At 41.9% G+C, this 72,089-nt stretch overlaps 2 protein-coding genes across 3 annotated transcripts; one reads left to right on the top strand and one right to left on the bottom strand.

Moving 5' to 3' along the window:
- The first annotated feature begins 2,753 nt into the window (after positions 1 to 2,753).
- On the top strand, positions 2,754 to 4,238 carry LOC113887413 (transcription elongation factor A protein-like 8). Its single transcript, XM_027534550.1, has 2 exons — positions 2,754 to 2,876; positions 3,494 to 4,238. Exon 2 carries the CDS (start codon positions 3,533 to 3,535, stop codon positions 3,884 to 3,886), a length of 354 nt encoding a protein of 117 aa, XP_027390351.1. The 5' UTR covers positions 2,754 to 2,876; positions 3,494 to 3,532; the 3' UTR covers positions 3,887 to 4,238.
- Positions 4,239 to 40,328: 36,090 nt separating this feature from the next.
- Positions 40,329 to 63,163, bottom strand: BEX4 (brain expressed X-linked 4). Of its 2 annotated transcripts, none has more exons than XM_027534602.1 (3): positions 63,077 to 63,163; positions 41,291 to 41,368; positions 40,329 to 40,924 (listed from the first exon to the last, which is right to left on the bottom strand). In XM_027534602.1, exons 1-3 carry the CDS (start codon positions 63,114 to 63,116, stop codon positions 40,557 to 40,559), a joined length of 486 nt encoding a protein of 161 aa, XP_027390403.1. In that variant the 5' UTR covers positions 63,117 to 63,163; the 3' UTR covers positions 40,329 to 40,556. The 2 variants fall into 2 exon arrangements, with proteins under 2 accessions (XP_027390403.1, XP_027390404.1); XM_027534603.1 differs by lacking the exon at positions 63,077 to 63,163 and adding an exon at positions 41,822 to 42,215.
- Positions 63,164 to 72,089: the final 8,926 nt, after the last annotated feature.

Below are 72,089 nucleotides of genomic sequence, written 5' to 3'. Positions count from 1 at the left end.
TTCCCAGCCAAGAATGCTGGAGTGCCGTTTTCTTCTCCAGTGTTACCTCTATAGAACCCCCTTAATTTAAAAAGAGGAGGAAGGGCTCACTGGAGTCATCAGAAATTCCTGAGAGGAGCTGGGCCTGGGATAGTGGGCAGGACCTAAGGGGGCTAGATGGAAAGGAGGGGATGGGGAGTCCATCCTGACTGGAGTGAAGAGTGGGGGTGCCAGGTGAGCAGACAGGGCTCAGAGGCAACTGATGGGACACTCCAGGGATCTGAGGCCATCCAGGTGTAGGACTGATTGGGGAAGGACCATAGTTGCTTCCATGGGACACTACACAGCTCCTTTATACGCTGATATGGTGTACAAAGTGGGTAAGGAGTAAAGTGCCCCATGTCTGTCACTGGTCTACAGGGCAGAGAAGGACCAGGTCCACTGACAGTAGGGAAGCTGAGCTGATGCTAAGTTCCCAGAGCCTCCTTTAAAGTAGGAAGCAGGCATGAAGCAGAAGGATTCATGACTAAGGGGTCCCCCACACCTCCTGGAGACCATAACACTCTCTTTAGTTTCTCTCTGACCCCAGGTCCTATGGACTCCATCTGCCAGTGAGGTCCTGTCTGCCTCCTGGGGTCACATTCCTAACCAGAACACTCTGTCCACTCGTTAGCTCCTCCCACGTTCTGGTCTGTTCCATGTCTGCATCGTCCCTGAGATCACTCAGGCTTTTCTCCTCCTTCGTTGCCTTAACCCCTTTCATCAGATCGGTGAGGTGTATCCCAACACTGTGCTTTCCTTCACACCTACTATGATTTATTCCTTATAATGTTTCTTTGAAGAGTTCAATGATTTATACTCAGAAGTTATATAGCTAAGATATAACCAAGTATAATACAAAGATTGATCTGAAGTCTTCACAGTGAAGCCCATACACAATCTCTTATTTCAAGGAAATAGGAAAAATGAACAAAAACAACACAAGGCTCCTTTGAATTCAAAATCTCAATAAAAAATAGCCTCAAAGGTTAGTGACATTGTAGGTGTTAACATATCATGGCAAACAGATCTTGTGCCAATATTAAAATTAACAGCCAGGCTTTTGTATAGATGCCGTTTATTATAAACAGTAAAATATATGTAATGTCTCAACTATAAAACATTCAGCAATATGTGAACCATGAACTTCCTGATGTTCAAGCTGGTTTTAGAAAAGGCAGAGGAACCAGAGATCAAATTGCCAACATCCGCTGGATCATGGAAAAAGCAAGAGAGTTCCAGAAAAACATCTATTTCTGCTTTATTGACTATGCCAAAGCCTTTGACTGTGTGGATCACAATAAACAGTGGAAAATTCTGAAAGAGATGGGAAAACCAGACCACCTGACCTGCCTCTTGAGAAATTTTTATGCAGGTCAGGAAGCAACAGAACTGGACATGGAACAACAGACTGGTTTCAGATAGGAAAAGGAGTACATCAAGGCTGTATATTGTCACCCTGTTTATCTAACTTATATGCAGATTACATCATGACAAACGCTGGACTGGAAGAAACACAAGCTGGAATCAAGATTGCCGGGAGAAATATCAATAACCTCAGATATGCAGATGACACCACCCTTATGGCAGAAAGTGAAGAGGAACTCAAAAGCCTCTTGATGAAAGTGAAAGTGGAGAGTGAAAAAGTTGGCTTAAAGCTCAACATTCAGAAAACGAAGATCATGGCATCTGGTCCCATCACGTCATGGGAAATAGGTGGGGAAACAGTGGAAACAGTGTCAGACTTTATTTTTCTGGGCTCCAAAATCACTGCAGATGGTGCCTGCAGCCATGAAATTAAAAGACGCTTACTCCTTGAAAGGAAAGTTATGACCAACCTAGATAGCATATTCAAAAGCAGAGACATTACTTTGCCAACAAAAGTCTGTCTAGTTAAGGCTATGGTTTTTCCTGTGGTCATGTATGGATGTGAGAGTTGGACTGTGAAGAAGGCTGAGCGCCCAAGAATTGATGCTTTTGAACTGTGGTGTTGGAGAAGACTCTTGAGAGTCCCTTGGACTGCAAGGAGATCCAACCAGTCCATTCTGAAGGAGATGAGCCCTGGGATTTCTTTGGAAGGAATGATGCTAAAGCTGAAACTCCAGTACTTTGGCCACCTCTTGCCAAGAGTTGACTCACTGGAAAAGACTCTGATGCTGGGAGGGATTGGGGGCAGGAGGAGAAGGGGACGACAGAGGGTGAGATGGCTGGATGGCATCACTGACTTGATGTACGTGAGTCTGAGTGAACTCCGGGAGTTGGTGTTGGACAGGGAGGCCTGGCGTGCTGCGATTCATGGGGTCGCAAAGAGTCGGACACGACTGAGAGACTGATCTGATCTGATCTGAAAGTGTCTCTAACATGAGCTGCTTTAATATTTCGAGGCGAAAAAGTTTCTGAACGTCACAGTGGAAACAATCCAATACTGATAAACTCTAGTGGTCAAAGACATTCTCTTTTAGTTTATTTAAAACAATTCATAATTACAGAGGGAATGTCCCAGTTGTGTATAGTAGGAAACAAGCCACTTTTCCAGACTAAAAGGCACTCAGGTAGCTAACTGAGGATCCCAAGAGAGACACAGAAACAATTTAGAAACAACTTGAGTCGCTCACTCCCTGCCTGAAGGGAACCGGTGGGCACCGGGGAGGGCGGGCGGGCTTGCCTTATAAGGATCGCGAGGATGAGGACGTGGGGAAACTTTAGACGAACAAGGCCTAGAATCGTTCAAGGGACCCGTGATTCAGGTACTGACCTCCTCACCAAGCAGTCTTGTCGGTCTGCAGGACTCTTGGTCTTTGGGGAGCGACCCAAATCGACTGAGGGAAGAGGGAGGAAAATTCCCTGGATCCCTGCAGGTCAGTGTAAAGGTGCAGTTGCCTCCTGTTCCTGGGGGTGGGGGTGGGGTGTGAGTGCGGATGACACCGAAGCCCATCCCGGGGTCACTGCAGCCTCTCCCCATCCGGATGAAGCGCCAGAGGCCTGTGCAGAGCCTGCAGCGGAAATGGGGCGGGGGAGGGGGGAGACTGGAGAGACGTGGAAGGGGGAGGGGAGGCCAGAGACTGGACCAGCCGGTCTCAGGTGAGAGGTAGAAGGTTGGAATGGCTTGGGAAAGCCTAAAAGGGCGGGAGTGTTGGAGATCGGAGGCGAGGGAGGGGTTAATTGCTTCCGCGCTGCTCGCTGCTCCCTGCTCCTGTTTCGGTGCTAGGAGAGGCCTGTAGCAGGGCCTGCTGGGAAATGGTGGGCTGGAGCGGGAGGAGAGAAGATGGAGCTGGAGCGGGAGGGGGAGGGTGAGGAGGGGGAGAGAGGGGCGGAGCCAGGGGAGTTCAGAGCCTGAGGATCTAGCCTTTTCTAGTTGGAAAACTTTGACAGTTAAGAGACCTAAATGAGAAGAAGCCAGTCTCTATGGAAACCCATGCTCTAGCTGCTGGTTCATTTGCCTGGCATCTAGTTGTTTTGTTCCTTTGTTTTCCAGGGTTAATTTATTCAAAAAGGAAATCGAAAAATACTCAACATGCAAAAATCTTGTGGAGAAAATGAAAGAAAACCACAGAACATGCCAAAGGCTGAGGAAGACCGCCCTTTGGAAGGTGTACCACAGGAGGCAGAAGGAAATCCTCAACCTTCTGAAGAAGGTGTAAGCCAGGAAGCAGAAGGAAACCTTAGAGGAGGGCTGACTCAGCCTGGTCAGGGATATAAAGAGGACTCTCCTGTTAGGCATTTGGACCCTGAAGAAATGATAAGAGGAGCAGATGAGTTGGAAAGGCTTAGGGAAGAGATAAGAAGAGTAAGAAACAAGTTTGTGATGATGCATTGGAAGCAAAGACATTCACGCAGCCGTCCTTATCCCGTGTGCTTTAGGCCTTGAATTCTTTTTTTGTCCGATATTAAAATCTTGCCCCAGCTTTCTGTTAGCATTTTCTGATGTATCTGTGACTTTTGCTTTATTTTTAATCATCTGGTGGAGTTTTGTTTTAGGTATAGTTTCCTTGTTTTCAGCATCTGCATTTTGTATTTTGACACATTCTCTAGGTCTGTTTTTGGATTGGGAAATTTCACACATATGCATGAAAATATGTTCATTTCATATTGTAAAGTAAAACATAACAGGTTACAAAGCAGCATATTTGGTACCAGCTCACATATGTAGGAGAAAGTCTCAAATTGTGTGTGTGCGCGCGTGTGTATACATACACGCATATATCAGAAATCTAACTGTGCTTGTTTCTGCGTGCTGTTTTTTTTTGCTTATATGTATTTTTTAATGAACACATCACACACACAAAGAGAATTAAAGTTTTTTTATTAATTAAGAGTCAATCAAATAATTTGCAACCAGCTTATAAGGGCAATGGGGGCACTTAAAATCTTGATGAAAGAACTATTGAAAAAATGTAAACCTCAAAATACCTCGGGATCTCTTAGCCAGAGGAATAAAACTGGCAATTATTACAGATACACTTGCTTAAGACTTGATCTTTTCATGGGAAAACACTTGTCTCACAGGGCTGCTGTGGGGAAGAAATGAGGTGACTGAGCTGTACTTGGTGGGCTCTTCTTCCCACCTATACATATAGAACCCCAACCCATTGCAGAACATCAGTTTTGAGGGAGGGTCCTAGTGTGACTCAACCTGTGCTCAGAAACAAGTCCAATAGGCAGGGAAGTGGGGGCTTCCATGCCAGGCCTCTGCCGTTGAGCCCCACCCCTGGTTTCCCTGGGTCCTGTCATGCCTGCTGGGCACTGGAGTCCTCCAGTGCCAAAACCCCACTGAGTTTCCTGGTGTCCCCAGTGGGTTGAACCCCCACTCTTCCAAATCTCTGCTTTATAATGATGCTTAACACAGTGGGAGGACTTCCCAGGTGGCTGAGTGGTAAAGAATCCGCCTCCGATGCAGGAGACGCAGGTTCGATTCCTGGGTCCCTGAGTCGGGAAGATCCCCTGGAGAAGGAAATGGCAACCCACTCCAGTATTCTTGCCTGAAAAATCCTATGGACAGAGGAGCCTGCCGGGTTATATATAGTCCAGGGGGTCGCAAAGAGTCAGACATGACTTAGCGACTAAAAAACAACCACAAGTGGGGGCTGTTCCAGGATTGCATGGGCAACAATGTGATGCAGAATTCTTAGCAACAGTCCCATCCAATTTCAACCACAGGATACCTCGTCCATAGGAGTCAGACAGGATGAGTCCATTTTGGGAATTGGACTAGCGTTCAAATTTGAGTAAAAGATGCCACTCTATAGTCAGAGTTGCTGCTTTAAGGCTAAAAACTGAAGTTTTTTCTTCTTTTGTGGGATGGTCTCTCCCTGAAGGCTCCTGGCAGGCCTGTCCTACTGGTTCAGAAGACTCGGAATATGTGTAAATTGCAAAAAGTAATACAGGAAACAGATCTAAGAGAACAGTTCCCTTCATCCCATCACCAATCGATAACGTGGGGAAAAAGAAAACTTGAAAGGTAAAAACTTTATAAATACACTTAAAGTAGAATGGCTACTATATAAATATTAGAAGTTATGTTTTCCCTACAGAACAAAGACTATCTTTTCCTTCTGATATCCACACATACTTGTGACACATCATGTTTCAATATTTAATTGAATTTTTATTTAATTGATTTTCTGATTGATTTTTGCTAAGGAGCCAGTTGTTGTTTAGTCACTAAATTGTGTCCAGCTGTTCTGCGACCCCATGGATTGTAGGCTACCAGGCTCCTCTGTCCGTGCAGTTTTTTCAGGCAAGAATATTGGAGTGGATTGCCATTTCCTTCTCCAGGGGATCTTCCCAACCCAGGGATTGAACCTGCATCTCCTGCATTACTGCTGAACCACTAGGTTTGTGCAAATTCTGTCATTGACTCAATAATCTTCCACAAGTTCTTTTATCATTCTAGTATTATGACAAGCAATTCCAGGAAGAAACAGTTCATGGAATGGATTGCACTTCAAATGTTTTATCAAAGCCTTGCATAATTACCTGCATCAGAATCACCTGGGGAGCATCTTCAAAATACTGATTTCTGGGCCCCACCTAAGACTCACTATCTGGAGGTGGGCTGTGGAAGTTTCAGTTAACAACTTGTTGGTCAGGCTGGATTCTGGCCGGAGTGAGATGAAGGTCCAGGAACTCACTTGCCAGCATTATAAGACTGGTTGAATCCAGCCCCCTGGCACTGAGGGATGGCACTGGGGCAGGATGTAGAAGGGCTCCAGCAAGGAGGCATACCCCTCTTCAGGATGGTCTGACATTGGCTTCTCTGCTCCAGCCTGCAGCAGGTGCCAGACTCTTCTAGACTGATGGCCAGGCTGTCCTGGATATGTGTACCTGAAGGATCACTGTCCCCATTGCAGGTCAGAGCACTAGACTTCCTTTCTTCCCTTTTTCCTTCACAAGGAGGCTTGATGGGAGCTTTTTTTTTTTTTTTTAACTGTTTGAAAAACTTTATTTATTTTTTTACGGAATAGCATTTTATTTTAAATATAGCTGTGTGTACATGTCAATCCCAAACTCCTAATCTATCCCTTCCCTCAACTCTTTTCTCTGGTAAAAAGTTTGTTCTCTAAGTCTGTGAATCTGTTTTTTGTGTGTAAATAAGCTCATTTGTATCATTTTCTTTTTAAGATTCCACATATAAGCCATATCATATATTTGCCTTTCTCTGTCTGACTTACTTCATTTAGTATGATAATCTCCAAGTCCATTCATGTTGCTGCAAATGGCATGGCATTATTTCATTCTTTTTAATGGAATAATATTCCATTGTATATATGTACATACCTGAGCATAATAAAGGCTGTATACAACAAACCTATATCATATTCAATGGTGAAAAGCTGAAAGCATTTTCCCTAAGATCAGGAACAAGGCAAGAATGTCTACTCTCTCCACTTTTATTCAACATAGTTTTGGAAGTCCTAGCCATGGCAATCAGACAAGGAAAAGAAATAAAAGTAATCCAAATTGGAAAAGAAGAAGTAAAACTGTCACTGTTTGCAGATGACGTATGCACATAGAAAGTCCTAAAGATGCTACCAGGAGGTGACTAGAGCTCATCAGTGAGTCTGGTAAAGTTGCAGGATATATAATTAATAACAGAAATCTCTTACATTAACAACAAAACATCAGAAGGAGAAATTAAGCAATCAATCCCATTTACCATCACAGCAAAAAGAATAAGATAGATAGGAATATACCTACTTAAGGATGGGAAATTTTAAAGGGAAAAAAGACTTCAAAGTTCAGTAACTGAAAACATTGGCTTTGATCATCTTTGGCCAAGGGGGATAGGTCTTAAACAAGATCTGCCTCATGCCTCTCCCACCCACCTTGCTCAGACTTCCAGAAGGGCCTCTGTTGTGTCCGCCTGTTTGGGGCTTCCCTGGTGGCTCAGTGGTAAAGAATCTGCCTGAAATGCAGGAGACCTGGGTTCAATCCTTGGGTCGGGAAGATCCCTTGGAGAAGGGAATGGCAACCCACTCCAGTATTCCATGGACAGAGGAGCCTGACGAGCTACAGTCCATGGGTTGCAAAGAGTCAGACAGGACTGAGCACATGCAGCTCTGATCTGTAGTGCCTTTAGTTCTGTGTGTGGCTGATGAAGTGCTTCTGATGTCTGCATGGGTCCAGATCCAGAGACAGAGGAGAGCCCAGGTGGAGGAAGCTTGCAAAGGCACGTGGCCCTACTGCTCAGGAGAAAAGGATTGTTGCTTCCTGTTTAAACAACCCTGTGCACTATAGTCCTAGCCCACAACTTGGGGACCAGGGTAGTCAAGTTATGAACTGGCATGAAGATGCTTTTGCAGGCATTGATGGTGGAGGAAGCAATACCATTGTGATCGTTGTTCTTTAGGTCTGTCATCTGAGAAATCAATACTGCTTTTTCTGGTTCGGCAATAAGGTGAAGATGAACTTGGCTTTAGGAATGCAAAATGGTTAAGTTCATGACCTTGCTGTACTGTGCTCTGCTAACTTGCTTCAGTCGTGTTTGACTCTTTGCAACCGTATGGACTGAAGCCCACCAGGCTCCTCTGTCCATGGGATTATCTAGGCAAGAATACTGGAGTGGGTTGCCATGCCCTCCTCCAGGGGATCTTCCTGACCCAGGGATCCAACTCTTGTCTCTTCTGGCAGGTGGATTCTTTATCACTAGCACCACCTCAGGTTCCAATCTGGACTCTTCTTACAGTATGTGACCTTACATAAATCCTTTCTTGGAGACCCGTGGGTTTCCCAGACATAAAAATCTTGGATCAAAGATAAAGTTTCCTCTCCATTACCATCATTGCTTTTATCATAATTATCATCATCATCACCATCATGATCAAGGGATAGTACTGAGTGAATACCCAATGGATTCCTGTTGGGCACATATCTCATACTGTGAAGGCTTGTAACAATCGGTGGCCAAGCCTTGGAAATCTATCCTCTGAATGGGTGGACACAGTATAGTCAAAAACTACTGGCTAGTTTTGAATCCTCTAATAATTAGAAGTGTGAGGACAGATTGGTTCATTCATCTGTAGAATGAGTATAACCCACAAGATTGTTATGGGAAGTAAATACAGAAAACGATGAAATTCCTGGCATATAATAGGCTTTCAGACAATGTTAGACCTTTGATCATCATTATCATGTGTTGTCATTATCATTGTCATCATCATTATCATCAGTTCAGTTCAGTCGCTCAGTAGTGTGACTCTTTGCAACCCCATGAATTGCAGCACACCAGGCCTCCCTGTCCATCACCAACTCCCGGAGTTTACCCAAACTCATGTACATTGAGTCGGTGATGCCATCCAGCCATCTCATCCTCTGTCGTCCCCTTCTCCTCCTGCCCTCAATCTTTCCCAGCATCAGGGTCTTTTCAAATGAGTCAGCTCTTCGCATGAGGTGGCCAAAGTATTGGAGTTTTAGCTCTAGCATCAGTCCTTCCAGAGAACACCCAGGATTGATCTCCTTTAGGATGGACTGCTTGGATCTCCTTGCAGTGCAAGGGACTCTCAAGAGTCTTCTCCAACACCACAGTTCAAAAGCATCAACTCTTTAGCACTCAGCTTTCTTTATAGTCCAACTCTCACATCCCTGCATGACTACTGGAAAAACCATAGCCTTGACTAGATGGACCTTTCTTGACAAAGTAATGTCTCTGCTTTTTAATATGCTGTCTAGGTTGGTCATAACTTTCCTTCCAAGGAGTAAGCGTCTTTTAATTTCATGGCTGCAATCACCATCTGCAGTGATTTTGGAGCCCCCCAAAATAAAGTCAGCCACTGTTTCCACTGTTTCCCCACCTATTTGCCATGAAGCGATGGGACTGGATGCCATGATCTTAGTTTTTTGAATGTTGAGCTTTAAGCCAACTTTTTCACTCTCCACTTTCACTTTCATCAAGAGGCTCTTTAGTTCTTCTTCATGATCTGCCATAAGGGTGGTGTCATCTGCATATCTGAGGTTATTGATATTTCTGCCACCAAACTTGATTCCAGCTTGTGCTTCTTCCAGTCCAGCGTTTCTCATGATGTGTTCTGCATATAAGTTAAATAAACAGGGTGACAATATGCAGCCTTGACGTACTTCTTTTCCTATTTGGAACCAGTCTGTTGTTCCATGTCCAGTTCTAACTGTTGCTTCCTGACCTGCATATAGGTTTCTCAAGAGGCAGGTCAGGTGGTCTGGTATTCCCATCTCTTGAAGAATTTTCCACAGTTTATTGTGATCCACACAGTCAAAGGCTTTGGCATAATCAATAAAGCTTTTTCAATGATCCAGCAGATGTTGGCATTGATCTCTGGTTCCTCTGCCTTTTCTAAAACCAGCTTGAACATCTGGAAGTTCACAGTTCACATATTGCTGAAGCCTGGTTTGGAGAATTTTGAGCATTACTTTACTAGCGTGTGAGATGAGTGCAATTGTGGAGTAATAAGCATTCTTTGGAATTGCCTTTTTTTGGTTTGGAATGAAAACTGACCTTTTCCAGTCCTGTGGCCACTGCTGAGTTTTCCAAATTTGCTGGCATATTTAGTGCAGCACTTTAACAGCATCATCTTTTAGGATTTAAAATAGCTCAACTGGAATTCCGTCACCTCCACTAGCTTTGTTCGTAATGATGCTTCCTAAGGCCCACTAGACTTCACACTCCAGGATGTCTGGCTCTAGGTGAGTGATCACAGGTGATGTTGCTGCTGCTGCTGCTAAGTCGCTTCAGTCGTGTCCGACTCTGTGCGATCCCATAGACGGCAGCCCACCAGGCTCCCCCGTCCCTGGGATTCTCCAGGCAAGAACACTGGAGTGGGTTGCCATTTCCTTCTCCAATGCGTGAAAGTGAAGTCGCCCCGTCGTGTCCGACTGCTCTCGACCCCATGGACTGCAGCCTAGTAGGCTCATTTGTCCATGGGATTTTCCAGGCAAGAGTACTGGAGTGGGGTGCCATTGCCTTCTCTGCAGGTTATGTTGAGTAATACCCAAATTGGAACCCAAAACACCTGTGCTTCCTTGACTCCACAACATGTTTCTAAAGCAGAACTCTGTGTTGTTCCTCTCATCCAAACTTCTCCCTTGCCTCAAGAAACAAATAGCACGTAAAGTAAATGCAATAAGTGCCATTCATTTGGAGTTATAAAAGAAATAAATCATTTATAGACTCTGGTGCCATTTCTCTATTGTACAATGAGAAAAAATTCCCTCCACATTTCCGTATTTAGTTATGTGCCAGAACATGTGAAATCATGAGGAAAGTCTTACTGTCATGAATTACAAAATATAATCTAGAAATGCATCATTGGCATGAAAAGCTATTCCTTACATATTGTTTTATGAAAAAGCCAGTTGCAAAACACACACAGGTTAAAGATAAATATCAAGACATTTGAAGTGAATATTTCTAGACAACGTTAATACTGGAAATTGCAACTTCATCTTTATCCTCTGTATTTCCAATTTTAACTTTTTCAATGAGCATGTGCAGTTTTTGTAATTAGAAAAAAAGTTATGAAGGTGAAAATGGTAAAATTATGTTTCTCCTTTCTTTTTAGTTGAGATAGGGGCTCTTGGATCTTGAAGTTCCTCATTTGCTTTCTGTTCCCTCTTACTTCTGAGAAGCACCTGGTATAAGTGTCAGAACTCTGTGGATCCTGGCTGAGAAGCTTCCCCTCTCTATGCTACCTCCTTGCCACTCTATCTTCTTAGGTAAATTTATGCTGTATTTCTATCTTTGGTCACAGGTGGCATTTCATAATTATTGATGCTTTCTAAATATTCTCCCATTAAAATGATCTTAATTTTTCAAAAATGGCAACAAACAAAACTTTCAAAGAACACTATTAAATGAATTCCTTATTCTGCTTTTTAAATGTACAGGTATAAAAAATATAGGAAGGATATACCCTCAGATGAATTTGCTAGAGACTCACAAATTTACATTTCATTTATTTATTCATTTAACAAATATTTACTAGTTGCCTACTATGTGTCAGCCAAAATCAATTAATCCTTCTCAGCATCTCAGACTTTTCTTCTGAGACTCTGTTTTCTATTGTCTGCTGATATTGACCATTTGGACTGAGGCAAATCATTGTCCAACCATATGGGCATAACTCTGCATAAACACATACTCATCACTTTTGACCAGTTTATCCTTTAATCCTGGAGGCTCACCATGTAATGTGGAGACAGTATGAAAACACAGGAAAAGTGAAGAATTAAAGTCAGAAAAACTTTTGCAGTAATAGCCCTTTTCTTATTTCAAAACATTTGTAACTGATGAAAAGAATTCTTGGTTAGGCAAGAAGTAGAATAATAATATCGTTTCAAATGCAAGACATACCTATACCAACCAAAGTTGAGAGTCATAATAGCCATTGTGCATTTGACAACCGTTGATGTAGGTGATTTCCAAGGCCTGCTCCTTTTTTCCTCAATGCTTATCAGGCTCTTGCTAAGAGCCCTAGCCCTTGGCGAGTACCTGAGACACAGCAGTGAACAAAAAGTTCCTGCCTGGCTGCCTGTCAGTCACAGCTGCACGACTGAGGCCGAGGGACCAGATGCCTGGCTGCCCGCCACTGGAGCTGGGTAGCAGATAAAAAAAAAAAAAAAAAAAAAAAAGTTCCTGCCTTATTGATGCTTATATTCCAATTTACACACTTAAAAAAAGTGAGACAAAATTTTTGTACCGTGAAATTCACAGATCTTAAGTGTATACAACTGAGTGTAAAATAGGACATTTCCATTACTCCAAAAAGTTTCCTGTTCTCTTCTCAGCCCCCCCTCCCACCACAGGTAGTCATTCAGCTTATTTCTATCAATTTATATTATTTTTGTCTGTTGTAGAATTTCATGTAAATGGACTACAGCATGCACTCTTTGGTGTTTAACATCTTTCATTCATTTGACTTGATATAATGTTTTTTAGATTCATCCTTATAGTTGTGTGTATTGGCAATTGATTCTTTTAAAATTATTGCTGGATAGTATTCTGATTCTTTGTGACCATACGGACTGTAGCCCTCCAGGCTCCTCTGTCCATGGGATTCTCCAGGCAAGAACACTGGAGTGGGTTGCCATGCCCTCCTCCAGGGGCTCTTCCCAACCCAGGGATCAAACCTGTGTCTCTTACGTGTCCTATATTGGTAGAGGAGTTCTTTACCACTGTCTCCACCTGGGAAACTGTCAATGCCTTGAAAGAAGGCTAGAGGACTGTTCTTGATTAAAAGAGATTAGAAGACATCACAACTAAATGTGCTGTTTGAATAAGGACTATAGTTTAGATAACAGTATTAAAGCAATGCTAAATTTCCTGAATGTGATCATTGTATTGTGGTTGTTTAGGAGACTGTCCTTGTTGTTAGGAGACAAAAGCTGAAGTATTATAAAGTCTGTTAGCTTAGTCTAGCTTAGTCTATTAGTTTAGAATATTAATAGTTCAGTGTTGAAAAAAAGAAAGGAAAAATATATATTTCTGTCTCAAGAAAGAGAAAGAAAATATGTATATATATTTCTCTTTCTTGAGAAAGAGATAGTAGTTAGCAAAATACTAATTGGTGAGTCTAATCTAGATGAAGGATTAAGAGTATAGGGGCATTCACTCTATTATTCTTGAAATAATTTACAGGTTTGAATTTTTTAAAATAAGAAGTTGATGGTGGGGCTTTTCTGGTGGTTCAGTGGTTAAGACTCCATGCTTCCACTGCAGGGGGCATGGATTTCCCTGATCAAGGAGCTAAGATCCTGCATGTCACGTGGCACAGTCACACAAAAAAAGTTCTTGGTAGTGGTGGGGGCGGGGGGGGGGAGAAGAGATACCTTGTCAGTCCTCCAGAAGAAAAGGTTGCAGAATGAGAATCTAGAATCAAGATTGACGAATTTAGTTATCTTTAAGGATGAGGTATGTTGATTAAAGAAAAGCAACTTAAAAGTTGTGAGTTTTATTCAGAGACCTTACTGAGGACGATAGGCCAAAGAGATAGCCTCTCAGATAGTTCTGAGGAACCGTTCTGAAGAGGTAAGAGAGGAGCCAGGATATATAGGAGATTTTGCTGAAAAATAAAACATGTAGTCAAACATCAAAACATTACTGCTAATTGCAACAAGACAAGACAAAACAAATTCAGACATTTCAAGTTAATGATTTTAGTGCTTTCCTATGTATGGGAAGATGTAAGAATCTGGGCCTGTAGAAATTGTTCCTCAGATAGAAATCTTAATTATCTAGGGCCTGTATCTTGTTATCCTTTTCCATCCTGAATTCCCCTCAAGGTGCAATATTGAGGGGTGGCTGCACAGGGCTTGTTGGCAGCAACATTCTTTGTTTATTGAAGTGACAGGAGACATTCTTTGTCCACAGGTGTGACAGGTTATACAAACAACTTTAGGGGAACACAAAGACAGGGATAGCAGGCTGAACTCTGCTTCTGCAATAGTATAAGAAATCATTCCATAAGTCAACTTGTTGGGACAGACCACCACATGTCACCAAAACGTTTTGTGAGAGTTAAAATAGCAATATCTATACACCGTGGATATGATCACACTCGTGCAGGAGGACGAGAGCTAGGGACTTGAGAACATTTACATATCCAGTTAAAGTGGACTAGGAGCATCTGTAGGGTTAAGACAAAAAGAAGCATGTAGTTGAATAAGAAAAACTTATAGTATTATATCAGATCGTGATGTGGAAAGACCATGTGAGCTGCTTTGCCAGCAATGAAAGTATCAAAAAGAGAGAGTCACAGGGATCAAGGTTAGCCCTGTTCCATTAAACCCCCATCCAGTACAGGAGGAAAGCAGTGGTCAGGAACCCCAGAGCAAGTATTCAGAGAGTGAGTGGAAGGAAATGTAGGGATGCTCAGAATGGAGTAATAGGGTATGAGGATGTAGCAAGGATGAGAGTAGAGCAAAAGAATCCAAAGCAAGAGTAACATAGTCCAGATTTACACAAGGCCCAAAGATTCAGACTACAAATATGCCAGAGCTATAGTAATAGTAGTTTCTCAGGACGTAAAGTTGCCTAGCAAGAGCCACATTTTGCTTTTACTCCAATCTTCTAAATGTTACACAAATGGGGTGTATCTCCAATGACAGCTAAAAGTTGCCATGAGAATACATGAAAATGTTCTCTACATGTTACGTTCTTCTTGCCTTTAAGAATTCTGCAAAAGCAGATTGAGAATTTCCCAAAGATATGCTGGCTTCATAGGGCTGTTTTAAGGATTATTTAATGTGACATCTTCCTATATATATGGAATTCTGGAACCATCCTATTATGGGATGGGGCAACTTCAGGTGGGGAGTGTGAAATAAAATTCGTATTTTATGGCAAGACCATAAAAATTTAAACATACTTTTTTTTTTGCCTTTTGGCCTCCTCTCTCCCTACTGCTGTCCCTTCTGTATCTACATTATGGATTGCCCAAACATCCCCATTGGCAGAAATACCTGCTCGTCCATAAAGAGCAACATTTTCCTAGAACCCACAAGATAGCTCCTTAAAGGATAATATTCCTTCTTGATCTAATAAGGGGCCAACACATGACCCACTACTCACTTTGTACACTTAGATCTGATTTGTGTAAACTGTCAATAATATGTCATGTAATGTACAGCCCTCTGTCTCGAAAACATGTATAACTGCACTTTGACCTCTTAACAGTGAACAGTTCTCAAAGCTTTCTGAGAGGCTGTTCCTGAGTTATAATCCTCAATTTGGCTCAGATAAAAATTTCCATTTCTGTTTTAGATGGACTGGCTAATTTTTCGTCAACAGGAGGACAGACAGGAGGCAGTTACATTAGTTTAAAGGAGGATCAGCAGCAGGTGTTCGTGACTGACTGCACGGGGAAGACACCAAGAGAAAGTCTAGCATGGAGAACTGGTTGAATCCTGAAGCCATTAATTTAGCTATGGGTCCCAGAGAGAGATTTGGCTGTGGAGAGAGAAGAACTCAGAAAATAGTTTAGGGTAGGACATTTAGGTGGAAAATCCAAAAGTAAAGTAGATAAAATAATGTGGAGCTCAAAAGAGAGATATAAGCTAGAGACACAGCTTTAGGAGTCAATGCTTATGTGAAAGTAAAAATCATAAGATTATTTGAACACTGTTGTAGGCTGAACAATGTTCCTCAATGGTATCTAGGTCTTAAATCCCTGAAACATTTGGATTTCATGAAACATGAATTTCACCTTAAATGGTAAAAAGGACTTGGCTGATGTGATTAAGTAACAAGCTAAATGGGAAAAGAATTTTAAAAAGAATAGATACATATTTACGTATAGCTGAATCACTTGCTGTACACCTGCAACTATCATAACACTGTTAATCAACTATGTGTGTGCATGCCACGTCGCTTCAGTCGTGTCCGACTCTTTGCAGCCCTATGGACTGTAGCCTGCCAGGCTCCTCTGTCCATGGGATTATCTAGGCAAGAATACTTGAGTGGGTTGCCATGCTCTCCTCCAGGGATCTTCCCGACTCAGGGATCAAACCCGCATCTCTTATGTCTCCTGCGTTGGTAGGCGAGTTCTTTACCACTAATGTCACCTGGGAAGCCATAATCAACTATGCTGCTGCTGCTGCTAAGTCGCTTCAGTCGTGTCCGACTCTGTGCGACCCCATAGACGGCAGCCCACCAGGCTCCACCGTCCCTGGGATTCTCCAGGCAAGAACACTGGAGTGGGTTGCCATTTCCTTCTCCAATGCATGAAAGGGAAAAGTGATAGTGAAGTCACTCAGTCTTGTCCGACTTAGAGACCCCATGGACTGCAGCCCACCAGGCTCCTCCGTCCATGGGATTTTCCAGGCAAGAGTACTGGAGTGGGGTGCCATTGCCTTCTCCATAATCAACTATACTCCAATATAAAATAAAAAGTTTTTAAAAAGATCTTGAGATGGGGGGATAATCCTGTATTATTCAGGTGGCCCCTAAGATGTAATTACAAGATGTCCTTGTAAAGGGAGGCACAGGGAGAGTTGACTTTAGGATACGGAAACAGAAAGTGTAGAGGTGCAACCACAAGCCAAAGATATCTGGCAGCCCACGAAAGCTGGAGCCTTCAGAAGGAACCAGTCCTGCCAACACCTTTAGTTTAGACCTGTAAAACCGAGAATTTGGAGTTCTGATCTCCAGGACTTTAAGAGAATACACTGCTGGCATTTTAAGTCACTAAGTTTGTGGTAATTTGTTACAGTAACAATAGGCAACTAATAACATTTAGAGAATAACAAGAAAGGTCCATGAAATAGCTGTTGTTGTTTAGTCACTCACTCGTGTTCGACTCTTGTGCAACCCCATGGACTGTAGCCCACCAGGCTTCTCTGTCCATGGGATTTTCGAGGCGAGGATATTGGAATTGGTTGCCATTTTCTTCTCCAGGGGCATCTTCCTGACCCAGGGATCAAACCCACATCTCCTGCATTGGCAGACAGATTCTTTATCACTGAGCCACCTGGGGAGCCCAAAAGAACTGTAAGGGACACCAGTATTTCAGGGGCCTGCAATATAACTGATTGGCTATGACCATAAGTGGTGGTGTCAAACAGATCTGGATTCAAATTCAACTCTTCACTTAAGAGCTGTGTGACTCTGGGTGAGTTTAAAAAACTATATACCTAAGTTACCCTGTCTGTAAAACTGGGACAATAAGACAATGTATCTCAAAGGACATTGTTGAGGATTAAAGGTGAATAACCAGTCAATGTACCTGGTACATTAAATACTTCATAGATAGTAGTTTTCAAGAGCCACATGTATAAGCATGACTTATAGCTATTATTGTGTACTTTATGTTTTTAATGTGAAGATGAGCCAAACCTCGAGAGTTGTATTAGATTGTCCAGCTCAGTTTAGCAATGTAAGAGACTATATGAGGCTTGCATGCCAAGGCCTGTACTTTTTAAAAATTTTATGTATTTATTTTTATTGGAAGATAGTTACAATATTGTGATAGTTTTTGCCATGCATCAACGTGAATTGGCCATTGGTGTACATGTGTCTCCCCCAATCCTGAACTTCCTCCCACCTCCTTCCCCACCCGATTCCTCTACAAGGCCTGCACTTTTAATAAAGAATGCATCCACCTGGGCTGCTGTATGTGTATATGTGTGTTGCATACATGTACATCCAGGTGGCGCTAGTGGTAAAGAACCCACCTGCCGATGCAGGAGTCCTAAAGAAACGTGGGTTTAATTCCTGGGTCTGGAAGATCCCCTGGAGGAAGGCATGGCAACCCACCCCAGTATTCATGCCTGGAGAATCCCATGGAGAGAGGAGTCTGGCGAGCTATAGTCTATGAGTTCTCAAAGAGTTGGACATGACTGAAGCAACTTAGCACAGCACACATACATTGGGAACAAACAGGTAAAAATACAGCTTGTTGAGGATGTGAGATGGCACAAAAATCTTTTTCTACTTTAATAGTTACTTAACGACTGTGACAATGACACCACATTCTCTATTAAGGTTGCTCTCTCCTTCTTGATCATTTACATAGAAGTGAATTCTGAAAGAGATGGGAATACCAGACCACCTGACCTGCCTCTTGAGAAATCTGTATGCAGGTCAGGAAGCAACAGTTAGAACTGGACATGGAACAACAGACTGGTTCCAAATTGGGAAAGGAGTACGTCAAGGCTGTATATTATCACCCTGTTTATTTAACTTATATGCAGAGTACATCATGAGAAACGCTGGACTGGAAGAAACACAAGCTGGAATCAAGATTGCCGGGAGAAATATCAATAACCTCAGATATGCAGATGACACCACCCTTATGGCAGAAAGTGAAGAGGAACTCAAAAACCTCTTGATGAAAGTGAAAGTGGAGAGTGAAAAAGTTGGCTTAAAGCTCAACATTCAGAAAACGAAGATCATGGCATCTGGTCCCACCACTTCATGGGAAATAGATGGGGAAACAGTGGAAACAGCGTCAGACTTTAATTTTTGGGCTCCAAAATCACTGCAGATGGTGCCTGCAGCCATGAAATTAAAAGATGCTTACTCCTTGGAAAGAAACTTATGACCAACCTAGAGAGCATATTCAAAAGCAGAGACATTACTTTGCCAACAAAGCTCCGTCTAGTCAAGGCTCTGGTTTTTCCTGTGGTCATGTATGGATGTGAGAGTTGGACTGTGAAGAAGGCTGAGCGCCCAAGAATTGATGCTTTTGAACTGTGGTGTTGGAGAAGACTCTTGAGAGTCCCTGGGACTGCAAGAAGATCCAACCAGTCCATTCTGAAGGAGATCAGCCCTGGGATTTCTTTGGAAGGAATGATGCTAAAGCTGAAACTCCAGTACTTTGGCCACCTCATGCCAAGAGTTGACTCATTGGAAAAGACTGATGCTGGGATGGATTGGGGGCAGGAGGAGAAGGGGACGACAGAGGATGAGATGGCTGGATGGCATCACTGACTCGATGGACGTGAGTCTCAGTGAACTCCAGGAGTTGGTGATGGACAGGGAGGCCTGGCATGCTGCGATTCATGGGGTCTCGAAGAGTCAGACACGACTGAGTGACTGAACTGAACTGAACTGAATTATGGTTACAAAGTTAATAAATTACCTCTTTGAAGGAACACAAACTTGAAATGTTTTTCAAATCCCTTGGTTCTTTCTGAAGTTTCTAAAGTAAGTTGGTGCAATGTTAATAATCTCAAAAAAATTTTTCTCCTCTCAAATAAAATTAGCTTTATGGTATTTATGATTTGAAAAGGAAACTATGCAGAAAAAATCCTGAGAATTAGTAAAAATCACACTTTAGATCCCTGCTACCTTGCATAACAAAAGCAGGGTACTTGGTAGGCATTGATGGCTGGGGAAATGGTAAGAGGGGGAAGGGAGGTGGTAGGAGAGGCAGAGGACAGAGAAGCAGAAAAGGCCAAGGCCTGGTGGAAGTAGGGATGGGGAATGGATGGAGATCTTCATTAGTAACCAGAGAAGGGCAAACTCCAACCTAAGGCTGTGATGCCACTTGTAGTTCCTCAGGTTGGTGAGGACGGGAATGAATGACAGGGCAGTGTGCGGACAGGGGCTCCCTGCACAGATTGGTGGAGGGAGGGGGAGCGTGTATGTGGCAAGAGTGAGGTAGGGGTTCCTGCTGCACATCCTGCCAGCTGAGAGGTGGGTGGGGGCCCTTGGAGCTGTTTGTGTGTTGGGGGAGGGTGGTTGGCAAGCTCAGTAATGATGCGAGGGCTTCCTGTGACCAGGAGCCAAGGTGGGCATATGCCCCTCTAGTTCAGGTCTTTTTTTCTGCAGTATTCACTCCCCTTTTCCATTGAGGGAAGCTGGCATCTAGCCAAGAGAGGGAAGGGGATGAACACACTTCCTCAGAACAAAGCAGGTCTGTGTGAGCAATTGGACCAGGAACTCTGCATGTGTCATGGCATGCAGGGGTGTGGAGGCAAAGGAGGACAAAGACTGAAGTTGGTTTGGGCCTGTTTCACCGAGACCTCTTTAACTCCTCGGAAGAAAAATGATGGGCTTCGGGATGGAGAAGAGAAGGCTGGAGAAGAATGGTCAGGGAGGGAACACAGAGACTTGAGAATAGTTTGGAAATAATCTGTTGCTTTTATACCCTGTCTACAGGGAAGTGGTGTATAAACATGGAGATGACCCTTGAAATGGAGAGGGAGGAGGTAAAACAAATGGTCATGTAAGGGCACACAGTGCATTAACAAAGACAAACAAATATTTAAAATGAATTCTCTATTCCAATATGGAGGCATTTAATGGCTGGGGATAGGGGAGAGGCAGGGCAGGAAGGGGCGTTTTGAGAATTGAGGGGATGGGGTAGGCCAATCTTGAATGAGACCCTTGTTTAGAGTACTGGTCTAGCCACCAAGCAGTTCCATACCACACTCTCTCTCATCTGTCTGCAGGTCCAAACGTCCATTAGGCGTGTCTCAGTCCAAGAAGGGAAAAAGGAGGAGGAAACTGCTTGTGACTGGGGCAAGTAGGTATGACACAGTGCTCTGGGCCGGAATCCCTGGTGGTGCTGGGGTAAAGGAGTAGATATGGTCCAGGACATAACCAGGACTTCACATTGCTTCTACCTGCCCTTCATTCAGTAAAAGAAGAGACTCATAGAAAAGACTAAAGGGGAAATTGTTGAACGAGACTGAGGGAATCTAGAGGTGCTCTTTGGGTATGGAAGAATGGCAAGGACCTGAATAACAGGATGAGAGGGAATTTTACACTCTTTTCCCTGATTCAATAAAGCAGATGGGTGATGGAATGGACAACCCAATAGAAAGATGTCTGGAAAAGACAAAAAAGATTAAGAAATAAATTTAGAGTAATGCATTGGAAGCAATGATAGTCCAGGAAGCAGCCACATTCCATTTAATTCTTTTTGCCTTGAATTTTTTTTCCCTATATAATTAGAGCCTGACTTTTATTTTTGATAGGGCTTCCCTTGTGGCTCAGCTGGTCAAGAATCCGCCTGCAATGCAGGAGACCTAGGTTCGATCCCTGGGTTGGGAAGATCCCCTGGAGAAGGGAAAGGCTACCCACTCCAGTATTCTGGCCTGGAGAATTCTGTGGACTGTATAGTCCATGGGCTTGCAAAGAGTCGGACATGACTGAGCGACTTTCACTTTATTTTTGGTTGCATTCTCTAGTTATAACTGTGCTTATCTTACTTTTAAAATTCTGATGTTACTGGTTTTATTTTTATTGAAGTGTAGTTGAATTACAGTGTGTTAATTGTAATGAACTGTACTAATTAACTACTTAACTGTAATAAACTGTACTGCTATATGGCAAACTGACTCAGTTATACATATGTATCCATTCTTTCTCATATTATTTTCCATTATGATTTAACACAGGATGTTGAGTACAGTTCCCTGTGCTATACAGTAGGACCTTGTTTATCCGTTCTATATATACCAGCCTGCATCTGCTAATCCCAAACTCCTAATCCGACCGTCTCCCACCATCTTCCCCTTGGCAACCATCAGTCTATCCTCTATGTCCCTGATTCTGTTTCTGTTCCATAGATAGGGTCATTTGTGTCATATTTTAGATTGCACATATAAGTGATATCATATGGTATTTGTTTTTCTTTTTCTGACTTACTTCACTTAGTCTGATAATCTCTAGTTGCATCCATGTTGCTGCAAATGTCATTATTTCATTCTTCCTAATGGCTGGATAATATTTCATTGTGCATATGTACCACATCTTTGTCCATTCACCTGTCAACGGACATTGAAGTTGTTACCATGTCTTGGCTACTGTGAATAGTGCTGCTATGAACATAGGGATGCATGTATTTTTTTTAATTACAGTTTTTTCCTGGATACATGCCCAATAGTGGGATTGCTGGATCATATGTTAAGTTGGTTTTTAGTTTTCTGAGGAACATCCATATAGTTTTCCACAGTGACTCCAGCAACTTACACTCCCACCATCAGAGTATGAGGGTTCCCTTTTCTCCACACTCTCCAGCAGTTGTTATTTGTAGATTTTTTAATGATGGCCCTTTCTTGGAGAAAAGGGAACCCTCTTACACTGATCGTGGGAATGTAATTTGGTGCATCCACTGTGGAAAACAATATGGAGATTCCTCAGAAAACTAAAAAGAGAATTAATGTATGATCCAGCAATCCCATTCTCCAGCACCACAGTTCAAAAGCATCCTTTCATTGGTGCTCAGCCCTCTTTATGTTCCAACTCTCTACATCCATACACGACTATTGGGAAAACCATAGCTTTGACTAGATGGACTTTTGTTGGCAAAGTGATGTCTCTGCTTTTTAATATGCTGTCTAGGTTGGTCATAGTTTTCCTTCCAAGGAGCCAGCGTCTTTTAATTTCATGGCTGTAGTCACCATCGGCAGAGATTTTGGAGCCCAAGGAAACAAAATCTGTCACTCTTTCCACTTGTTCCCTCCATCTCCCTTCCCAGAAGTTCATCCTGTTTGGTGGAACAGTTACAAATGTGCTTGGAAAATTGCCACTTAGAAAAGCATGGAGAAAGGTAATATATATAAAGACTTTTTATTGGTTCTCAGGTCTGTCCTGACTGAGCACTTCTTACAACGCTAATGCCTAGAGCAGTGCTGTTCATACCTTAGAGCACAACACTAGCACTTGGCAGACTTGTAGACACAGATGGTTGAGCCCTACCTTCAGAGCTTTTATTCAGTCTGGAGTGAAGGGGGGAAATTTGCAATTTTAACAGGTTACTAGGTGATGCTGCTGTCCTGGCCATTATACTTTAAGAACTACTGACCTACAATAGTAGTTAGTAGCCATTCAATACATTTGTTAAATAAATGAATGAAATAAATTAATCTTAACAACAAGTATTTGAAATACATTAGAATTACTTTTTTACAAACAGGGCATCTGGGGGACAAAGAAGTGAAGTGAATTGTGCAAGGTAAGAATTGTACCCAATTTTCTTATATCTAAAGTCATGGTTCTTCAAACAAGGTTGCCGGAGGGGAAGGGATAGTTGGGGAGCTTGGGATGGACATGTACATGCTGCTATATTTAAAATGGATAACCAACAAGGACCTGCTATATAGCACATTGAACTCTGCTCAATGTTATGTGGGAGCCTGGATTTGGGGGAGAATGAATACATGTAAGTATATGGCTGAGTCTGTTGTCTGTTTACCTGAAACTATCACAACACTGTTAATCAGCTATGCTGCTGCTGCTGCTGCCAAGTCGCTTCAGTCGTGTCCAACTCTGTGCGACCCCATAGACGGCAGCCCACTAGGCTTCCCCGTCCCAGGGATTCTCCAGGCAAGAACACTGGAATGGGTTGCCATTTCCTTCTCCAATGCATGAAAGTGAAAAGTGAAAGTGAAATCACCCAGTCATATCTGACTCTTCGCGACCCTGTGGACTGCAGCCTACCTGGCTCCTCCATCCATGGGATTTCCCAGGGAAGAGTACTGGAGTGGGTTGCCATTGCCTTCTCCGTTAATCAGCTATACCTCAATAGAAAATAAACAGTTTTTTTTTTTTTTTTTTTTTAAAGAAGGTAAAAAAAAAAGTTACGATTCTTAACAACTATGTTTTGCTATGGCCTCTGGGTAAATTTAATGGTTTTAACTTTAAGATATTAGAGAATTTATTACCACACTCCAGTGTTTGGATGTTTTTCCTATTAGCATTGTTCAATTGTTTTTTTTTTTTTCTTTTCTTTTTCTGCTATAAGCATTACTGTAATCAGAAAATTCCATAAAAATATTATAAATGCCTTAAAATAAAATAACATCATAAAGTATGTTAAAAATACATATAAACAGTGCAATGCAATATTTACAACATGTGTTACTGATTTGGAGTTTTTCATAATATTTGGGTGGCTCTTACAACTCAATAGCATAATAGACTTGGACTTGAATGGAAAATTCAGAGTAAGGGAAACATAAAGGGCCAATAAACAAATGGAAACTCAACTAACAACAGAAAAAATACAAATGAAAACAAAAAAAATCCTTCCTTTGTTTAATCAAATCATAAAAATTAAAAAGGCTGATAAGATTCTGGTTTGTCTGGGAGTCAGTAAATATAACTATCATATGCTGTGGGTAGGAATAATATATAAGCACAACCTTTACAAAGTAGGGCTTGTATACAGACGTCAATTACAACAATAATGATAATATTGAAATTTGAAAACAACACAAATATCCATGAGTAGAGAGGACTGGTTCGATACATTATGATACACATACTGACAAGGAATACAGGCATACTGTGGAGACATTTTTTGGCGTGGTTCCAGACCACCACAATCAAGGGAATACTGCATAAAATTCATCACACTGGTTTCCCAGTGCATATAAAAGTTATGCTTACACTATACTGTAGTCTCTCAAGTATGTAATAGTATTATGTCTAAACAAAGTCAGAGAAGGCAATGGCACCCCTCTCCAGTACTCATGCCTGGAAAATCCCATGGACGAATGAGCCTACTAGGCTGCAGTCCATGAGGTCGCTAAGTCGGACACGACTGAGCGACTTCACTTTCACTTTTCACTTTCATGCATTGGAGAAGGAAATGGCAACCCACTCCAGTGTTCTTGCCTGGAGAATCCCAGGGATGGGGGAGCCTGGTGGGCTGCCGTCTATGGGGTCGCACAGAGTCGGACATGACTGAAGTGACTTAGCAACTTAGCAACTAAACAAAGTATGTACCTTAATTTACAAATACTTTATTGCTTAAAAAACATGAACTATCATTTCAGCCTTCAGTGGGTCACAGTAGTAACAGCTATGTTACTACTATGTTACTAACAGTAACAGCAGTAACTTAGTAGTAACAGTAGTAAAGATTACCGATCACAAATCACTATAATAAATATAATAATAACGAAAAAGTTTGAAATATTAAAAGAATTACTAAAATGTGACACAAAGACATGAAGTGAACAAATGTTAGAAAAACAGTCCCAACAGACTTGCGTGATGCATGACTGCCTCAAACCTTCAGTTTGTAAAAATACAGTGTCTTCAAATCACAGTAAATTGAGGTATGCCCCATATAGATGTGAATATGTGAATGTATGTGTATATATGAATGAGCACCTATGTCTGAGTGTGTATCTATACATATACAAGTATTGTCTAATTTTTTCCACCCTAATTCTAATTCACTCTAGTTTTTCCTCCCAGAGAGCTTGGGAGCCCAGCACCCCAATAGCAATAAGCACAACTAGAGTCCATATCTTGTCTTCTAAATACTGTTATCCAATGAAAAGGACAAGGACTCTTTGGAGAAATGACTGATTACATGGACAGGGCAGATAAAGAATACAATGGGCCCAGAACATTTTGCTGTGCCAGAAAGCAAGTGCTCAAAAGATGACGGGAGGGGAGCATACCAAAAGGCCACAAAGGTCAGTCTGAAAAGGCTCTTTAGAAACCTGATAAGATAGAAAACAGAATGGCTACACTTCCGTGATATTCCTGCCAAATACGCATAACCTGAATCCACTTAAGAAATATTAAGCAAAGCCAAATGGAGGGGCAATGTAAAAAATAACTGAGCTCCAATGTTGTGAGAGCCAAAGAAAGTTGAGGGCATATTTTATACTGAAGGCAAATAGACATGACAACTACATGCAACTGGGGATTCTGAACTGGATCCTTTTGCCATTGTTAGAATAACTGCTAAAAACCTACTGGGATCTGAGTTTAGATGATAGTAATATATCAATGTTAATTTCTTATTTTGATAATTGTAGTTTGGTTGTGCTGGAGAATGTCTGTGGGAAATGTGCACTGAAGATGCTTGGGGTTATGTTTATTTTCTATTGCTGTGTAATATGTTACCATGAGCTTTGCAGCTTAAGACAATGCTTGTTTATTAGCTCACAGTTCTGTAGTTCAGTAGTCTGGGAGGGCTTGACTAGTTCTCTGTTTAGGTCTCATGAAGCTGACATCAAGATGTCGGCTGTTCTGTGCTCTTATTTATCTGGGTGATCAGGGGAAGAAGCCCCTTGGAAGCTTCTTTGGGTTGGTGGCAGAACTCAATTATTAATATTTTGTACTGATAGGACTTATTTCCCCATCTCCTTGCTGGCTTTTGACAGAGGGTTGCTCTCAACTCCTGGAGGTTTCTCTCTGTCCTTGCATTTGGCTCCTGACATCTTCAGAGCAGCAGTAGTGATGCATCCAAGCCTTATCATGTTTCCAAATTCTTTGACTTCCCCTTCTGCCAAAGGCCATATAAAACTTTCTCCTTTTAAAGAGCTTGTGTGATTAAATTAGTCCCACCTGAATAATCTCCATTTTTCCATATATGTAACATAATGGTAGGAGATGAAAGTCATAAGGGCCCTCTTCAAATTTTGTGTACCATGGGGTTAATGGGGTCTCAGGCTGGCATTACTCTCAAACAATTCAGGGAAAAAATTCTCTGTACAGCTTTTGCAATATTTCTATAAATTTGTGATTTGTCTTCAAATTAAAAGTAAACATAAAGATTTATACAGTGAAGTTCTGGTCCCAAATAACATAGAATAAACACTTTCTACTCTGCAGCCCTGAACAGAGCTGTGAAAAACCAGAGAGAGTGTGTGCTGCAGCTATTTGAATTCTCTGTAAAGGAAATATTAAATGGCAGATGTACCGGTGAAGAATACCGGAATCTGAAGTACTCTCAAATGGATAGATGTAAACAAGACCCAAAATTTCATAACATTATATTCAATGTCCAAAATACAAACCAAACTCACTCAGCATATAAAAACCATGAAAATCTCAAAAAGTATGGGGAAAGGCAATCAACAGACACCAGTGATAGTTGCTATCTGTAAATATTTGCTAGTCTTTTAAGCAACTATTATAAAAGTGCTCAAAAGAGCCATCACCCTTGAAAAACTAATTAAAATGGAAATTACCAGCAAAGAAATAAATATAAAAAAGAACTTAATGGAAGTTTTAGAACTGCAAAATGCAATAACTAAATTTTAAAACTGACACAATAGATTTAATGAAAATAGGGAGATAACAGAGGAAAGAGATAGCTAATTGGAACATTAATCAATAGATATTGTCCAAATTGAACAGCACTCAAAATAAAATAGATAAACTCAATAGCCCTACAACTATTAAAAAAATCAAGTTCATGGTTTAAAAACACCCCAAAACAAAACTCTACACCTAGATGGTTGCACTGGCAAATTCTACCAAACATTTAAAGAAGAAACAGCACCAATAGTACACACTCACTTCCAGAAGATAGAATATGCCATAGGCGGGATGATGATTCTCCAGATAGCCACACCCTAACCACTGGAACCTATGAATATGTTATGCTACATGGCAAAAGGGACTTTGCTGATTTGATTAAGAGTTTGGACCTTGAGATGAAGAGATTGCCCTCATTATCCATGTGAGGCAAATCTAATCTTTAAACACAGAGAACATTTCCTATCTAGGTCAGAGAGATGAGATAGAAGGAGAAAGAGAAATTGAAAATGTGGCAAACACTTTACCAGCCATTACTGATTTTGAAGATGGAGAAAGAGATTCATGAGCCAAAATATACGGTTGGCTTCTGGAAGCTGGGAATGACCTCTAGCTGACAGTCAATAAGAAAATGGGGATTTCAGTCCTACAATCACAAGGAACTGAATTTTGCCAACAGTCTTTGAGGAAAGAAACAGATATTCCCCTAGAACCTCCAGAAAGGAATACAGCTCTGCTGACATCTTGATTTTTGGCAGATGAGGCCTATGAACAAGATAATTGTAAGGTAATATATTTGTATTATATAAAGCTCTAAATTTGTGGCAATTTCTTATCACAGCAATTGAAAACTAATACAAAAAGGAAAAAATACATTCCAACTCATTTTGCAAAGGCAACATTACTCTGATACCGAACCAGAGAAATATACTACAAATAAAAGTAAGACCAATATCTCATATCACCAAATTAAATTTCTCAATCTAGAGAAAGAATAACCTACTGCAACCAAGTAGGGTTTATCCCAAAAATGAAAGGTGAATTCAACAGTTGAAAATCAAGCAACATAATCCACTGCATTAAGAACCCAAAGAAGAAAAACCACATGAGCATAGCCATAGAAGCAAGAAATTTTTTGACAAAATACAATATATATTAATGATTAAAATTGTGAATAGAAGTCAACATCCATAACCTGATAAAAGGCTTCTACAAAATCCTCCAGCTAACATATTTAATGGTGAGGGACCAAATATTTTCTCTCAAGACTGGGAAAAAAGCAAGGATATCCACTCTCAGCACTCTTATTCAACATCATAATGGAAGGCTTATTCTGTAAAACAGGAAAAAGGCAAAAAAAAAAAAAAAAAGAAATAAAAGACATAGAAATTGTAAAATAAATTTTTTTCCCGTATTTGTGGATGACATTATTGTCTATGAATAAAATCCCAAGGAACCTATATTGGAAAAGAAGAAATAAAACCAACATAACTAGACATGAATAACTAAAATATGGACTTCAGCACATACATCACAACTTATAGAAAAGTGACTCAAAATGTAATGTACTTAAATGGTAATTTACATTTAGATATATAAAAATGACTTAAATATAAATGAAAGCATAATGTAAATCATAAAATGTAGATGCAAGACTTAAGAAAATAAAGATGAACTCCCCAGATCAGTAGGTGTCCAATATGCTACTGGAGAAGAGTGGAGAAATAGATCCAGAAGGAATGAAGAGGCTGAGCCAAAGCGGAAGCATTGGCCCAGGTGTGGATGTGTTTGGTGGAGAAAGTAAAGTCTGATGCTGTAAAGAACAATATTGCATAGGAACCTGGACTGTGAGGTCCATAAATCAAGGTAAATTGGAAGTGGTCATACAAGAGATGGCAAGAGGGAACCATCAACAGTTTAGGAATCAGTGAACTAAAATGGATGGGAATGGGCAAATTTAATTCAGACCATTATGTCTACTACTGTGCGCAAGAATCCCTTAGAAGAAATGGAGTAGCCCTCATAGTCAACAAAAGGGTCGAAAATGCAGTATTGATTGGGTGCAATCTCAAAAACGACAGAATGATCTCAATTTGTTTCCAAGGCAAACCATTCAGTATCACAGTAATCCAAGTCTATGCCCCAATTGCTAATGCCGAAGAAGCTGAAGCTGAATGGTTCTATGAAGACCTACAATACCTTCTAGAACTAACACCAAAAAAAAGATGTCCTTTTCAGCATAGGGGACTGGAATGCAAAAGAAGGAAGTCAAGATACCTGGAGTAACAGGCAAGTTTGGTCTTGGACTACAAAATGAAGCAGGGCAAAGGCTAACAGAGTTTTGCCAAGAGAAAGCACTGGTCATAGCAAACACCCTCTTCCAACAACATAAGGGATGACTCTACACATGGACATCACCAGATGGTCAATACCGAAATCAGATTGACTATATTCTTTGCAGCTGCAGATGGAAAAGCTCTAGATAGTCAGCAAAAACAAGACCAGAATCTGACTGGCTCAGATCACGAACTCCTTATTGTAAAATTCAGGCTTAAATTGAAGAAAGTAGGGAAAACCACTAGACCATTCAGGTATGACCTAAATCAAACCCCTTATTATTTTACAGTGGAAGTGAGAAATAGATTCAAGGGATTAGATCTGACAGACAGAGTCCATCATAGCCTGAAGAACTACGGATGGAGATTAATAACATTGTACAGAAGGCAATGATCAAAATCATCCCCAAGAAAAAGAAATGCAAAAAGGCAAAATGGTTGTCTGAGGAGGCCTTACAAATAGCTGAGAAAAGAAGAGAAGTGAAAGGCAAAGGAGAAGAGGATAGATATAACCATTTGAATGCAGAGTTCTAAAGAATAGCAAGGAGAGATAAGAAAGCCTTCCTCAATGATCAATGCAAAGAAATAGAGGAAAACAATAGAATGGGAAAGTCCAGAGATTTCTTCAAGAAAATTAGAGATACCAAGGGAACATTTCATGCAAAGATGGACGCAATAAAGAACAGAAATGGCATGGACCTAACAGAAGCAGAAGATATCAAGAAGAGGTGGCAAGAATACACAGAAGAACTATACAAAAAAAAAATTCTTAATGGCCCAGATAACCACAATGGTGTGATCACTCACCTACAGCCAGACATCCTGGAGTGTGAAGTCAAGTGGGCATTCGGAAGCATCACTACGAGCAAAGCTAGTGGAGGTGATGGGATTCCACCTGAGCTGTTCAAATCCTAAAAGATGATGCTGTGAAAGTGCTGCACTAAATATGCCAGCAAATTTGCAAAACTCAGCAGTTGTCACAGGACTGGAAAAGGTCAGTTTTCATTCCAATCGGAAAGAAGGGCAATGTAAAAGAATGTTCAAACTACCCCACAAATGCACTCATTTCACTTGCTAACAAGGTAACACTCAAAATCCATCAAGCTAGGCTGCAACAGTATGTGAACGGAGAACTTCCAGATGTTCAAGCTGGATTTAGAAAAGGCAGAGAGGAACCAGAGATCAAATTGCCAACATCAATTGGATCAGAGAAAAACCAAGGGAATTCCAAAAAAACATCTATTTCTGCTTCATTGACTATGCTAAAGCCTTCATTGTGTGGATCACAACAAACTGTGGAAAATTCTTAAAGTGATGGGAATACCAGACCACCTTACCTACCTCCTGTGAAATCCGTTTGTAGGTGAAGAAGCAACAGTTAGAACCAGACATGGAACAACGTCCTGGTTCCAAATTGGGAAAGGAGTATGACAAGCCTGTATATTGTCACCCTGCTTATTAACTTATATGCAGAGTACATCATGCAAAATGCCAGGCTGGATGGAACACAAGCTAGAATCAAGACTGCCAGGAGAAATAACAACCTCAGATATGCAGATGATACCACTGTTATGGCAGAAAGCATAGAGAAACTAAAGAGCCTCTTGATGAAGATGAAGGAAGAGAGTGAAAAGCTGGCTTAAAGCTCAGCATTCAAAAAACTAAGATCGTGGCATCCAGTCCCATGATTTCTTGGCAGATAGATGTGGAAACAGTGCAAACAGTGACAGACTTTATTTTCTTGGGCTCCAAAATCACTGCAGATAGTGACTGCAGCCATGAAATTAAAAGATGCTTGCTCCTTGTAAGAAAGTGAAAGTGAAAGTCACTCAGTCATGTCTGACTTTTTGAGACCCCCATGGGGTATACAGTCCATGGAATTCTCCAGGTCAGAATACTTGAGTGGGTAACCTTTCCCTTCTCCAGGGGATCTTCCCAACCCAGGGATCGAACCCAGGTCTCCCACATTAGCTATGACAAATCTAGACAGCACATTAAAAATTGGAGACGTTACTTTGCCAACAAAGTTCCATATAGTCAAAGCTATGTTTTTTCCAGTAGTCATGTACGGATATGAGAGTTGGACCATAAAGAAGGTTGAGCACTGAAGAACTGATTCTTTCCAACTGTGGTGTTGGAGAAGATTCTTGAGAATCTGTTGGACTGCCAGGAGATCAAACCAGTCAATCCTTAAGAAAAGTGAAGTCGCTCAGTCGTGTCCGACTCTTTGCGACCCCATGGACTGGAGCCTATCAGGCTCCTCTGTCCATGGGATTTTCCAGGCAATAGTACTGGTGTGGATTGCCATTTCCTTCTCCAGGGCATCTTCCCGACCCAGGGATCAAACCCGGGTCTCCCGCATTGTAGACAGGCGCTTTACAGTCTGAGCCACCAAGGAAATCAACTCTAAATATTCATTGGAAGGACTGATGCTGAAGCTCAAGCTCCAATAATTTGGCCACCTGAGGCAAAGAGTCGACTCACTGGAAAAGAACCTGTGCTGGGAAAGACTGAAGGCAGGAGGAGAAGGGAAGGGCAGAGGATGAGATGGTTGGATGGCATCACCGACTCAATGGACATGAGTGTGAGCAAACTCCAGGAGATGGTGAAGGACAGGGAAACCTGGAGTGCTGCAGTCTATGGGGTCGCAAAGAGTCGGACAGGACTGAATGACCAAACAACAACAAAGACAGAAGAAAATCTTCATAACTTCCAGGAGAAAATATAGGAGAATATCTGTGATATACAGGTTTTGGCAATGAGTTTTCAGGTATGACACCACAAGAAAATATGTATCAGTATGACATTAATTAAAAAATGATAAATTGAACTTTATCAAAATGAAAACTTTTGGTCTATGAAAGACACTGTTAAGAGAGTAAAAAGGCAAGCCATACTGTGTGAAAGTATTTGCAGATCACATGTCTTATAGAATACTTATATTCTGAATATTTTAAGAACTCTCAAAACTCAGCAAAAGAAAAAAATTCAATTAAAAATTGTCAATATAACCGGACTTCTCTGGTGTTTCAGTTGTTGAAAATTCACCTGCCAGTGCAGGGGAGATCGGTTTGATCCCTGGTCCGGGAAGATTTTACATGCCAAGGGGTAACTAAGCCCACTCACCACAATTATTGAGCACACATTCTGTGACTACTGAAGTCTGAGTGCCCTAGAGCCCAGGCTCTGCAGCGAGAAGCCACAGCACTGAGAAGCCCATGCACCACAACCCTTGCTCGCTACAACTAGGGAAAGCCTGTGTGCAGCAACCAGGACCCAGCACAGCCAAAAATAGACAAGTAAATAAACATACAATTTTCTAAAATTGTCAAAATGCCTGAAGAGACTTAACTGAAGGAGATATCCAAATGGAAAAAAAACATAAATGAAAAAATGCTCAATATTGAGAGTCATTAAGGAAATCCATATTAAAACCACAATGAGATACTAGTGCATACTTATTAGGATGGATAAAATTTTATAACCCTCCACAATTGCATATGGTGGTGAGAATGTGAAAGAAGAACTCTCATGCATTGCTTCTGGGGATGCAAAATGATACCGCTATGTTGTAAAACAAATTGGCAGTTTAATGTAAAGTTGAATATATATTTACCATATGACTCAGTGAATTTCAAACTCATATTCACACAAAAACCTGCAAATGAATAATCATAGTAGCATTATTCATAGTCTCCAAAATCTGGGAATAATCCAGATGTTCTTCAACAGTTGAATATATAAATAAATATTGGCACATCTATAAAATGGAATACTACTCAGCAGTAAAAAGAAATACACTTTTGTTTCATGCAACAACATGTAATCATGCAAAATTTAAGTGCATTATACTAGCTGAATAAAGTCAGATACTAAAGGCTACCTATTGTGTAATTACATTTATATGATGTACTAAAAAAGTTAAAATTATGGAATTAAAATCAAATTAGTGAGGGAATTCCCTGATGGTCCAGTGGTTAGGACTCAGCACTTTCACTTTCACTGACCTGGGTTCAATCCCTGGTTGGGGAACTAAGGTGCCACAAGCCGTGTGGCAAAAAAAAAAAAAAAAAATCAGATCAGTGGGTCACAGGGATTGGGGGTAATGGATGTGTTTGATAGCAAACAGGCTGCAAAAAGGAATTCTTAGGGTGGTAGAACTCTTCTATATGTTATTATGGCGATTAACACGCATATGCAAACCCATAAAACCATACACCACAGAGTGACTTTTACCTATGTTAGTACTTCTAAACTGGGAGTGATTTTGCCCATAAGGGGATATTTAGGAGTACCTGCAGACATTTTTTGTTCTCACACTGGGGAACTTGGTGCTACTGGCACCCTAGTAGGAGACTAGGAATATTGATAAACATCCAACAACTCACAAGACAACCATCCAAACAAAAGATGATCCAGCCCCAAAATGTCAACAGTACCAAAGTTGAGAAAGCCTTCTACATGGAAATTTTAAAAGTCAACTAGAATGTCAGGAGAATACAGGAAAGAGTACAGATACATCTAACTGAATTACACATGTCTTAGTCTATTTGGGCTGCTATAATAAAACACCACAGGCTGGGTAGCTTATAAACAACAGAAATTTATTTCTCACATTTCTGGAGGTTGGAAGTCAAAGATGAAGGTGCCAGCATGGTCGAATTCTAATGAAATTGTTTTCTGGGTTGTAGGTTGCCAATCTCACTGTGTCCTCACATGGTGGAAAGGATTAGGGAGCTTTCTGGGGTCTCTTTTATAAAGACGCTAATTCCATCCATGAAAAGTCTGCCTTCATGACTGAGTATCTCCTAATACAATCACATTTCACATTAACATTTCAACAGATTAACTTTTGGGAGACACAAACATTCAGACCATAGCAAAATGTATGAAATCACTTCCTTGAAGTGGATAGGGAATAATGGAGATGACCTAAGTAACTTCAAGAAACGACGTTTGACGGGGTGGTAGTAGTGTTTAGTCACTAAGTCATGTCTGACTCTTTTGCAGCCCCATGGACTGTACCCTGCCAGGCTCCTCTGTCCATGGGATTTCCCAGGCTAGAATACTGGAGAGAGTTGCCATTTTCTTCTCCACCGGATTGTCCCAACCCAGCGATTGAACCCACGTGTCCTGCATTATTAGCAGGCGAATTCTTTACCATTGAGCCACCAGGGAAACCCTTTGGGTACTGCAAAGCAAAAGCCAAAATTAACTGTACTCTAGTTGGTATATCTGTTTCAGAGTGTAGTATAGCAGTTCATTACATGTATAGCCATACATTGCATGTGTAAACCGGAGAAGGCAATGGCACCCCACTTCAGTACTTTTGCCTAGAAAATCCCATGGACAGAGGAGCCTGGTGGGCTGCAGTCCATGGCGTCACTAGAGTCGGACACGACTGAGCGACTTCACTTTCACTTTTCACTTTCATGCGTTGGAGAAGGCAATGGCAACCCACTCCAGTGTTCTTGCCTGGAGAATCCCAGGGACCGGGGAGCCTGATAGGCTGCCGTCTATGGGGTCGCACAGAGTCGGACACGACTGAAGCGACTTAGCAGCAGCAGAAGGTTAAACAAAGAAGTTTATATTATATGTTGTAGATAGTGGAAGCCAAGTTTCCAACGTCAGAGAAAAAAGTTGCAAAAAGGAAAAGATTTAGTGTCAGAGACATCAATATGAACTCCTGTGTGTGTGTGTGTGTGTGCGTGTGTGTGCATAGTTAGTTCTGTCCACTGAGAGGGCCTAGACACAATGCCGCCCCATTAGCAATGAACACACACAGGGCACAGATCTTGGTTTCTAAATACCATTTTCTAATAAAAGGAACCATGACTCCTTAAAGAAATAGTTGATCCTAGGATCAGGGCAGGGGAAGTACAAGATGAACCTGGAATGTCTTGTAGTACTAGAAAGTAAAGAAGTGTTTTGTAAAGAATATGCAAATGTATTTGTTTTCCTTTGCTGTGTAACAAATAACCACAAAAGTAGTGGCTTGAAACAGAAATCCAGGCGGGCTCAACTGGATTCCTTGCTTAAGGTCTCAGAATGCTGAAGTCAGGGTGGCAGTAAGCTTGGACTCCTATCTGAAGGTTCTGAGGAAGAACCTGCTGCTGGACTCATTCAGGTTGTTGGCTGAATTCAATCCATGCAGTTAGAGGACTGTGGTCCCTGTTTCCTTCCTGGCTGTTGACTGAGGGTTGTTTTTGTTTTTTTTTTCCAGCTTCTAGAGACTCCTTATATTTCTTGGCTCTTGGTCACCTCCATTTTACAAACCCAGCAATGACAAATTGAATCAATCTCTTGCTTTGAACGTCCTCGACATCCTCTCCTTTCTTTTCTGCCTTCCTCTTCTGCCACCAGCTAGAGAAGGGTCTATGCTTTAACAACTCATGTGATTTTACTCAGCAGATCAGGATAGTCCAGGATCATCTCCCACTCTTAAAGTCAACTGATTGAGTGTTAAATTATATCTGAAAAAAATCTCCTTACAGCAATACCAAGATTAGTATTTTATTGAAGGACAGGAATCTTGAGGGGAATATCTTTAAAATTCTGCCTAACACATTGGACATGTCAAAGGGACATGAGCCAATACCAAAGAGCTTCTAAAGGACAAAACTGGATCAATTTGAGAAAATCAGATGCTATTTGATTATATCACAAAGAATAAAACATCGAGGTAGCTCAGTGGTAAGGAATCTGACTGCAATGCCGGAGACGTGTATTCAATCCCTGGGTCAGGAAGATTCCCTGGAGAAGGAAATGGCAACTCACTCCATTATTCTTGCTTGGGAAATCCCATGGACAGAGGAGCCTGGCAGGCTACAGTCCATGGGCTCACAAAAGAGCCGGACATGTCTTAGCAACTAAACAACAATAGCAATACTGATATAAGTTAATGATTAAATAAATAAGGTAGGACTTACTTACAGAGTAATTCCAAGTAATAAATGTAGGTGATATGAAGGACATAGAAAATCACCATTAGAACACCAAAGTAGTAATTTGATGCAGGTAAGACCCACTGATGAATGTTAAACCTAATGGGCAAAACTTTAAGGAAAATCAAGATATTTGCATAGCTTCAAAGTATCTCACCTCCAAATTTTAATTAATAATTGTGTTTATTTTTATACTCACAAATTCTTTGGTACTTCTTCCTCCAAGAGGTGAAGCTTAATCCACCTCCCCATTCTATTGACTATGAGCTGGACTAGATGACTGATTTCTAAGAAATAGAGTATGGAAATGGAGAAATAGAAATTTACAGAGGAAAAACTTAGCTAAGGGATCAAAGTAAACACCACCACCAATAAGTCATGTTGATATCATATAATTTATATGAATGATAAAAAGAGCTATCAACGCTGTGGTCTTATTCCCCAAATCTCATAGTAATCCCAGTTATCATGAGAAAACATCAGACAAGTCCAAATTGAAGGCCATCCTACAAAACAGCTGATAAGGACTCTTCAAAAAGTGTTAAGGTTATTAAAAACATAAAATAATAAGGAACTGTCAGAGAATGTAGGAGAATGAGGAGACATGATGACTAAATACAATCAGTATCCTGGATTGAACCTTGGGGAGGAAAAAGGACTTTGGGGAAAACTTGTTAACATTTGTATAATGTGTCTAGCTTAGTTAATAGTACTGAACTAATGTTAATTTCTTAATTTTAATAGGTGACATATGTTAACTTAGGGAAATCTAGATGAAAGGTATACAGGAACGCTCCTTACTACCTTTGCAACTCTTCTGTAGATGTAAAAGTATTCCAAAGTAGAAAGTTAAGAAAGGATTATTAGTTTACTTGGGCTTTCCTTGTAGTTCAGCTGGTAAAGAATCTGCCTACAATGTGGGAAACCTGGGCTCAATCCCTGGGTTGGGAAGATACCCTGGAGAAGGGAAAAGCTACTCACTCCAGTATTCTGGTCTGGAGAATTCCATGGACTGTATACCCCATGGGGTTGCAAAGAGTCGGACATGACTGAGCGACTTTCACTTAATTCTTGTGAGATTTCACAAAGAAAGGAAGACAAAAAACCTTGTAGTCAATTTGCAAAATTTAATCAGCAGTCTCCCCTAAGTTTTTGATTTGCTATATACTACAAATCATACCTCATACCTCGAGGCAGACCTCATTTTATTGTGCTTTGCTTTCTTGTGATTTTTACAAATAGAAAGTTTGTGGCAATCCTGCCTTGAGCAAAATGTCTATTGGTGACATTTTTGAAAGAGCATTTGCTCACTTTGTGTTTCTGTGTTACATCTTGGTAATTTTGCAATATTTCAAATTTTTATTGTTACTATATTTGTTTCAGTGATTCATGATTGATGATCTTTGATGTTTCTATTGTAATTGTTTTGGTACTTTTTATCAATAAGGTATTTTTATATTCAGATATGTATTTTTTAGATATAATGCACACTTCATAGACTGCAGTATAATATAAACATAATATTGTGACTTGCTTTATTGTGATATTCACTTTATTGCTATTCTGGAACTGAACTTGCAATATCTCTGAGGTATGCTTGTAATGCTATTATAAACACTTTTGTACAGGTTTTGCGAACACGTTTTCAATTCTCTTGAGTATATACCTACAAGTGGAATTGCTAGGTCGAATGGTAGCTCTACGTAGAACTTTTAGGAGGACGGTCACAATGCTTTCCACAGCAAGTGCATGATTACACTTTTCCACCGGCAATGTTTGAAGGTTATAGTTCTCCACATCCTTGCCAACACTTGGTACTGCTTTTTTTGTTTAAGGTGTCAGCAGGGCTGCATTCGTTACTGAGACTCCAGAGAAGAATACATTTCTCTGCTTTTTGAGCCCCTCAAGCCTGCCCACATTCCTTGGCTCAGAGCCCCTGTGTTCTATCTTTAAAGCTAACACCACCAAACTGAGTCGTGCTCATGTTACCACTTCTCTGTTTCTACTGTCTGCTTTTTTTTTTTTTTTTTGGATACTAGCCTTGCTAGGGGATGTGAAGTGCTGGAGGGGCACATCCCCAGTGGCTCTGCTCTTCTCTAACCTTTCTGCAGAAATTGGTCCTCCTGACTGATTTACTTCTGGACCAAATTCTGCCATTCGCTTGGAAACATTTGGCCTAATGGCATCCTTTTCGGATCTCTATCAGAAAGGATCTCAATAGGTTATTTCCATGAAGCTATACTTGACAAGTTGTGATGAATGTAGGAAACTTCCAAAAATGAAAATGAGATAGAAGGTATCCTATGTGAAAGACTCAAGAGTTTTCAGCTTCTTTCAGTTTACAGAGACCCCAGGGGCTGGTTTAAGATGTTAGAAATACATCTTATAAGGTGACATTATTTCTTACATGTAAAACTAAAACAAGCTCCTCAAAGTAATAATTCTTAACACTACTTGTGGGTGATGAACAGATGCATTTCTTTTTAAAAAATTGCTTGTTGTGACCCACAAAACTGATTTCAAGAGCTGTAATTTACAGCAATTCCCACTATGAAGAACACTGGATTGAAGGATATTTGAGATTTCTTTCTGCTCTATTCTAAAAATTAACCAGTCTACATTGAAAGACAAAAAAGCAAAACACAGAAAAACAGCCTCGGTCTTGCTGAGTCTGGTCTTCTTGAGCTTGTTGTCAGTTAAAACAGTCAAATATTCTCCCTTTCCAGATGACAAAGTCCTACAGAAAAAGCCCCAAGTCAGACCCCCCCACCAAAATGTACAGCAGAAGGTAACCTTGGTACTTGGCATCTCAACTCCAGTACCCTCATCTGCCATTGTCCCTACCCTTTTTATAATCAGTCTACTTTAAGGTCTTGTACTTTTCTTTTTTAATGCTTTTGCCCCGTGAATTCAGGAAGTATTCATCATGTTATTACACTTACTTTGTTTACACTTAATGTGACATGATACACATATGTGTTCATGAAATATACGTACAGCTTCCTTGGTGGCTCAGTCGGTGAAGAATCTGCCTGCAATGCAGGAGACACAGGAGACACGGGTTTTATCCCTGGGTGGGGAAGATCCCCTGGAGAAGGAAATGGCAACCCACTCCAGTATTCTTGCTTGGACAATTCCATGGACAGAGGAGCCTGGTGAGCTAGAGTCCATGTGGTCGCAGAGTCAGACAGGACTGAGCAACTAACACTTCACTTTCCAACATACACACATACAATAGTGGCCTCTAGTGATATACACTAGAATTACCTGGAAAGCTTACTAAAAACGGGATCATTTGGAGTTCCCACTCTGGTTCTGGGCTTCTCTGGTGGCTCAGCTTGTAAAGAATCTGCCTGCAATGTGGGAGACCTGGGTTCAATCCCTAGTTGGGAAGATCCCCTGGAGGAGGGCATGGCAACCCACTCCAATATTCAGAATCCTCATGGGCAGAGGAGCCTGTCAGGCTGCAGTCCCTAGGGTCGCACAGTCACACGACTGAGAGACTAAGTAGCGCTCTTGTTCTACAGGATAGAAACCAGAGGTCCCACATTCTCAAAGAGCTTCCCCCACTAAGGTATTTTTATGAAGATGGTGGACTCACACTCCTCGAAAACAGTAGGACATGCAAGGAGATCGAACCAGTCAATCCTAAAGAAAATCAACCCTGAATATTCATTGGAAGGACTGGTGCTGAAGCTGAAGCTCCAATACTTTGGCCACTTGATGCAAAGAGCCAACTCATTGGAAAAGACCCTGATGAGAAAGATTGAGGGCAGGAGGAGAAGCGGACAACAAAGAATGAGATAGTTGGATGGCATCACTGACTCAATGGACATGAGTTTGAGCAAACTCAGGGAGATAGTGAAGGACAGGGAAACCTGGCATGCTGCAGTTTATGGGATTGCAAAGAGTTGGACACAACTTAGCGACTAAACAACAACAACAATGCATTCTTAAAGTTCTATCAGATATTGAATTATGAATATGATCCTTCCTGGTTGGTTGAGGACAAAAAATCACCAAAGACAATTGATATTTTGTGTCTAGGGAGCTAGAAGAGGAAAGGTAACATTAACAAAAAATAAAACAAGGTGTGTACCAGGAAGATTGCTTTAAAAACTGCTTTATTAATTTCATATTATGAAAAGAATACTTTTTCTTATAACTGAATGAAATTGCCCTGCTGACAGAAAGTTATACAATGAGACAAAATAGTATTCAGTTAGAAACTGGTAAGTGGAAACACCGAAAGATTTACAGAAAAAGTAACTCACAGAAACTACAAGCATGTAGAGCAGAGGCCATTTTATTAACCTCAGGAAACCTCTTTAACATTCAAGGTATAAGGCAAAACTCACAATGATTGTCAGGTTCAGGAGTTTGATAGGGCACATGATGTCTCATCTGCTGCTTCTTAGTCTTTCCCTTGATTTCTATTATCTGCCCCATCTGCTTTTCTACATTATTTCCCACTTCATTGTGATCAATACGCCTGTTGGGTATAGCCCATCGAAAATTAGGGACAAGTCGTCTAACCCATCCCAGTCTGATATTTCCTCCAGACTTCTGGACTTTGCCCCCTCCCAAGTCGCGTGATTCCTCTCCAGTCTTCAAAGAGGCCTGGTCTCCTCGTTCGTTTTCCTGTTGGGCATCTTCCATGTTGAAACTTTCTATTGCTCGTTCCTCTTTGGAAGCCATTGCTCCTAGGAGACAGAAGATGCAACAAGGGGCTATTTTCTGGATGGAATGATCAGCACCGAGGACAGAGGCCCTACTACGCACCTCTCAGGCTTCCCAGCCCTGGTGGTCAAAGGCTTTTCAAATTTTCCTTTTCCCACCTGGGAGGCCTCCTACGCCCTCTAGGAAGCCCCCAGTCCGAGCACTACCCCCCTCCCGCGCCCCAAACCCCCCATTTTCCCTGCCGATCCAGGCCCAGGTCTCTGCAGGCACCAATATGGAGGACGGGGTTGCAGGGAGCATTTGGAATCTTAGGGTTTTCCCCACGTTCCCCCCACCGCCCCCCACCGTCCCCCACCGCCCCCCACCGCCCAACTGTCCCTCGCACCGACCTGGGCCTATCCTTGCTGTCTCCTGCTCCTTCCGATTCTTGCTGCAAGTGCGCCGCTGCAACACTTCGACTCGCAGACCTGCAGAGGGTCGGGGTGGGGGCAGGGGGCTGCTACAGCCAGGCGCTCGGCTCCTTCCTGGCCCCGCGTCCCCTACCCCCCAGCCACCCCTACCCAGTGTGCCCCGATCCCAGGCTCAACCGCCCCCTTCTCAGTCCCCACACGCCACGCCGACCAACATTTTATAACCCGAGAAGAACGGGGGCGGGGCAGGGGTGTGGGAAAAGCTCGCTACGGTGCGAGAAGCAGGTGTTAGCAAGGGCCTGCGGCCTTAAGGCCTCCCGGCCCGTCCCCCACCCAAGCCCCCGGGAAGGCCTACCGCTTTCGGCGGCCAAACGCCCGGTGTCGGGGCGGGGGCGGGGTGGCGTTGGAGCTGCAGTCTCCACTCCGAGGCAACGGACTCCCGAGGAGAGGTCCTCAGGCTGCGTCCGCTCGCCCGCGCCACCTTTGCCGACCCCACTCTGGGTCCCTTACCTGCTCCTCTCGCTTCTCCTGCTCTTAGGGGTCGTCCCCGGCCCGCGCTCCCTCACGGCCACCCGGAGCAGGTACCAAGAGGCGAGCCGGGTCCGACGCGAGAGCGGGGCGTGCAAGCAAGACTAGGCACTGGCCGGTCACGTGGGGCTTGTGTCACAATGGAAAGCCACGCCCTCGCCCCGCCCTTCCTGCCCCTCGGGGTCTCGCAGAGCCCTTGGTGGTGCACACACACTTTCCGTTGCCCCTCAGTCCTCACCACCACCACCCGCCGCCCTGTGACACTTGTCCAGGAGCCGGCCGTAGAACCCTCCTTTCTTCACGTGTTCCTGGGCCTTTCTCTGCCGGCCACCTAAGGGCACTATCTTCCCAGGGGCCGATAGCCATTCCCATTTCTCTTCTGAGGACTTGCCTTTTCCCTCCTCTGCACCCAGGATACACCCCTCCACCTGCCGGGATTTAGGCGCAGCATTGTAGGGGATGCTAAACCCCTCAGCACTTAAGATAATCACACTTTAATGCAATATTCTAAAAAACAAAATTAATGCAAGAATATCTGTGATGAGCAAGTTGTCCCACCCACTTCACTCCCAAGCTGTTATTCTCCTTATCATGATTGTCCCCCGGTTTCTTATTTTCTCTGAACACAAATGCATGGGGGAGAGTGGGGAACAGGAAATGAGCCAAGGAGATGGTGTTGTTTCTAATTATTTTCACACTTTTTTGTTTTGTTCCTATTTTTGACTAAAAATTTCTTCTATTTATAGTTCACATTAACTTTATCTTTTATTATGGAAAATTTCAAACATACGCAAAAATAGAACAGTATCATGAAAGGCAACGTACTCATCACTGAGTGTACGCAACAACTGAAAATGTATCGGGACAACTCATGGTCAATCTTGTTTAATCTATATCCCCTTACCCACTTTCCACCCTTAGAGATTATCTTTGAAGTAAATCCTAGACATATCACTTTGTGCACTTCTGCTGCTGCTGCGGCTAAGTCGCTTCAGTCATGTCAAACTCTGTGCGACCCCATAGACGGCAGCCCACCAGGCTCCGCCGTCCCTGGGATTCTCCAGGCAAGAACACTGGAGTGGGTTGCCATTTCCTTCTCCAATGCATGAAAGGGAAAAGTGAAAGTGAAGTCACTCAGTCGTGTCCGACTCTTAGCGATCCCATGGACTACAGCCTACCAGGCTCCTCTGTTCATGGGATTTTCCAGGCAAGAGTACTGGAGTGGGGTGCCATTGCCTTCTCTGTTGTGCACTTCTACAAGGACTCTTTTAATGACAACCATTATGTCATTAACATGTGCTTAAGTCACTTCAGTCGTGTCCGACTCTTTGTCACCCTATGGATCATAGCCTGCCAGGCTCCTCTGTCCATGGGATTCTCCAGGTGTGAATACTGGAGTGTGTTGCCATGCCCTCCTCCAGGGAATCTTCCTGACGCAGGGATGGAATCCATGTCTCCTTTGTCGCCTGCACTGCAGGTGGATTCTTTACCAATAAGCCACTGGAGAAGCCCCTTTGCTATGACAATTTGATGGTACTGTGTTTTGGTGAGTGTTTCCTGCTTTGTTTGTTGAGCTTCTTGGATGTGTGTGTTTGTGATTTTCCTTGAATTTTAAAAATTCTATCCATCATTCCTTCAAATAATCTTTCTTCCTTCTCTCTTTCTCTTTTTTCTTTCTGCTCCTCAGACTGAGTAATAGACTTATCTTAAAGTTCCCTGATTCCTTTTTCTGCCTGTTTACATTTGATGTTGAACCTTGATATTGAATTTTTCATTTCAGCTTCTGTACTTTTCAGCTTCAGGATTTCTGTTGCTTCCTATTTATAATTTTTTTTCCTGTTTATTGATATTCCCTATTTGGTGAGACATCATTTTCCTGGTTTATTTTAGTTCTTTATCCTTTACCATTTTGATCATATTAAAGACAGTTGATTTAAAGTTTTTGCCTATTAAGTCCAATCTCTGGGCTTTCTGAGTAACGTGCATGCTAAGTTGCTTCAGTCATGTCTAATTCTTTCTGACCCCATGAACTGTAGCCCACAAGGCTCTTCTGTCCTTGGGATTCTCCAGGCAAGAATACTGGAGTGGGTTGCCATGCCCTCCTCCAGGGGATCTTCCTGACCCAGGGATCGAACCCACGTCTCCTATGTCTACCTGCATTGGCAGGCAAGTTCTTTACAACTAGCACCACCTGGGAAGCCCTTCTGAAGGACAGTTTCTATTAATGTTTTTTTTCCTGTGAATAAGCCATATTTTATTTGCATGCCTCATAATCTTTTTCCTGTTGAAACTGGACATTTTGACTATTACTATGTGATACCTCTGGAAATCATATTCTTCCCTCTCCCCTGGATTTGTTGTTGCTGGCCATTGTGAGTTGTAGTTGAATTTTTCTTTAGAGATTTTTCCAAAACTGTTTTGGTAAAGTCTTTATCCTTTATCATGTGTTTCCACTGAAGTCTGTGTTGCCTAAACTTAGTGGTCAGCTGGTGTTTGGACAGTTTATATAAATCCCCGGAGTCAATGAAAGTTAAGAAGAAACACTCTTCCAAGTCTTTGCAGATTGGTCCTTGCTGGGGAACTCATTCAGTGTTTAGCCAGGCAATTTACAACTCTCTTAGTTTTTACTTCCTACTTCAGACTTGCCCTGGGTAGCTCAAATGATAAAGAACCTGCCTGCAGTGCGGAAAACCTGGTTTCAATCCCTGGGTTGGGAAGATCCCCTGGAGAAGGAAATGGCAACCCACTTCAGTATTCTTGCCTGGAGAATCCCATGGACAGAGGAGCTTGGTGGGCTACAGTCCATGGGGTCGCAAAAAGTCAGACACATCTGAGTGACTAACGCTTGCTTTTCTTTCAGAGTCTGAAGGACATCCAGAAGTGAAAGCTTGGGGTCTCCTCAGGCCTGTAAAGCACATTCCCATTCTGGGCATATGTGTGGTCTTCTTGATCCCCCTGTATATTTGAGAACTTTTAAAAGCCCTTATTCTCCCATGTGTCTCCTTTCACAACCTCTTCCTCCCAGTTTTTTCATTACGTTTATTGTTTATTCTGAGTTTTGTCCTTTGCCCCAGGCAGCTAGGGAAAATATCTGAGCCTTTAAATGCTTTTAGCAAAAACCACTTTACTCCTTGGGAAAGCTCCGAATCAGGCAAAACAAAGATAAACATTCTGCCAGATGAGTTGAGATCCAGAGCCACAATTCACTGAGAATAAACTCCATAATGCTCCTTCTGGTACTAGCAACCTTCACCAGCTGATCTGGGGTGTTGGGGATGACTACTCGGCAGTTTAGAATACCACAGCACTCTAACTACAATACAGGAGCTTCTCTCTTCAACAGGTTTTTCCTTGGTTGCTGACAAATGGAATGTTTCCTGTCATATCAGTAAACAAAGGATGTCACAGTCATCAGCAATTGTAGCCACCACTGAAGGTGAGCTGATGGGTCCTGAGGGAACTCAGGGAGGAAAGAATATCTTCCATTTAGAAGCCATCAGACTGCAAACACTTCCTACTCTGAGCCCTGAGGAAACTCAGGGTGTGAAAACACAGGGTACTGGCCCCAGATAGCTGAGGTGCACATCAAATGAATGATTACAGTGAGTCCAGACTCTTGCATCTTCCCAAACAGAGAAAAGCACTAAATTCTGTAACTTGACATATCCGGTTTCTCTAATCAACAGCAGTCTTTGGATGTTCCTGACTACCTGCTCTTTGTTGCAAAACTCCTATATATCCTAGCTCCTCTCTCACCTCCTTGGAGCAGCAGTTTCACAGAGCTACCTGGGATGCTGTCTCCCCAGCTGCAGCCCTCATTTTGTACCAGATAAAACTTAACTCACACCTCCCATATTGTGCCTTTTTTCTAAGGCAACATTGCTGTAGTTGTTTGTGTTTTTAAAAAATTAGATTCCAGTGTGATGCAAAAGTTACTCTGCCATTTTTTGAGATGTCTTCTCTCTGTGTTTTTAAACTCTCTACAATATAATGTCAGCATGCAGTTATCTTTCAAAATTCACCTAAGAAAGCAGTACAAGATTATGCTTGATTTTCAGTAATTTCAAAGTGGAATACTCGGTTAATTATAATGTTTGGTACTTTGTCACAAATAAATTTATATATTTGACTTGATTAAAAAACATGCTTTCTGGAATATAGCTATGGGAATTTCATAGTTTGAAATATGTTTAAAAGTTATTACAAGGTTAAAAATTATAGATGAATATCAAAAATAAGTTTTGTTACCATTGTGAATAGTAAATATTTGGGTACTGTTTGAGTTCTTCTCAATTAAAAAATCATTTCTATTCAAAACAAATTTACTTAAGTTTCAAAGGTTACTAGTACATGCTTTCCCCTTTTACCTCATGCTCGTACCATGTCTGGTTACAGGAGCATTCCTTCCCTCAAGTCTCTCAAAAATAATCAGGATAAAAGATGAGTGAAAAAATAACTACACATGACAAAAGATCCAAAATGATAATGAAAGTGAAAGTGAAAGTTGCTCAGTCCTGTCCGACTGTTTGTGACCCCAGGAACTATACAGTCCGTGGAATTCTCCAGGCCAGAATACTGGAGTGGGTAGCTTTTCCTTTCTCCAAGGGATCTTCCCAACCCAGGGATTGAACCCAGATCTCTGACGTTGCAGGCAGATTCTTTACCAGCTGAGCCACAAAGGAAGCCCAAAAATGATAATAAAACATCATAATGAAATAGAATACGTCCTAGCAGCATTAAAAAAAAAAAACCCATTTGTGCAACAACATATTTCTAGTCATATGGAAATCAGCGCAAGATACAACCACACTTGCATTAGGTATATTTCCCATTACACAAGTATACTTCTTCATTCAATTCTCCACATCAAGGATTTCTGGCATAAAGCTACAATACAATATCCTCTGACAGTCTCCCCTCCCCCCTAATAGGCAAGACGTGGCTTGCAAAGTAAACATCATAGTGGGTTATATGCAGAGGGAAGCAGGCCATTACAAAAGGAGGGATAAGTCTAGTGAAGTGGGAGAGTTACTTGTCCAAAGTGGATAGAACACATAAACAGCCACTCCACGGGTTTCTTTTGGGGCTATCCTAGATAGAAAGACCCATGGCTGGGCCCACTCTAAAGAGGTTCATCCTAGGGGTAGCATATTGTAAAGGAAAGAGCACAGCTGAATTGGGAGATGAACACCTGGGCTCTTGATACTGGTTCTGTCATGTGCTCACTGAAGACTCTTGAAGTTCATAGGTTGGGAGTTCCTTGGTGCCCATTTTTGTCCACAGTTCCCTTTCATTCCACATTCTCTCCTTTGGCAGCCATCTCACCTATACTTATACCTTCAATTGCCATTCACCCACATATGATTCCTGTGTTTCCCTCTCTAGGTCAGTCTCTGATCTAAATATCTTGCTACATTCTTAACATTCCCACTTGGGTATACAAAGGTATTGAAAAATCAAGATGGTTCATCATGTTCCCACCAGAAAGGATCCATTATACATTGCTCATCCCGGTTGATATCACTACCTGTCACACAGATAATCAGGTGAAACAACTGAGACTCACACTAACACCTCCTTCTATATCCCCCATCCAGCTCTCAAATCTTTCATGAGTTCATCTGTTTGTTCATTCTTTCATATGTCCTCTTGTCTAGTAGAAAGAAGACTATTGCTGGCTTAAGGGAGAATGGGGATAATCAATCACACAATCAAAGTCCTAGAGTGATCCATTGCAATTAGAAGGGGCTACTTCAGGAAGTTTTTTCACAGCAGGGAAAGTAGGGAGCATAGGTGGTGAGGCAGGTAAATTGGTATGTTTGGTGCTAGGGGCATATAGACAATCTCTTCTGTGATATTTTTGATATGCAGACAATCCGCATCTACTTTTCCAAAGAAACAAGAAGCCAAAAGAGCAGTTAAAAATGATGAGGTCTGAGAGAGTATTGAAGTTTTGAACGCAGACTAGATTGTTGTGCCACAGGGTTCTCAGATATTGAGAAAGTATATTGACTATGGAAATGTGGTAAAATTGCCAGCTAGGCCTGAATTCTTTTCCATATCTTACAATAGCTTCCCTTGTACTTTTTTTTCTCACAGCTCTCCCTGCATTTTCCACCAGGTTCCAGCCACACTGGTTTTTATCTTTTTCTGGAATAAGTCATACTCACTCCCACTTCAGAGTATGCTACTCCTTAGGCTAATATCAAAAGATTGCATACACACTCAGCTCATTCTTATCATCAAGGTGTTAGCTGAAATGTCACGTCCATAGCATGGCATTCTCTGGTCACATAACACGGTGCAGCTCCAGGTATCATCATGTACATTGTAGTCAAAGTAAGTGATGATGATCTTTAAAGTTGTCAAACTGGGGGCCCTGGAAATCCTTGACTGCTCTCTACAGAAATGTTATTTTTGATCCCATTTCTCTGTTTTATTTTCTTCATGGCACTCCTTGCTCACTGAAATTATATTAGTTATTTTATGTGTATCCAAAAAAGAATAGAAGCCCTATAAAGGGAGGGGCCTTTCCTGTCTTTAGCACTCAGTAAACAAGGCAATGGCACCCCACTCCAGTACTCTTGCCTGGAAAATCCCATGGATGGCGGAGCCTGGTGGGCTGCAGTCCACGGGGTCAATAAGAGTCGGACACGACTGAGTGACTTCACTTTCACTTTTCCCTTGCACACATTGGAGAAGGAAATGGCGGCCCACTCCAGTGTTCTTGCCTAGAGAATCCCAGGGACGGGGGAGCCTGGTGGGCTTCCGTCTATGGGGTCGCACAGAGTCGGACACGACTGAAGCGACTTAGCAGTAGCAGCAGCAGACAAGTGCTGCATGGCTCGATTGTTACCTACCAGGTACACTAATACAGAAACAGAGAAAGTTGAATGGCAAAACCACATTCCTGAGTTCTAGACTCCAGGGAAAGTATTTAGCAGGTCTGGGTTAAGGTCTTAGACGTTGTGATTTTTACAAGATCCCAGCTGATTCTTATAAAAGTGACCTGTGCCTCATGCTTAGGCCAATGCATATCTTTTAAAATGTTGTTTTACTCATTCTCAGACATAAATTGTGGCAATATTTTCTTAGGTTTGTCTCCCAAAGTAAAAGAAATAAAAGCAAAAATAAGCAAATGGGACCTGATCAAACTTATAAGCTTTTGCACAGCAAAGAAAACCATAAACAAAATGAAACAACAACCTACAGACTGGAAGAAAATCCTTGCAAAAGATTGACCAACAAGGGACTAACTTCTAAAATATACAAAGAGCTCATACAAGTCAATATAAAAACAAACAAACAACTCAATCATAAAATGGGAGAAGACCTAAATAGACATTTCTCCAAAGAAGACATTCAGATGGCCAACAGGCACATGAAAAGTTGCTCAGCATCGCTAACCATTAGAGAAATGAAAATCAAAACTACAATGAGGTATCGCCTCACACTGGTCAGAATGGCTATCACCAAAAAGTCTAAAAACAATAAATGCTAGAAAGAGTGTGGAGAAAATGGAACCTTCCTACGCCTACCTTCCTGTTGGTGGGAATGGAAATTGGTGCAGGCTCTATGGAGAACAGTATGAAGGTTCCTTAAAAAAAAAAATAGAGTTACCATATGATCCAGCAACCCCACTCCTTGGCATATATCTGGAAAAGATGAAAACTCTTATTTGAAAAGCTACATGCACCTGAATGTTCATAGCAGCACTATTTACAATAGTCAAGACATGGAAGAAACCTAAATGTCCATTGACAGATAAATGTATAAAGAAGATGTGGTACATATATACAATGGAATATTACTCAGCCATAAAAAGAATGAAATAATATCATTTGCAGCAACATGTATGGACCTAGAGATTATCATACTAAGTGAAGTAAGAGAGAGAGACATATATGATGTCACATGTAGAATCTAAAAAATAGTACAAATGAAGTTATTTACAAAACAGAAACAGACTCACAGACATAGAAGACAAATTATGGTTACCAAAGGGCAAGTGGGGGGAGGGATAAATTGGGAGTATGGGACTAATAGATGCAAACTACTATGTATAAAATAGATAAAAAATAAGGATGTATTATATAGCACAGGGAGCTATATTCAATATCCTGTAAAAACCATAGTGGAAAAGAACCTGAGACTTCCTTGGATAAATCTCTGTACTTTGAATTCAGGGGGCATGGGTTCAATCCCTGGTCACTGAAGATCCTTCATGTGGTGGAGTGTGGCCAAAAAAAAAAAAAAAAAAATAGAACCTGAAAAATAATATATATTTCTGATTTAACAAGAATGTAAACATTTGCCATTTGCAATCCGTTTTATTTTCACTTCTTTAAATTATTCATTAACTGATATAATATACAAAACACCAAATGAGTATTTTGTACCTAGAAGGTAATGATGAGTTTGTCCTGGTATTCTGAATGCTAACATTCCTGAGTGGCTAGGAGGACTCCATATTTTTATCTCGTTTAATCAATGAGGCTGGTGGAAGGGAGTAGCCTCTCCAAAAGGCCTTTATGATGAGAACATCTAACTCTCATTTCAATGTTTTACTTAGCCAAGTCAGTATCGCACTGTGTGCTTCCTTATCAGCATCAGTGCCTTAAGATCAAAGTTCACACACTTTTCTGATGTTAAATCTAAAAGTCAAAATAAGACAATTGGAGAGCTTTTTAAATAGAAGGGTAGGGGGAGATTTTCTTCCTCTACCCTGGACTCGACTGTAGATGATTCAATTAAATGGAAAGGATATAATGACATTCTTTCTCTAGGACTCCATCTGGCAGCCAATTCTTCATAACAAACTGGCACAGAAACTCGTGTGGGCATGTAATGAATTTGTATGCTTATCCCTTTATGCTGTTACATTTTCAAGTAAGAGGGAATCCTCTAGTAGTCAAACTTTTCCATTCATGTTCAGGACATCTCTTTTAAGGATGGAAGGGGCACTTTAGATCAGATAGAGAGAGACCTTCTGCCTTACTGGGCTTCCCTGGTGGTTCAGAGGGTAAAGCGTCTGCCTGCAATGCAGGAGACCCAGGTTCGATCCCTGGGTCAGGAAGATCCCCTGGAGAAAGAAATGGCAACCCACTCCAGTATTCTTGCTTGGAGAATCCCATGGGCAGAGGAGCCTGGTGGGCTACAGTCCATGGGGTCGTCTGCCTTACTAGGCAGGACTACACCCACTCTCGGCTGGAAGAAGTTACAGAAGAAAAAGACTTCTGCCCCAATTCCCAAGAAATATTTTGAGTATGAAGTCTCTCAGTGGGGAGTTGTTAAGGGTGACACACTGACTGAAACCACCCACCCTGACCAGCACCATAGTAACCATTTGCATGAGTTATTTTATAACAGGAGGTCCTGGTAAGGAACACAGAACTAACAAGCCACCATCAACCAGAAAAATTCAGGAAATGTCAAAAGGAGACACCACATGTCCTACCACTTCCCAGAATCCTTCTCGCTGTCATCTACCTTGGCTGAGCAATGTGAGTGCCACCAGGAAGAACCCTGAATCAGAATGACTGGACAAAGAAAAGCCAGAAACTAATCCCATCACCATAAAGCCCAAGACTTTGAGCCACATGGTAGAGCAGTCTTCCTGGGTTCCGTTACCCTCCTGCTCTCCACCCAGGTGCCCCTTCCCAATAAAGTCTCTTGTTTTGTCCAAAAAAAAAAAAAAAAAAAAGAATGTAGGGGCAAATTGGGAATCAAAATGGCATCTTCTAAAGTGCCCCACTAGGTGCCCAACATTGGTACTTTAAAAATGAGGAAGGCTGAATGTCAGAGCAGTTAAATATCATTTTCAGGTCCCACAGTTAAAAGGCTAAGACCATCTCTGTGAGGGTTGTCTGACTCTAGTGACCATGGTCTCACCACTCTCCCACTTGAACTTCTCTTCTATATGGTGGCCTTGAAAGGATGAGGAATGAGTGAGTTTATGCTTTCTGGGTAGGAAAATCTGTGTGGAGTGGTACAGGTTACCAGGGGATTTGTACTAACATTTATCTGCCTCCATTTGAAGATTTCTGATAGATACACAGGATTAGAGTTCATGTAAGAAGTCTGGGATGAAATGTGGATAGGATCCTAGCAGATACCTAATACATGCATGGTAGCCATATTCTATTTTATTCTTTCTTGTCTTTTTTTCAACTTTTACCAGTTAAAATTTTTTTTTAATTTATTTATTTTAATTGGAGGCTAATTACTTCACAATATTGTAGTGGTTTTGCCATACATTGACATGAATCAGCCACGGGTGTACATGTGCTCCCCATCTTGAACCTCCCTCCCCCTCCCTCCTCATCCCACCCCTCTGGGTCATCCCAGTGCACCAGCCCTGAGCACCCTGTCTCATGCATAGAATCTTGACTGGTGATCTGTTTCACATATGATAATATACATGTTTCCATGCTATTCTCTGAAATCATCCCCCCCCCACCTTCTCCCACATAGTCCAAAAGACTATTCTATACATCTGTGTCTCTTTAGCTGTCTTGCATATAGGGTTATTGTTACCATCTTTCTAAATTCCACTATATGCGTTAGTATACTGTATTGGTGTTTTTCTTTCTGGCTTACTTCATTCTTTATAAAACTCTCACTGTTTGCAGAAGACATGATCCTCCACATAGAAAACCCTAAAGATTCCACCAGAAAATTACTAGAGCTAATCAATGAATAAAGTTTCAGGATATAAAATTAACACACAGAAATCCCTTGCATTCCTATACACTAATAATGAGAAAACAGAAAGGGAAATTAAGGAAACAATTGTGTTCACCATTGCAACAGAAAGAATAAAATACTTAGAAATATATCTACCTAAAGAAACAAAAGACCTATATATAGACAACTATAAAACACTGGTGAAAGAAATCAAAGAGAACACAAAAAGATGGAGAAATATACCATGTTCATGGATTGGAAGAATCAATATAGTGAAAATGAGTATACTACCCAAAGAAATCTATAGATTCAATGCAATCCCTATCAAGCTACCAATGGTATTTTTCACAGAACTAGAACAAATAATTTCACAATTTGTATGGAAATACAAAAAAACCTCGAATAGCCAAAGCAATCTTGAGAAAGAAGGATGGAACTGGAGTAATCAACCTGCCTGACTTCAGGCTATACTACAAAGTTACAGTCATCAAGACAGTATGGTACTGGCACAAAACAGAAATATAGATCAATGGAACAAAATAGAAAGCCCAGAGGTAAATCCACGCACCTATGGACACCTTATCTTTGACAAAGGAGGAAGAATATACAATGGAGAAAAGACAATCTCTTTAACAAGTGGTGCTGGGAAAACTGGTCAACCTCTTGTAAAAGAATGAAACTAGAGCACTTTCTAACACCATACACAAAAATAAACTCAAAATGGATTAAAGATCTAAATGTAAGACCAGAAACTATAAAACTCCTAGTGGAAAACATAGGCAAAACACTCTCCAACATAAATCACAGCAGGATCCTCTATGACCCATCTCCCAGAATAATGGAAATAAAAGCAAAAATAAACAAATGGGACCTAATTAAACTTAAAAGCTTTTGCACAACGAAGGAAACTATTTGACTCTTTCTGAGCCTGATTATTGTCTCTGCGAACTAAAGTTGCTGGACTAGGTAACTGGTAAGGTCCCTTTCTGCTTTGTTTTTATAAGGACTAAAGATGGCTACTTAGTAGTTTTTGGATGCTACAAAGTGAGTCAGAGTTCCTCATCAACACCCCATCCCTCCTTGTAGGCTGTACTTCAGCCATATCAGACTGTCTCCTGGCTGTGTACCCCAAGCACATTGGGTACATTTCCTCTTCCATGTTCTTTGCATAGTCAAGAATATCCATATCGGTATTCCACTTCCTCTCAACAATCCTACTCCTGTACGATTTAGCTCAAAACTCATCTCTTTCCCTCCTGATTCTGACTGGCCTTGCCTGGCATGCAGTATTTTCTCAAGAAGGACAAAACAAAAGAATGAAGCCATTGCAGTGAAGGTTTAATATTCTTAATGCATAAAAGCAATAAATATCAGGAAATGTGGTTAATTGTATTGGTAACTAGGGAAATGGAGGTGAAAACAACAGAAAGCAATATTTCAGAGTCATCAGTTGAGGAAGACTTATTTTAAAATTCTCACATGAGTTTGGGTGAACTCCAGGAGTTGATGATGAACAGGGAGCCCTGGCGTGCTTCGATTCATGGGGTTGCAAAGGGTCGGACACGACTGAGCAACTGAACTGAACTGAACTGAAATACCAAAGCTCTGGTTTGTTTTTGGTTTTATTTGTTGTTTCTATGATACATAAATTGAGAATTTTTACCCATTGCTGGTGGCAGTTTAAAAAGGTAGAAACATTTGGGGGCATAATTTTATAATTTCAAGTAAATCTTATTCATATCCTAAGACTCAGATGTTTTATGCTTAGGCACATAACACCTGGAAACTCATATATACATACATACATATATTCATAAAACACTATACTACTTAAGGAGTGGGGCAAGTATTTTGTAATACTTTTTAAGGTCACATAGCTTGTTAAGAGGATTACTAGGATTCTAACCCTAATTTTTCTCACTCTACACTAGCATACTGACTCCCCCACGGATAGTCGCCCTTTGAGACTCAGGTTCGGGTTTGTGTAAATTTATTTGATGTGAAAACCCTGGTAGAATCTTGCAGGTGTAAAGGACAGAACCACTAAGTAGGAGGTTGTAGATAAGTTTAGGGTTGAACAGAGAGAAAGGTGTGAAGTAAGAGTTTGAATTCAGGTTGCCAGTGCCTGGCACATAGAAGTTGCTCATAAATATATAGTGAAAGGAGGAATGAAATATCAATATTGAAAAGATCAGCCTCTGACAGTGATCATATTTCTTTCCAACCTTTCCTTAATTGTATACAAGATAAAGGCTTGTTTTATACTTCCAGTTTTAGAATCTGCTTTGTAAAAATTAATTTTTTAAATGTTACTTGCTTTGAGAATGGGAAATACGAACTTTGGGTGATAAAGTGTATGTAGGTTTATTGATTGTAAGAAATGGACCACTCTGAGGTGGAATATTGGTAGTAGTGAGGGGGAGATTGTGTGGGTGTGCAGGAGCACTGGGTGTATGGGAACTCTCTGAACTCTCTGTACTGCTCAGTTTTTCCTTGAACTTAAAGCTGATCTACAAAATAAAGTCTACCTAAACAAACAAAAATGTTTATTGCTTTGGTTTTCTTTCCTTGCTAAAAGAAAGTGTTTTTGCTTCGAGAAAATTTAGGAATGAGAGGTCTTCATCAGCTGGTGACAAGAACTGAAATTGCAACTTGAATCTCATGGTTGAGAAGAACAGATTAGGAAGGGGTGAGGGAGGACTGCTGCTGCCGCCGCTGCTGCTAAGTCGCTTCAGTCGTGTCCGACTCTGTGCGACCCCATAGACGGCGGCCCACCAGGCTCCCCCATCCCTGGGATTCTCCAGGCAAGAACACTGGAGTGGGTTGCCATTTCCTTCTCCAATGCAGGAAAGGGAAAAGTGAAAGTGAAGTTGCTCAGTCGTGTCCGACTCTTTGCGACCCCATGGTCTGCAGCCTACCAGGCTCCTCCCTCCATGGGATTTTCCAGGCAAGAGTACTGGAGTGGGGTGCCATTGCCTTCTCCAGAGGGAGGACTAGGGTTCCCTTAAACTCACGTAACAGACTTTTCTAGATGTGAAATGCAGCACAAGACCCTGTGCTTCCATTGCTATTACCTATGCAGTCTCTGAGCCTCATGACAGACAGATCCTACCTGATCAGTAAAATTTGGGATGATGGTATACATAGTATCTAATTTGCTTCCTCCTCTATTCATGATTAATTATGGACATATTTTCAGAAAGTAAATCTCTCATTACAACAACAATTTGCAAATAAATGTAAGACCAGATTCCAATCTCCTGTTTTAAAATGTTATTTTTATCGTAATTACATAAGTAGTAAATTTTGGATGTAAGGTAAATTCAAACAACACAGAAATACATATAATGTCTATATTTTGCCACAGCCCTGGAGATATCCATTACTGCAGTTGGTGTATGTATAATTTATATATAATGTACACTATTTGAAGAGCTTTATAGAAATACCATTTTGTAGAACATTCTCCACATCCAGCCACCTGTAAATGATGAATTCAGTGTTTACACATTGTCCTGGCAATGCAGAAGAATCAGAAAAACTAAAGACTGTTTATCATCTTCATCAACTTTTAGGCCTTGAACCCTTACATTTTCAACATTAATACAAACTGGTTTATGATTCTCTTTTCAATGAAGAGATAAACAAACATACCAAGACCCCCCCAAAACGCTTCCTTACAAATCAATATTCCTGAACTACATCCTCCCCTCTCTCTTTTCATTTTCACAAACAATAAACTTCTCAAAACAGCAGGGAACTATTAATATAGTCACAGTCTCCACTTTCCAACCTCCCTGTCATTCCTCAGCCCGTCCTTGTCTATTGCCTCTCCATTTAGCTCAATCTGTTCTTAACAAGGTCACCAATGGTATCATTGTTATAAAATCCAAAGGGGTTCCTTTCAGCCCATATATATAGCCCATATATATACAGGAGCCCACGTTTCTGATGAAAATAATACATGCTCTTTGCTTCACCTTGTTAAAAAATCACAAACTTATAGAAAAGTTGCTGGTATAAAACAAAGGATCCTCTGCCCCACCTCCTTCTCTGGACCCTAAGAGAGCAAGTTGCCAACACAATGCTGATGCCCCGTAGCTCCCAAATACTTTAGAGTGTACGTTTTAAAGACAAGAATATTCTCCTGTGTAACTAGAAGACAACCATCAAAATCAGGGAATTATCATTAATAATATTTATTACAAGCTAATCCTCAGACCCTGTTCAAGTTTTGCCAGTGGTCTTAACAATATCCTTCATAGCAAAAGGATCCAGGACAGAATCTTATATTGTCATGTCTCTTTAGTTTTCCAGTCCAGCAAAGCTCCTCAGTTTTTTCTTGACTTTGATGACCTCAACATTTTTGAAGACTGTGAGTCAGTCATTTTAAACCCTCTCCTCCCTCTCTTCCCTTTCCATTGCTTACTGCCTTGAGACTTTCAGAGCTACAATTCTAGATCTGATCACCAGCGGTATTTGTCCACATTGACTACATTTTACAAAGGAAAAGCTATAATTTTCTTTCTTTCTTTCTTTTTCTTCTGCTCTTATTTCAGTGACTCATCAAACTGTTTACTATTTCCATTATAACTTTCAAGTCTGTTTTGTGTATGACTTCTCTGGCATGTGATTGATTTGCACTAACACTTCACCTAAGAAATTACATAAATGGCAAATACGTACATGAAAAGATGATCAACAGTATTAGTCAAAAAAACAAACAAACAAAAAACAAACAAAAAAAAACATTATTAGTCAATACGGAAATGTAAATTAAAATTACAATGAGACATCACTACACCCTGTGTGAATGGCCAAAATGTAAAATAATGACTACACTAAGCACTGACAATATTGTGCTTGGAGGATTGAACCCTCGTACACTGCTGATGGGAATGAAAAATGGTACAACCACTTCAGAACCAGTTTGGCGATTTCTCACAATATCAATCTTACATCTGCCATATGCTCCAGCCATTGAACCCCTAAGTATTTACCCTACCGAAAGAAAGCATGTGTTCATCTAAAGACTTAAATACAAATATTCATACTGGTGTCATTTAAAAGAGCTTCATATTGGAAACAACCTCATATCCATCACCAGATGAATGGATAAAACAAATTGTGATATATCCGTATAACAGAATACCATTCAGCAATAAAAAGAAATTACCTATACAGTCAACAAATTAATAAATCTAGAAATAGGCTGAATGAAAGAAGCTAGAAAAAAGTACATTCTGTACAATTCTATTTACATAAAATCATAAACAATGAAATTAATTAATAGAGACAGAAGTCCAGTGGTTTCCTGGGAATGGAAAAGTTCCAGGGAAGGAAGTTTGAGGCCAGAGGCAGGTGGGTGGGGAGGTTACAAAGAGGCAGGAGGAATTCATTGGCTCCTTTGTAGTGTTAGTTTCATGATATAGACATGAGGTAGGAGGTAGATGGACCCCCACCACCCAGGAAAAGCAATTTAAGTTCCTTCCCTGTGGACAGAAACTCCAAATCATCAATAGCAGAACAACTGAGAGGAGGCTGGGCCCTACCCAGATAAGAAATAAAAGATCACATATTATTCATTCTTACTCTTCAGAGGCACAGGTCAGTAGTGGCCTGCCAAAGGGACAGGGTTTCTGGATGCAGCAGACCTGGGAGGTGCAGTGTGTGGCGTGAGTCTTCTTCAAGGAGGTCACCATTAGCTCCACTATAGAGCCACTGAGCAGACGACCCACAAACTAGAGACAAATTATACCAAAGAAGTTCTCACACTGTTGTAAAAATTCTAGGGCCCATCACAGATTTCCCAAAGTGGGGATGCAGCAAAGGGACTGAGAACTCCCAGGGAATTTGACTTTGAAGGCCAGTGGGATTTGATTACAGAACTTCCCTCAGACTGGGGAAACAGACTCTTGGAGGGCACAACAAAACCTGGTGTGCACCAGGACCCAGGAGAAAGGAGCAGTGACCCCACAAGAGACTGCGGCAGACTTGCCTGTGAGTGTCTGGAGTATCTGGTGGAAGCATGGGTTGACAATGGCCTGCCGCACAGTCAGGGGCACGGACTACAACAGTCCTGGGAGCTGTGGTGTGCTGGCATAAGTCCTTTTGAAGGAGGTTGCCATTACAGCCATTACCCCTACCGTAGCTTGGCCTCAGGACAAACTACAGGCAGGGAACACAGTCCTACCCAGCAGCAGAAAATTGGATTAAAGATTTACTGAGCATGGCTTTGCCCAGCAGAGGAAGACCCAGTATTCCACACAGCTAGTCCCTCCCATCAGGGAGCTTGCACAAGCCTATTATCCTTATCCATCAGAGGGAAGACAATATGCAAGCCACAATCACAGAAAACTAGTCAAACTGATCATTTGGATCACAGCCTTGCCTAACTGAATGAAACTATGAGCCATGCCGTGTAGAGCCTCAAGACAAACAGGTCACGGTGGAGAGTTCTGACAAAATGTGGTCCACTGGAGAAGGGAACGGCAAACCACTTCACTATTCTTGCCTTGAGAACCCCATGAACAGTATGAAAAGGTAAAAAGATATGACACTGAAAGATGAACTCCCCTAGTCGGTATGTGCCCAACATGCTTCTGGAGGAGAGTGGAGAAATAGTTCCAGAAGAAAAGAAGAGGATGAGCCAAAGTGGAAAAAATGCCCTGTTGTGGATGTGTCTGGTGGTGAAAGTAAAGTCTAATGCTGGAAAAACAATATTGCATAGGCACTGAGAATATGAGGTCCATGAATGAAGGTTAATTGCAAGTGGTCAAACAGGAGATGGCAAGAGTGAACACTGACAGTTTAGGAATCAGTGAACTAAAATGGATGGCAATGGATGAATTTACAAATGGGAATCCCTTATGATTATACAGTGGAAGTGACAAATAGATTCAAGGGATTAGATCTGATAAGAGTGCCTGAAGAACTATGGATGGAGGTTTGTGACATTTTATAGGAGGTGGTAATCAAAACCATCTCCAAGATAAAGAAATGCAAAAAGGCAAAATGGTTGTCTGAGAAGGGCTTACAAATTGCTGAGAAAAGAAGAGAAGCGAAAGGCAAAGGAGAAGAGGAGATACACATCCATCTGAATGCAGAGTTCCAAAGAATAGCAAGGAGAGATAAGAAAGCCTTCTTCAGTGATCAATGCAAAGAAATAGAGGAAAACAACAGAATGGGAAAGACTAGAGATCTCTTCAAGAAAACTAGAGATACCAAGGGAACATTTCATGCAAAGATGGGCACAATAAAGGGCAGAAATGGAATGGATCTAACAGAAGCAGAAGATATTAAGAGGTGGCAAGAATACACAGACGACCTATACAAAAAAGATCTTAATGATTCAGATAACCATGATGGTGTGATCACTCACCTAGAGCCAGACATCCCAGAGTGTGAAGTTAAGTGGGCCTTAGGAAGCATCACTACGAACAAAGCTAGTGGAGGTAATGGAATTCCAGCAGAGCTGTTTCAAATCCTAAAAGATGATGCTGTGAAAGTGCTGCACTCACTATGCCAGCAAATTTGGAAAACTCAGCAGTGGCCACAGGACTGGAAAAGGTCAGCTTTCCTTCCAATAACAAAAAAGGGCAATGTCAAAGGATGTTAGAACTACCACACAATTGCACTCATCTCACATGCTAACAAAGTTATGCTCAAAATTCTCCACGCCAGACTTCCACAGTTCGGGGGCCGTGAATTTCAAGATGTTCAGGCTGGATTTAGAAAAGGCACAGGAATCAGATATCAAATTGCCAACATCTGTTGGATCATAGAAAAAGCAAGAGAATTCCAGGAAAACATCTACTTCTGCTTTATTGACTATGCCAAACCCTTTGACTCTGTGGATCACAACAAACTGTGGAAAATTCTTAAAGAGACGGGAATACCAGACCACCTTATTTGCCTCCTGAGAAACCTGTATGCAGGTCAAGAAGCAACAGTTAGAACCAGACATGGAACAATGGACTGGTTCCAAATTGGGAAAGGAGTACATCAAGGCTCTATATTGTCACCCTGTTAATTGAATTTATATGCAGTGTACATCATGTGAAATGCCAGGCTGGATGAAGCATCAGCTGAAATGAAGATTGCTGGGAGAAATATCAATGAACTCAGTTATGCAGATGACACCACCCTTATGGCAGATAGCGAAGAGTAACTAAGGAGCCTCTTGACGAAAATGAAAGAGGAGAGTGAAAAATCTGCCCTAAAACTCAACATTCAAAATACTAAGATCATGGCATCTAGTCCCATCACTTCATGGTAGATATATGGGGAAAGAATGGAAACAGTGACAGACTTTATTTTCTTGGATTTAAAAATCACTGCAGATGGTGACTATGACATTAAAAGACGCCTGTTCCTTGGAAGAAGAGCTTTGACAATCCTAGACAGCATATTGAAAAGCAGCGACATTACTTTGCTGACAAAGGTCCTTATTGTCCAAGCTATGGCTTTTCCAATAGTCATCTATGGGTGTGAGAGTTGGACCGTAAAGAAAGCTGAGCGCCAAAGAATTGATGCTTTTGAACTGTGGTGTTGGAGAAGACTCTTGAGAGTCCCTTGGACTGCAAGGAGGTCGAACCAGTCCATCCTAAAGGAAATCAGTCCTGAATATTCATTGGAAGGACTGGTGCTGAAGCTGAAGCTCCAATACTTTCGCCACCTGATGGGAAGAATGGACTCATTAGAAAAGACCCTGATTCTGGCGAAGATTGAAGACAAGAGGAGAAGGGGATGACAGAGGATGAGATGGTTGGATGGTATCACTGACTCGATGGACATGAGTTTGAGAAAACTCTGGGAGACAGTGATGGACAGGAAAGGCTGGTTTGCTGCAGTCCACAGGGTCGCAAAGAGCTGGGCATGACTGAGGGAGTGAACTGAACTGAACTGAAATGGGCCTCAGGACTACTACAAAGCAAGTAGCTGCTAATGGATTGACATTCCACTTGTTAACTCTCTTTCCCATGAGATCAAAGGACCTTCTCTACTTTTAGGGTAGAATCTCACAGGAGTATTTCTTTTTATTTTCTTAAAATATCTATTTATTTATTTATTTATTTGGGGTTGTGTTGGGTCTTCATTGCCACACTCAGGCTTTCTCTAGTTGCAGAGAACTAGGGCTACTCTTTGTTGCAGTGCACGGGCTTCTTATTGCGGTGGCTTCTCTTGTTGTAGAGCACAGGCTGTAGAGTGCACAGACTTCAGTAGTTACTGCACATGTGTTCAGTAATTTTGGCTCCTTGGCTCCATAGCTCAGGCTCAGTAGTTGTGGCACATGGGCCTAGGTGCCCCATGGCATGTGGGATCTTCCCATACCAGGGATCGAACCATTGTCCCTTGCATTGCAAGGCAGATTCTTAACTGCTGGACCATCAGGGAAGCCTAGGAGCCATTTCATAACATGCTTTCATCCAGATCTATGAACTCCCTAGAGCCAGATGTCATATTCCACCACGAAGTGAAGTGTTGGGGTCTCCAGAGGACCACTGCCCTTGAACCTGGAGTAGAAGCTCCATCAGCCATCAGGACACAGGTCCTCAGAACCTGCCTCCTTCAGACACCTGGTATGAGCAAGGGCATCAGCATGAGGAACCCACTCCAGTACTCTTGCCTGGAATATTCCATGGATGGGGGAGCCTGGTAGGCTACAGTCCATGGAGTCGCAAAGAGTCAGACAGGACTGAGTGACTTCACTTTCTTTCTATAGTTCCTTTTGGAAAAGGAAACGGCAACCCACTCCAGTGTTCTTGCCTGGAGAATCCCATGGACAGAGGAGCCTGGTGGGCTATGGTCTATGGGGTTGCAAAGAGTCAGACACGACTAAGCAACTAACACACACACACACACACACACACACACACACACACACACGCACATATCAGCATGAGAGCTGCACAAGGAAAGACACATCCAGCAATCACCATGGTTTCTCGGTGTAACTGCGTGCCCTGCACGGTGCTAGGCACTGGGTTAGCTGACAATGACATTGAAACAACTGGGTAGTGATTAAAACAACCAGATGTTACAATGAGCTTCCCACCATGGCCTTTTTCTTCTCCTTTCCTCATCTATCCCTTAACAACAAAGTTGAAAAGGAGTAAGAAGTGGCCTGACTTCATACAGATGTTCATGATCCCGCAATAACCACAGGGCCATAGGCTTACTCATGTGTTATCAGTGAATGTTCTCAGCGATCCTGTGGGGAAAGCAATCTCCTCCCCATTTTACAGAGGGAAAAACTGAGGCTCAGAGAGAGTCGCTACCTGTCTCATCTCCTGCGCTCCTGCCTTAAGGAGGAAAGTGGCTCCAGGACACCCCTGGAGCAGGACGCCACACTCACTGGGGCCGGGTGGGACCCCAGAGCTTTACCTACGAGACAGCGGGACACCGAGCCCCAAAGCGGGAAAGCGGCGGCTTGAATGCGGATCCCTTTGTCTCCCCACAGCCCAGGGCGATCCCGCCCCCCACCCCCTGCCGGGCCCCACACCCTCAACAGAGTCCCAAACACCTCAAGATTGAACCTGTGGTACTCACAGGTTACGCGTCTCGGCAGAAAAGTCGTCACGGTCGGCATATTTACGTCAGGTTTCCATGGCAACGGCGATACGCAGGCTAGTCCGCCACATCCGGAAATGCCTTTTCACCCTCCTTCACCACCCTGGACTTCTGTGAAAGCAGAGCACATTAGCTTTGGCTGCCAACAGAAAAAGCGTACTAATTAGAGGTACTAGACTGGGATCTGGGAAACTGGCAAACTCCAGGAGGAGAGTTGCCCCAGAGAGGTATCCATCCTGGGGTTCTTAGAGACGGTCTACACCTCAGAAGGCTAACAGCCATCATCTGTGGTAAGAACATTCAGAGAATGCTTATGATCATGTGATTGAACAATCTAGGAACTCGGAAAGATGTCATTTAAAGAAACATTCAGAGGTGCTTCAGGGAGGCAGGCCTAGAATAATATAATCATTTAATAGGCAGAAAGAAATCTGGTCGATTCCCTATACAATTGGCTTCTGTTTGGGAAATTCTTATTATCCATTCCTGATACTTTCTTCCATGAGGAGGGACATCTATGACCAAAACATTTCTAGCTTCTCTATTAATTGACTTCTCTACTGTGGGAATCACTTACCTGATTAGTGGCTTTGGAAGGAGGAACACACAGCCCAGACCCTTCCCCTTCAAAACTCTTGAAGCAAGCTGCCTTTATGGAGCACATGTTTGCTTTGCTCTCAGGGCTGTGTCCACAGCTCTTCTTCCCTCCTCTGAGTCTTGATGGCTCCCCAACTAGTTCTACGATCTGTTACAGAATGTTTTTGTGTTTAAGAGGTTCCCCAAATACATCCTTTCTCCACATCTGGGCTCTGACCCAAGAACTATGACAAAAGAATAAAAAGAACATCAATTCTATTACTTATAAAGGTGGTATTGGGGAAAATGGCTTAGATTTGTAGGCAATTGAGCTTCCTTTTAATGAACCCCAGAATCGTACTGACTTGACCAACTGAAAGTGCTTCGTGAGGACTTCCATGGTGGTCCAGTAGTTTACAATCTGCCTGCCAATGCAGGAGACACAGGTACAATCCCTGGTCTGGGAAGATTCCACATGCCACCGGGCAACTAAGCCCAGTCTCCACAACTACTGAGCCCATGTACCAGGGAGCCCTAGAGCCTGAGCTCTGCAACAAGAGAAACCACCATAATGAGAAGACTGTGCACTAGAGAGTAGTCCCCCCTCCCCTGCTGCAACTACAGAAAGTCTGCACACAGCAAGGAAGACCCAGTGCAGCCAAAAAAACACAACTGTTTCAATTGCAGCAAGTAAGTTTTTTAAAAAGTGCTTCATGAGACAGTCACAAAGGCCAAACACTGCAATGTAGAGCTATCTGCTGCTGGTGAAGAAGCTCTGTCTATACGTGTTCAAGGAAAGTAACTTTTTTGCCAAAGGTCATCCCAGTAGCAAAAGAGTGTTTCAGGAAACAACCTTTGACAATCATTTTTCAAAGTGAGTAAACACCCCTAGTTCTGACTGCCTACTCACCAAGCAACTCTTTGAGGATATGGAGCCAATTGTAGTAACAATCTCTCAGATCCTTAACACAGGAGATTGCACTGGAGGCTCTTGTTGTGGAGGGGGATTGGAATTAGGTTCTAAATCCCAAGAGTAGGGTGAAAAACATGCATCATGAAAATTTCCTGTGGAAATCCCTTCAAGAAGGAATGGAAATATTCAGAGATCGATACCCACATATAAACTGGCATGCAATCTATAGCCGAAACTATACCAAGCCTTCAAGAACCAGTGAATCCCTATCCTAGTCAATGATTCCAGACCACAGGAAAAAAGTACACCCAAAATGTATGTTTTGGATATTCATTTTTACTTAATAAATTCCCCCAAATAACAGCCATGTATTATCTCTCAGGATTCAGTGTGTTGACTTGGCTCAGTTGAGTGATTTTTGCTCTACATGATGTCTTTCACTCAGACTCACAGTCATCTGGAGGTGTCATTCTGCTGGGACATCCAAGAAAGGGTACTCACATGGATGATTGGTGCTGATTATCTTCTGGGGGGCTCAACGGGGACTGTTACATTCACGGTCTCCTACCCAGGGTGTCCTGATTTAGCAAATACAAATAAAGGACACCAAGTTAAATTTCAGTTTCAGATAAACAAAATCACATTATATTTGGCATACTTTGGCTAAAAATCAGTCTTTAGTTCTCTGGAATTCAAATTTAATTGGGTGTCCTGATTTTATCAGGCAACCTGACTCTAGGAGAGCTATGTGGAGAGGAACCAAGGTGCTGGTAGTGAGATATGGCTGTCTTGTCTTCATGATGTGTGACAAAAAAGCTTGGGCTGCTCACCAGAAACAGGTGGTAGAGAGGTTTCCCCCCAAGCCCACTGCCATAGTTAAGGATACAATCGGCAGCCTGGGCACGTTTTGTTGTGGGTGACAGATCTGTACAAAATGTGTTAGGACACATACTGCTGCAGTGTTCATCTCTGTTCTCCCTATGTTTACCTTCCCTACAGCAAGAGCCAGTCTTGATGCTCCTTCCCCTTGTCCCCAAGGAAGTTTGTGACAGGGCTGGGAGCAGAAGTTGTCTTACATCCACGTTTCTTCCATCCTTTGTAAAACCTTAAACTCAGTATGAGGACTGGGCTGTTTGTACCTGCTACAGAAGGGAGGGTATCTGAGAGCCTGGAGAGGGAGAGGAAGAGAAATTTCTTCTACACAGGGATGAGATCAGAGATCTACAAGTCCCTCCAGAAGTAGGGACCGAGCACTGCTGCCGCTGCTGCTGCTAAGTCGCTTCAGTCATGTCCGACTCTGTGCGACCCCATAGACGGCAGCCCACCAGGCTCCCCCGTCCCTGGGATTCTCCAGGCAAGAACACTGAAGGGGGTTGCCATTTCCTTCTCCAATGCAGGAAAGTGAAAAGTGAAAGTGAAGTCGCTCAGTCGTGTCCGGCTCTTAGCAACCCCACGGACTGCAGCCCACCAGGCTCCTCCCTCCGTGGGATTTTCCAGGCAAGAGTACTGGAGTGGGGTGCCATTGCCTTCTCTGGACCTAGCACTACTCCATATCAATACTTGTGGTGGTTCTGTGGATGGTTCATCAAGGCTGGGAAAGCAGCAGTACGAGAGATTTTCTCCTTTGAATCAAGGAGTCAGGGGATCTGAAGACACTGAGTCATCTATGTTGATGGTTCAACCCTGAGCAGTGTGGTCAGATGGGTCATGATGGCAAGGGTCTACCCTGGCTGCCTCAGGAAGACAAGATCCCATAAGTGGAACTGCTTTGTCAAAGAGCACACACATTGAATATTTTCAGTATTTACTGTTTAGTTGACCTTTACAATTTACAATCTTTTTACTAGTGTTTAGCACACACAACCATAAGACAAGAGAACCTGTTTTAGTAGATCTAAATCCATGATGGATTTTACACTTTTATTGCTTGCTAATTTGATATCCTGGTACTAAAATGTTAGATTATTTTAATCTTTCATTTTATGTCCCTATAAGTAGCATATTTTGTATTTGTGCCCAAGAATATATCCTGGAATAATTCCAGAATTTGAAAGAAAATCTGATCAGTGAGTTTATGTTTATACTGCATCCTCTTTAAGTGGAAAATGTAGGGCTACAAGAACTTCATATACTGCTGGTGGAGGACAGATTGGTACAACCTCTTTTCAGAAACATTGGCAACATCGATGAGACAAGAAAAAGCAAGATCCCCATCAGCTGCTGCACTTTTGGACACTGACTGCAGAACATCTTGGGTACTCATGCTCTGGGAAATATGTGCAAAAATGGTCAAGGCCACATGGAATCATATCAAAGCAGTCCCATAGTCACTTTATTAGAGAAATCTGGAAAAGAAGCTATTTTCAGATTTAAAAGAAGGTTGCCAAAAGGAATTTTGTCTAAGATGCGGGTGTGCTAAGTCACTTCAGTTGTGTCCGACTCTTTGGGACCCCATGGACGTAGGCTGCCAGGTGCCTCTGTCCAAGGGATTCTCCAGGCAAGAATACTGGAGTGGGTTGCCATTTCCTTCTCCAGGGGATCTTCCCCCACCCAGGGATGAAACCTGCATCTCTTATGTCTTCTGCATCGGCAGGCAGGTTCTTCACTACAGCACCACCTGGGAAGCCCAAGATAGTATTTATATATTTATAGCTGAAACATTCACACAATTACATACCTTACGTTATCCTCAAAACAACTCTGGGAGGATGGCATCATTATTCCAATTGACAGATGACACACTCGGATTCACTAATGGAAGACCAATCTTTCAGAGTCATCTTAAGGAAAAGGAATGAGATCTACCTCTTACGATCCCCAAAGGTCATCATCCAACGGTCTCCTTGACAGATGATGGCCTTCTAGAATTTAAAACTTGGAGTTTTATATGTTTCTAAACTATGCCCACTGAGGTAGTATTCACTGCCTATCCTCTCTCTTTGAAGAAGCTGATGGTGCAGATGAAATCCTAGTGCATAGTCATGTAGGGGGTAATGGATCTGGTGTCAAAATCAAGAGTTTGTGATTCCTGCGGGGGCTCTATGGGAAACTGCTTCTCCCACTATCAATCTAAAAGGTAAACTAAGGGGCAGTAAAATGACTAGGAATTAAAGAAATAGCTTGATGATCTTCCTTCACTCTGGATTCCTCAGGAAAGCCATCCTGCAATGCCTCAGGCTTGCTTTACTATGGAAGTGATGTTGCTGTTGTTTAGTCACTCAGTCGTGTCTGCCTCTTTGCAACCCCATGGACTGCAGCATGCCAGGTTTCCCTGTCCTTCACTATCTCCCAGACTTTGCTCAAACTCAGGTCCATTGAGTCAGTGATGCGGTCCAACAGTCTCATCCTCTGTCATCCCTATCTCCTGCCCTCAATCTTTCCCAGCATCAAGGTCCTTTCCAGTAAGTTAGCTGTTCGCATCAGGTGGCCAAAGTATGGGAGCTTCAGCCTCAGTATCAGTCCTTCCAGTGAATGTTCAAGGTTGATTTCCTTTAGGATTGACTGGCTTGATTGCCTGGCTGTCAAAGGGACTCTCAAGAGTCTTCTCCAGAACCACAATTCAAAAGCGTCAGTTCTTCAGTGCTCAGCCTTCTTTATGGTCCAACTCTCATATCCGTACATGACTACTGGAATAACCATAGCTTTGACTATATAAATGTTTGTTGGCAAAATAATGTCTCTGCTTTTTAACACACTATCTAGGTTTGTCGTAGCTTTTCTTCCAAGCAGCAAGCGTCTATTAATTTCATGGGTGAAGTAACAGTCCACAGTGATTTTGGAGCCCCCCCCCAAATAAAGTCTTTTACTGTTTCCACTTTTTCCCCATCTACTTGCCATGAAGTGATGGGACCGGATTCCACAATCTTAGTTTTTTGAATGTTGAGTTTAAAGCCAGCTTTTTCACTCTCCTCTTTCACCTTCATCAAGAGGTTCTTTAGTTCCTCTTTGCTTTCTGCTCTTAGGGTGATGTCATCTGCATATCTGAAGTTACTGATGTTTCTTCCAGCGATCTTGATTCCAGCATGAGCTTCATCTAGTCTGGCATTTCCATGATGTACTCTGCATACAAGTTAAACAAGCAGGGTGGTAATATATAGCCTTGAGGTATTCCTTTCCCAATTTTGAACCAGTTGGTTGTTTCATGTCCAGTTCTAACTGTTGCTTCTTGACTCGCATACAGGTTTCTCAGGAGGCAGGTAAGATGAACTGGCATTCCCATATCTTTAAAAAATTTCCACAGGTTGTTGTGAGAACAACAATATGGCAGAATAGAAGGACGTGTGCATCTTCTCCTGTGAGAACTCCAGAATTGCAACTCGCTGCTGAACGACCATCGACAGGAGAATGTTGGATCCCCCCACACACAAAAAGATACCTCGCATCCAAAGGCCAAGGCAAAGATACCTCACATCCAAAGCCCCAACAAGATGGTAGGAGGGGCAAAATTGCATTTAGAATCGAACCCCATACCCACCGGAGAAGTTTGGAGGGCTCAAACAAAACCTTGTGTGCTCCAGGACCCGGGGGCCCCACAGAGACTGAGCCAGACCTGCCTTTGAGTGTATGAGTGTCTCCTGTGTAGGCATGGATCAGCAGTGGCCTGCTGCATGGACAGGGGCTCTGGCTTCAGCAGACCTGGGTCACCCCAGTCTCTATGTTAGCCACCATAGAGCCACCAAGCAGATGATCCACAAACTGCAGAACAATTATGCCAAAGAACTTCTCACACTGTTAAGAAAGTTCTAGGACCAACAACAGATTTCCCAACCTGGGGATCAGGCAAAGGGACTGTGATCCCTCACGGAATTTGAGTTTGGAGGCCAGTGGGATTTGATTACAGAATTTCCACAGGACTGGGGAAACAGCCTTTTCATGAAAGCAAAAGAGGAAAGTGAAAAATCTGCCTTAAAACTCAGCATTCAAAAAACGAAGATCATGGCATCCAGTCCCATCACTTCCTGGCAAATAGATGGGGAAACAACAGAAACAGTGATAGATTTTACTTTTTGGGTTCCAAAATCACTGCAGATGGTGACTGCAGCCATGAAATTCAAAGACTCTTGCTCCTTAGAAGAAAAGCTATGACAAACCTAGACAGCATATAAAAACGCAGAGACATTACTTTACTGACAATGGTCCATATAGTCAAAGTATGGTTTTTCCAATAGTCATGTATGGATTTGAGAGTTGGATCATAAAGTAAGCTGAGCACCAAAGAACTGATGCCTTTGAACTGTGGTGTTGAAGATTCTTGAGAGTCCCTTGGACTGCAAGGAGATCAAACCAGTCAATCGTAAAGGATATCAGTCTCCGAATATTCATTTGAAGGACTGATGCTGAAGCTGAAGCTCCAATACTTTTGCCACCTGATGCGAAGAACTGACTCATTAGAAAAGACCCTGATGCTGGCAAAGACTGAAGGCAGGGGATGACAGAGGATGACATGGTTGGATGGCATCACCAACTCGATGGACATGAGTTTGAGCAAGCTCTGTGAGTTGGTGATTGTCAGGGAAGCCTGGCGTGCTGCAGTCCATGGGGTCGCAAAGAGTCGGACACAACTGGGCAACTGAACTGAACTGAACCAAACTGAACACAGTTAAAGACTTCAGTGTAGTCAATAAAGCAGACGTAGATGTTTTTCGGGAAATCTCTTGCTTTTTTATGATCCAATCGATGTTGGCAATTTGATCCCTGGTTCCTCTGCCTTTTCTAATTCCATTTTGCACTTCTGGAAGTTCTCAGTTCGTGTACTTGAAGCCCAGCTGGAAAGATTTTGAGCATTACGTTGCTAGCATGTGAGATGAGTGCACCTGTCTGGTCGTTTGACCATTCTTTGGCATTGTCTTTGGGATTGGAAGGAAAATTGAACTTTTCCTGTCCTGTGGCCATTTTTGAGTTTTCCAAATTAGCTGACATATTGAGTGGAATACTTTAACAGCAGTATCCTTTATGATTTGAAATATCTTAGCTGGAATTCCATCACCTCCACTAGCTGTGTTCCCAGTAATGCTGCCTAAGACCCACTTGACTTTACCCCAGGATGTCTGGCTCTCGGAGAGTGATCACACCATCGTGGTTATCTCGGTCATTAAGACCTTCTTTTGTGCAGTTCTGTTGTGCATTCTTTTCAATTCTTCTTAATATATTCTGCTTCTGTTAGGTGCAAACCATTTTTGTCCTTTATTGTGCCCATCTTTGCATGGAATGCTCCCTTGGTATCTCTAGTTTTCTTGAAGAGTTCTCTAGTCTTTCCCATTCTATTGTTTTCCTCTTTTTTCTTTGCATTGTTCACTTAAGAAGGCTTTTAAAAAATCACTCCTTGCTATTCTTTGGAACTCTGCATTCAGATGGGTATATCGCCCCTTTTCTCCTTTGCCTTTTGCTTCTCTTCTTTTCTCAGCTATTTGTAAGGCTTTCTCAGACAACCATTTTGCATTTCTTTTTCTTGGGGAAGGTTTTGATCACCGCCTTCTGTACAATGTTACTAACCTTTGTCTTTAATTTTTCAAGTATTCTACCAGTCTAATCCCTTGAATCTATTTGTCACTTTTGTTGTATTATTAGAAGGGACTTGATTTAGGTCATATCTCAATGGCCTAATGGTTTTCCCTTCTTTTTTCAGTTTAAGTCTGAATACAATCCTGAAGAATTGATGCCGTTGAACTGTGGTGCTGGACAAGACTCTTGAGAGTCCCTTGGAGAGCAAGGAGATCAAACCAGTCAATCTTAAGAGAAATCAACCCTGAATATTCATTGGAAGGACTGATGCAGAAGCTGAAACTCCAATACGTTGCCCAGTTGATGTGAAGAGCTGACTCATTGGGAAAGACCCTGATGCTGGAAAAGATTGAAGGCAAAAGAAGTTGGTGGCAGAGGATGAGATGGTTGGATTACTTCACTGACTCAACAGACATGAATTTAAGCAAACTCCATGAGATGGTGAAGGACAGGGAATCCTGGTGTGCTGCAGTCCTTGGGGTCACAAAGAGTCAGACGTGACTTAGCAACTGAACAACAAAAACAAGAACAATAGGAAGTTAGGAGAAACTAGATAAAAGGGGGAAACTGCTTTTTAATATGTGCTTAGTCGTGTAAACTCTATTTCACTAAAGATTTCCCCATTGAGTCCTGTAGCCTCCAGAACATGTCTGAATCCTAATTTCTCTCAGTACTCACATTTCATTCTGTCCAGGGTAGCAAATGTTTTAGATGTAATGAACGATATTATTTTCAAATTATAATATTTAAAATATTAAAAACAGTATTACAAAATAATCATTAAATCTTGCTTGACAAGGCAGGAGTAAGTACTTACAAATTATATGGAGTGAGTTCTCATGATATTGAAGCATTCCCAGAGAAGTTCTAGAATAACACATGAAAAAGATGTCCATTTCTTCATGGGATTGGAATGCAAAAGGAGGAAGTCAAGAGACACCGGGAGTACCAGGAAAGTTCAGCCTTGGAGTACAAAATGAAGCTCAGCAAAGCCCAGTAGAG

The sequence above is a fragment of the Bos indicus x Bos taurus genome, chromosome X (assembly GCF_003369695.1).
Source record: "Bos indicus x Bos taurus breed Angus x Brahman F1 hybrid chromosome X, Bos_hybrid_MaternalHap_v2.0, whole genome shotgun sequence".
Lineage (NCBI taxonomy): Eukaryota > Metazoa > Chordata > Mammalia > Artiodactyla > Bovidae > Bos > Bos indicus x Bos taurus.
This window is presented reverse-complemented; position numbering and strand designations above follow the sequence as displayed.

Excerpts from the sequence above, each read along its gene's own strand:
- LOC113887413 (XM_027534550.1), top strand. The coding sequence starts at position 3,533 with ATGCAAAAATCTTGTGGAGAAAATGAAAGAAAACCACAGAACATGCCA.
- BEX4 (XM_027534602.1), bottom strand. The coding sequence starts at position 63,116 with ATGCCGACCGTGACGACTTTTCTGCCGAGACGCGTAACCT. Across the intron at positions 41,369-63,076 it reads TCTGCCGAGACGCGTAACCT|GTCTGCGAGTCGAAGTGTTG; the intron begins GTGAGTACCACA and ends GACCCTCTGCAG. Across the intron at positions 40,925-41,290 it reads GACAGCAAGGATAGGCCCAG|GAGCAATGGCTTCCAAAGAG; the intron begins GTCGGTGCGAGG and ends TCTGTCTCCTAG.